At 34.5% G+C, this 58,868-nt stretch overlaps 6 protein-coding genes, 1 long non-coding RNA gene and 1 other non-coding gene across 12 annotated transcripts; 3 read left to right on the top strand and 5 right to left on the bottom strand.

The window, feature by feature from the left end:
- Positions 1-8,890: 8,890 nt before the first annotated feature.
- On the bottom strand, positions 8,891-9,667 carry LOC111204473. Its single transcript, XR_002656920.2, has 2 exons — positions 9,207-9,667; positions 8,891-9,119 (listed from the first exon to the last, which is right to left on the bottom strand). It is a non-coding gene; the product is annotated as an uncharacterized LOC111204473 (long non-coding RNA).
- LOC106392145 (transcription factor bHLH96-like) lies at positions 9,108-19,840 on the top strand. Of its 5 annotated transcripts, XR_007324698.1 has the most exons (5): positions 9,108-9,791; positions 10,262-10,666; positions 11,391-11,482; positions 11,924-12,106; positions 12,188-12,526. XR_007324698.1 is itself a non-coding variant. In XM_048760079.1 (4 exons), the coding sequence occupies exons 1-4, from the start codon at positions 9,318-9,320 to the stop codon at positions 19,823-19,825; spliced, it is 975 nt and encodes a 324-aa protein (XP_048616036.1). In that variant the 5' UTR covers positions 9,108-9,317; the 3' UTR covers positions 19,826-19,840. The 5 variants fall into 5 exon arrangements, 4 of the variants coding, with proteins under 4 accessions (XP_048616036.1, XP_048616033.1, XP_048616035.1 ...); XM_048760079.1 differs by lacking the exons at positions 11,924-12,106; positions 12,188-12,526 and adding an exon at positions 19,822-19,840; XM_048760076.1 differs by lacking the exons at positions 11,924-12,106; positions 12,188-12,526 and adding an exon at positions 13,561-14,027.
- Positions 19,841-26,717: 6,877 nt separating this feature from the next.
- On the top strand, positions 26,718-27,783 carry LOC106394293. The gene is made up of 2 exons (XM_048759875.1): positions 26,718-27,184; positions 27,285-27,783. Exons 1-2 carry the CDS (start codon positions 26,718-26,720, stop codon positions 27,781-27,783), a joined length of 966 nt encoding a protein of 321 aa, XP_048615832.1.
- A 3,020-nt stretch (positions 27,784-30,803) lies between these two features.
- On the bottom strand, positions 30,804-30,910 carry LOC125589325. The gene has a single exon (XR_007325513.1). It is a non-coding gene; the product is annotated as a small nucleolar RNA R71 (small nucleolar RNA).
- A 12,317-nt stretch (positions 30,911-43,227) lies between these two features.
- On the bottom strand, positions 43,228-46,989 carry LOC106394292 (MADS-box transcription factor 57). Its single transcript, XM_048760075.1, has one exon. It carries the CDS (start codon positions 43,930-43,932, stop codon positions 43,294-43,296), a length of 639 nt encoding a protein of 212 aa, XP_048616032.1. The 5' UTR covers positions 43,933-46,989; the 3' UTR covers positions 43,228-43,293.
- Positions 46,990-51,427: 4,438 nt separating this feature from the next.
- On the top strand, positions 51,428-53,212 carry LOC106394770 (ethylene-responsive transcription factor ERF073-like). The gene has a single exon (XM_048760074.1). The coding sequence runs from the start codon at positions 51,526-51,528 to the stop codon at positions 52,294-52,296; it is 771 nt and encodes a 256-aa protein (XP_048616031.1). The 5' UTR covers positions 51,428-51,525; the 3' UTR covers positions 52,297-53,212.
- Positions 53,039-54,936, bottom strand: LOC106392144 (40S ribosomal protein SA-like). The gene is made up of 5 exons (XM_013832923.3): positions 54,707-54,936; positions 53,987-54,249; positions 53,707-53,904; positions 53,405-53,612; positions 53,039-53,323 (listed from the first exon to the last, which is right to left on the bottom strand). The coding sequence occupies exons 1-5, from the start codon at positions 54,831-54,833 to the stop codon at positions 53,253-53,255; spliced, it is 867 nt and encodes a 288-aa protein (XP_013688377.1). The 5' UTR covers positions 54,834-54,936; the 3' UTR covers positions 53,039-53,252.
- Positions 54,937-56,781: 1,845 nt separating this feature from the next.
- On the bottom strand, positions 56,782-57,741 carry LOC106392143. Its single transcript, XM_013832922.3, has 3 exons — positions 57,498-57,741; positions 57,220-57,382; positions 56,782-57,129 (listed from the first exon to the last, which is right to left on the bottom strand). Exons 1-3 carry the CDS (start codon positions 57,600-57,602, stop codon positions 57,062-57,064), a joined length of 336 nt encoding a protein of 111 aa, XP_013688376.1. The 5' UTR covers positions 57,603-57,741; the 3' UTR covers positions 56,782-57,061.
- Positions 57,742-58,868: the final 1,127 nt, after the last annotated feature.

Below are 58,868 nucleotides of genomic sequence, written 5' to 3'. Positions count from 1 at the left end.
ATTTCTTCTCTCATACGCAAAGTCGGGATATGTTGATTGGAAATGCTTCCACGCTTTTGCATCTGAAGGATGTCTAATCTCACCATTTGTTGAATGCTCCGCATGCCATCTCATTGGTTGCGCTGTGCGTTCAGACTGATACAACCTCTGCAACCTTTCCGTCAAAGGCAAATACCACATCCTTTTAAATGGCACTGGAATTCTTCCACTCGTATCTTTATAACGAGTCTTTCCACAAAATTTGCATGTAACCTGCTGTTCATCCGCCCTCCAATAAATCATGCAGTTATCGCTGCATACATCTATTACCTGATACGATAAACCAAGACCAGCTACCAGTTTCTGAACCTCGTAGTATGAACCAGGGGCTACATTATCCTCAGGTAGAATACCTTTTAAAAAATCAGCAATCGCATCCACACAGTCTTCAGCCAAATTATAATCTGTTTTAATGCCCATCAGTCTTGTTGCAAATGATAAAGCTGAATGACCATCTCTGCAACCTTAGTACAAGGGTTGCTTTCCAGCATCCAACATATCATAAAATCTCATAGCTTCTGCATTGGGTAAATCTTCCCCTCTAAAATGATCATTTACCATCTGCTCAGTACCTACACCATAATCTACATCCATTCTAATTGGTTCTTCTAACCTAACCGCATGTTGAGGTTCGCTAGTACTACCATATTCATAATCGGTTTCTCCATGATGATACCAAATTTTGTAACTTCGTGTAAACCCATTCAAATATAGATGAGTCCAAACATCTCACTCTTTAATAATCTTTCTATTTTTACAATTATAGCAAGGACATCTTAACATACCCGTTTCTGCTTCCGATTGTCGTTGAACTAACCCCATGAATTTGGTTATACCTTGTTGGTATTCTTCCGTAAGCAATCTCGTGTTCGGATCCAAATGAGGTCAATCGATCCAAGAACGATAATAATTTGAAGAAGACATGCTTTTTTCAATCAAATTCGTGTGTAAATATAGTATGTGCGAGGATGAAGAAATGGAGTGAATGAAGAGGTTGGGGGTGCGGGTATTTATAGATGAAATGCTGCCGACAGTACCGAGGAAATTCCGACGGAATCCCGACGGCAACGGCTCTTTTCTCGGAATTTCTTCGGAATTTTTAAAATCCCCCAACGGATCTCTAACGGCTATAATATATCCTCGGATATTCGTCGGTGTTTTCCGAGGAATATGATTTCCTCGGTATTTCATCGGTATATTCCGAGGAAACCCAAATTTTGGGTTTTCTCAGAATTTCCTCGGAAATCGTCGGAATATTCCGAGGATCTCATTTTTCATCAGAATGTCCATCAGAATTACGCTGTTTTCTTGTAGTGCAGTGCCGGGTTAAGTAAGAGGATAGCAGTATATTTTTCCAGGATCCATTTAAAATCATGTAAATCTAGTGATATAAAGGACTCATATATTTACACAATATTTTAAGAGTATAATACTCTAAGTTCTTTCATATTTCAAAATACAAACTAATTAATAAATTTAGAAAAGTTGTTTTATATTCTTTTGATAATAAAATTATATTTAGTTAATTGTAGGACCTAAAAATAATTTTGCTCAAGAGTCTTTCCTATTGTTAAGTCGGACATGGATACAACCTAAAACTTATGCAAAATGAAAGTAAAATATATATGCTTTAAATCTGAATGATGCGGTATGAAATCAAAATCAACAAAAACATGAATAGTAAAAGAAGTAAAATCCCAAATATCATTAAAAGACAGCATATGATGTAAAATAAATAGGTAAATTGAAATACCATACATCAAAATGAGAAACGACATTTTTTATTCAACTAATCTCAAATATCGTATTAAGTAGTTCTTTTAAGCACACCAATTTTGAGATTCGAACTCTTTACATTAAAAACAGAACCAAAAGAAATAAAATTCACACATGATATATAATCAAATACCTGAAACTAAATACAAATGTAAACCAAAAACTTATAGAGTAAAATTGTTTGCACGAAACGCAAACAAACCCTAGTAATCGTTATAATTGTGTGTTATCCAAGTGAGTTCTCATTGTTGTTGATGCTCTAATTATTAAATAAATAATTTTGTTTTCCTTTAACTTTTTTGCCTTTTTTTTTTTGTTTTTTTTTTTAAAAGGTCCTATTTTTCTTTGTTTGTACGTTAAAGTTACACATACTCGTTTAAAACATTTATTCTCATTTTGTAGATAAACTTCCAAAACAATAACAAATTGTCTGAAGACTTGTATAAATTTCTTTTTTCATATTATATAGTATATGTATATTCTATTTTCCATAATTTATTTTTCTGCTATAATGCTTTGAAAAACGTTTTAAATCCGCCTATATATAGTTTGTACAGTGAGAAACTGTATCATTATGCTATATAGCGTATTAAAGGTATCTTCATCCATATTTCATATTTTACTGTATAATTGATTGGAAATTAGAGTAATGAACAAAAAATAAAAATACTACTTCGTTTATAGAATAGTGTTTTTTTTCATTATTCTGTTTCCACTATTTTATAGTAAAATATAGAGTTGAGTTGAAAATATTCTAATGGCCACAAAAATAGTTACCTATAATGAATGTTCAAAAAAAAAAGTTGCCTATATGGTAGACAGAGCCACACACATCCATATACGACGATTCCTATATCATTTTTAATTGTCCAAAATATAACAACAATGTTTTTTTCTTGGAAAATAACCCTAATATATTATGTAACTATTATGACTTTTCATTATGAATAATGCCATTCTCATTGTTACTGTAACATTTGTGGCTACATGTTCATGTATTAATAAATTTATGTTTATACTCTTTGTTTAAAATAAAATATCCACCATATGATCAGCATAATGTTCAAATTTAAATTTAGGTGATATAACGTCTAAAGTGTTTTATAACGCTACCAAGACCGGTTGGTAGTCACTTTGCCTCGATTTCTTTTCCTTTTTAGCAGACTTTGAAAGTAAAATGTCACTTTGTAATATTTTAACCACCTCTTGTTGGCCTAGTGGTAGGCAGACACCAGTGAGCTAAGCGACCTGGGTTCGAAGGCATCCCACTACGGTTAAATCACTAGGTGGCCATCCGGGCCCACCCTGCTACTTCTGGGGTGGAAATGATGTGGCTGCTGCGGGCCTCGAGGGATGTCTGGGCCTCGGCCTGGACCCTCGGTTAACAAAAAAAAAAAAAAAAAAAAAAAAGTCACTTTGTAATGTTGAAAAATGTCACTTTGTTTACATATACACTTTTTATCTTCGGAAGTTTTTCTTTTTATAATTTATGAGAATGTATAAACAAAAATCTCAACATGTAATTATATTTGTTTGATAAACAAAATTAACATGGATCATACTCACGGAAAACAAATATATCATTAACAAGCATAATCATGATAAAAAATCTATTATATTATACCGAAAATTTCTATAAACTTATTACGTTTACTTTGTGTAAATTGTATTCTTTGAAATCTTAAAGAATTGTGACAGATAATTTTTCCGAAAATTCTCATAAACAAATATTGTAAATAATTGTCACAAAACTATATATATATTTTTTTTTTACAGCAACATATATTTTATTACTCAAACTTGAGGTGGTCTAGGGAGACAGACCGGAATAGAACAACCAATAAAACATAGAGATCTATGAAAAGAACGTGCATTCCTAGCTAACGAATCTGCAATCTCATTTTCTGTCCTTGGTAAATAGCTGATCTTGAAGTCCGAAAAGCACAACCGAAGAGGTTGAATGATTTCTGATGGGCTTCACAATGATCAAAGGCCCAAAGTAACACGTAAGCCCAATCCACGTATTTAATCAGACTGCGTCATTTGACAATGTCTTCTTTTCTGTTTCTATTTTCTGCAAATAAGCAAGTGGGTTGTTTATCCACGTTTCCATTTTCTTTGTGATTCCAAGTTTGTAGGAGTTGTACTCCACGTTTCTTTTATCTTCCAGTTGTAGGAGTTGAACTCCAGTATTTATATCAATGAAAAACCCAAAAAGGGGCAATGATTAATTGCCCAAAAACAAAGTCTCGAGCTTTAACTATTGATGTTCTGTTCTTAAGGCTTTGACAACAATCAAAGCTATCAATCAGTATCAGAGCTCGGCTCTTGGTTCCAGTTTTTATTTTATCTTTTCCCTTGTGTTCTTTCACCAAATCGATCCACCAGCTATGGGTACCACAAAGCAGCGTCTCGAAGCTTTGGAGTCAGGACTAGGACTTGTCCAAGATGAGCTGCAAAAGCTCTCAGTCGGCATGAATGACAAGTTTCAAGGCATGGATTCAAAGTACCAAACCATCGAGACGTCTATGGCGCGCATACTCGAGCTTCTTGCTCAAAACGGCAGCGGCGAATCCAGTACTCGTGCAGTCCACCAAATTCCCATCCCTTTGCCCCCACTGAACCCACAACCAGAACATAACCCACCACCTCCCCCTAATCCACAAACAGAAAACAACGCACCGTTGCATCCACCTCAATACCCACCACTCAATCTTCCACAACCATTACGACACATCAAACTGAACTTTCCACGCTTCAATGGAGGTGATCCGACTGAATGGCTCAGTAAGGCCAAACAATATTTTGCATATCAAGGTGTGCCACGAGCCCAACAAGTCAGTTTTGCATCCTATCATCTTACTGAGGAGGCCAATGAGTGGTGGTTGGCCACTTCTAAGGCTCTCGGCATTGACCCAAACAATGCACCATGGGAGACGTTTCAGAAGGAGCTCTGGAACCGCTTTGGTCCAACTGAAGGAGAGAACTTTCATGAGGCTCTTTCCAAAATCAAACAAACTGGTACTTTGCGTGAGTACCAACGTGACTTTGAGAGATTGATGAACAAGGTTGACAACTGGTCTGAGAAAGCACTAGTAGGTTCCTACTTAGGTGCCTTACACGCTTCAATCGCAGACCACATTCGCATGTTTTCTCCTGACACCCTGAAATCCGTAATCAACTTAACGCGTTTACGTGATGATCAATTACAGCGCCAAAGTCAAAGAAGATCCTTCTCCAACCACAACGCCACCTCCGCTACAAACCAGAATGGACTCTCTCCAGCTTGTGACCAACCTTCGCCGGCACCGAAGAGGTTGAATTGGGATGAGATGAAACGTAAGCGTAGTTTTGGTCTATGTTTCAGCTGTGATGAAAGGTATACACCAGGGCACATATGTCGCACTTCCCAATTGTTGCTCATGGAAGGCGCAGATGTAGATGACGATGATGATGATGAGGAGACGACGATGGAGCTTGAGGACAAGCTCACTTTAGGAGGGCGGGGTAATGATGGGCTTCATAATGATCAAAGGCCCAAAGTAACACGTAAGCTCAATCCACGTATTTAATCAGACTGCGTCGTTTGACAATGTCTTCTTTTCTATTTTTATTTCCTGCAAATAAGCAAGTGGGTTGTTTATCCACGTTTCCATTTTCTTTGTGATTCCAAGTTTGTAGTAGTTGTACTCCACGTTTCTTTTACCTTCCAGTTGTAGGAGTTGAACTCCAGTATTTATATCAATGAAAAACCCAAAAAGAGGCAATGATTAATTGCCCAAAAACAAAGTCTCGAGCTTTAACTGTTGTTGTTCTGTTCTTAAGGCTTTGACAACAATCAAAGCTTTCCAGCTCAGTTGAGAAGTTGGACCAAGCTTGTGGCTCTTGTATCATTGCAATCAGGTCTTTGCAATCAGTCTCAAATCTCTGACAGTTCGAGTGTTGTATCATGCTCTACATTGCCTATCTTAGCGCTTCTAGTGTAAAGGTGTTTCTCGCCACAAAACTATATTTACTAGGAGCATTGCCCCCGCGCAAGCGCGAGGTTGTGGACAAAGTTTTTGTTTCATCTCAATATTTGCTAGGGTTATTGTAGTTGTGAATTTTGCGTTTTGAGTTGTTTTTCAAGTATTTTTATTGTTATAGGGTTGGAGTTGTGATGATGAATTGTGTATGCATTATTCTCCACTTATGAAGTACTAAACTGTGTTAGTAATGTGATTGATATAGTTCGTGGTGTTGTTTGCAGTGTCACTGAGACTTATTGTTTGTTTGTCTTTTTAATTTGTTTCTTGTACTATTAAGAGTGAGAGTACCTTTTCTTTCTGAATATTTTTTCTATAGTTTAGTTGTGTAAGTTTTGTGTATTAAGTAATAATTTTTACTATCCTTATTATGTTTGTTATATGTTTCTTTTTTATTTCTAAACTTGTTGCTCTTACCGGACCTTTAAAACAAATACATGAAGACTTGTAGAAATAACTATAAAATGAGTGACAGTTCTGAGTATTTGGGCATTAATAGGTTTTAAACGAATTTATGTATTTCTCATAAGAAGACAATAATATTGACCTGTTAACATTGGACATGTAAGCTATTTTTATAGGACAAGAGGAGTGAGCAGGTGGAGATGTTGTTGCCGCCTTTGTGTCTGTCGGGATTTTATCTTGTATTTTCTGGTTTGGTTGTGTTTGTTTCTCTTTTATTTGATGGGTAATATGTAAACAAAAATCATTGTTAGTTGTATTTATCAGAGTTCGTAATCTGCTCTGCTTTTTTGTTTAGGTAATTTCACTGATCTTAGTTGTCGTCTTCGTCTTCTTCTTTGCATAAAAGTAAGTTTGTAAATTGTTAAATAGTTGGCCGTGTAGTTTGTATTTGTTTAGCTAACTCGATGTATGTGTCGTTGAGTTTTAGTTGAGGTGATTGATTTGGTATATTTGCTTTAAAGTTTATTTCTAAGATTAGACAAAAAAGAGAGGTGATCATTAATGATTTGTCTTTTTTGGAATTCTAATTTTTGGTGTTTTGATTGTTTGGGATGTTGTGGTTTCTTTTAAGTTGTAAAATAAAGAATTGTGTAAAATTAGTTTGATAAGTAAGGGAGATAAATAGACGACCACATATTTTGGGTATGAAATATTTTTGATTATTGATGTTAGCACAATATAGATAATAATATAAAGGGAATTGTGTGTTGATTGTTTCTTACGGATCAATGAGGAGACAGATAACGACTCGGGTTGTTTCTTTGGTAAGGCCAGAGCCCTGGACATAACGGATTTGCCCAACCACATCTGCGGGTTTAAATATTAGTTATGATATCGAAACATAATATAAACCCATATGCAATATGATAATATACCTGGGAGTTCTAGGTTTGTGTTCGCAATCACTTGGAAATTGTCAAACAATCTAATTATGACTGGAGATTGATCTTAGGAGCATCCGTGATGACTTCATCAATAATAGTTGGTGAGATGAAACGAATGAGGAATGAATGATCAGTTATCTTGTACATGCTTGAGCACCTATCAACCTCAAAACGATCGACTTACACAATGGAACCGACTTTCAAAGATGGCATGTAATGATTAGCATGTCCGGCGGGAATAAACTCATGAATCACAGAATCTGCAAATAATATTATTCAACAAAGAATCAGGAAATCAATTAAAAATAATCTATATTATTTTCCTTCCCTAGGCCCGGCCCACAGAGAAAGCCGAAGAAGCAAGAGTTTTCGACATTCATAAATATATATTAGTTTCGGCCATCAATGTACAAAGTATCCTTTAATTTAATGGTATAAATGTTGGTGTTTATATCTCAATAACCCGGGTTCGAACCATAGACTTGACACTTTTTCAGACTTTTTAAAAGTGGGACCCACAAAATGCTCACGTAGCGCGCTGAGGAGAGAGCAAAAACTCAATCATTATAATATAGATTTTAAGTTGTTTGGACTAATTAAAATTGGTAAATATATAGTACAATTTAGTATACATATGTCTTGGGTTGAAAACGAATGTTTATAAATATCCAGATCCATTACTTGTAGCTATATTAAGGAAATAAGCTTTCGGACCCATGCATGATATTTTATGTTTCTCACGGTTATTCATTATACGGGTTATGTGATAAACGATACGAACCGCACGGTTCGCGAAAATATACTCGTAAAAATAAGCTTTGACGTCGGCTGATACATAGAAACCCCTGTTCTAAAAATCGGCCGCCTATGCGCTACGCGTCAGTCTTCCGCCCCGATTTATGCCAAATCGGTTTAAAAAATCGGATATCCGATTTTTTCCGCCTAGACCGTCTAAATGACCGCCTAGCCGCCTAAATGACCGCCTAGCCGTCTAGGCGGCCGCCTAATCTATTTTTTTTTTTTAATTTTTTTAATTTTTTAATTTTTTATTTATTTTATTTTTAATAATATTTTTATTTTTTATTTGATCTAAAATTTTATAAATATCATTTATATTCATAATTTTGATGAAAAATACACTATATTAAGTTTATATATTCTATTTGTGTGTTTTATACAATCTTAAACATGAAAATGTATTAATGTTACACACAATTAAAGATTAACATATTTTATAACACAGTAAACCATCTAAAAATTCCGCCCCGCATAATTTCCGATTAATCTCCGATTTTCTCTTTATGCGCTAGGCCCAACCCGACCGCCCGACTAGCGCCTAGCGCGTTCCCAAACAGTGATAGAAACAAAGAAAAACATTTGACATTAAGCTCACCATCTCTGAATATATACGCATTAACCACGCACAATAGAAGCCCCAAGTATTAATTGAACACCTAAAAGGTGACATACCAAATAATAATGGGGATTATCAACCCAAAAATCTCCAAATTGCGCGACTAATATGATTATAATTTATAACGACTCACATGATATACGGTAAAAAACATTAATTCATAGCAACGTATAAAGTTTGAGACTGCAACTTGTTATAGTTCTCTCTCCTGGAACATGAGTGTAACTTGACGAAACCCAAAGCCTGCAGAAACACGCAGAATCTTTTCTTTGGTTTTTAGACCGGTCTATAATCTCACGTGCAAAACAAACCACACAACACCTCTCTCTATATCTTATACTTTTCATAACTCAACTGGTTTGGATTTTCTTTGAGACTTATTCTGTTCTTTTTTAAATATATATATATGTCAGCTTTATAAACCTCACAAGCTTCTTCTCTCTTCCATCGATCCAAACCACAACTTTGTTTGACCTTCTTGTATCTTTTCTCTCTTTCATTTCTTCTTCAATTTTTCTGAGTTTTTAGAGAAAAGTTTCTATTAGTTTATTTTTATTGTAGACGTATAATATTACAAGTTTAATTTCCCTAGTGTGTCTTTACCTTTTGCCTTGTCTCCCTCACGAGACAAAAAGAGAAAGACAAACACTTTCTGTCTTTCTTTTCTTCCTCTCTCTCTCTTGCTCCGACCCCTTTCAAAATTTGTAGCTAATTATGGCCTTAGAGGCTGTTGTTTACCCACAAGATCCATTCTCCTACATCTCTTACAAAGATTATCAGTTTCACGACTTATACTTTCAACAAGAAGAGGATCGAGATCCACTAGAAACCAAGAACAACGTTAAGCTAGGGCAAGAACAAAGACAAGGGTTTGAGAGTATTTATTATAACGGCAACAGCGGAGATAACAATGATGATTATAACTACAACGATCAGAAGGATCTTCAATGGCCACGAGACGACCTTCCTTATGGATCTATCGTCGATACCGAGAACCAGCCTCCAACGTCTGTTTTAGCGACGGGAGAAGGGAGGAGAAAGAGGAGGAGGACGAAGAGTAGCAAGAACAAGGAAGAGATCGAGAACCAGAGGATGACTCACATCGCCGTCGAGAGAAACCGTCGGAAACAAATGAACGAGTACCTCGCCGTTCTCCGTTCTCTCATGCCACCTTCTTATGCTCAAAGGGTTAGTCTCTACATACAACAAACTATATTTGTATACGTGTGTGTGTATGAGCGCGTGAAATCTTTTCTTAACACGTGAAGAAAATAAAAGCAAAAGGCAAAAGCCTATGTTCTAGACTTCTAGTTTCATTAGGATATACATAGGCTATATGCATGTATAGTGTGTGTATGTTTAACAATAATTAACTTTGATAAAATGATGAATGATTGAAAGCCGTTGCGTAAATACAACGAATGTCTTTAATGTTTTCACAATATAAGATCATGTAGTCTATATAGATGAAGTTTTGGGTAGTAAAACTGTGGGAGCATAAATAAAATTGAACATCTTTGCACAAAAAAGGACTATATAGATCATATATGCATGATAAAGTTGTGACATAATATTTAAATATTAAAGGTAGATTGTTTTTGAAAAAACCTTTTTGCAATTTCTATGGGCTTAAACCTATGGTTGGTGGTGGTTGAAAGGGAGATCAAGCGTCAGTAGTTGGCGGAGCAATTAACTACTTAAAGGAGCTTGAGCATCATTTACAATCAATGGATCCTACGGTAAACACCCCTGCCACAAAAGAGGCTGGAGACGGCGCCGGCGACCTGATGAACACGATCGCCGCCAGCTCATCTGGACCGTTCTCAGATTTCTTCGCATTTCCTCAATACTCGAGAAGGCCTTCCTCGTCGTCTGTGGCTGAGGGAACGGCGGAGATAGAGGTGACGATGGTGGAGAGCCATGCGAATGTGAAGATACTTGCGAAGAAGAGACCGAAACAGCTTCTTAAACTGGTGGCATCGATTCAGAGCCTAAGGCTTACTGTTCTTCATCTCAATGTTACCACTCGTGACGACTCCGTCCTCTATTCCATCAGTTTAAAGGTACATTTCTTATCTCACACCTTTTTTTTTTATTTCCACTATTTATAGCTTCATAACCAAACTAGAGTTAGTGACATATCATATTTAAGGTTTTATATTTTGTTGGAAAGCCAAATTAAGGTGGTGTTAGTGGATCACTAATATAATAACCGTTCTGGATTTTTTTTTGGGGGTCAATGATTCATTGGTTCTTCCATCACAAAAGTTTTATTCATAATACTTATCTTTTTCACACATTTGATTTGTCTCTTATTTGTACGGCTTGTGATTTAATTTGTCTGGGCCAAAACGGTTTTGAAGAACAATTTCGTGTATTTCGTTTTTTACTTGGTTAGGGCTGGCCTCAATTTCAATTATTGGGGAGTGAGGTCAAATTCATCAATTCTTATTTATTAAAAATACAAACTTGAGTATCAAAATAATGATTCTTGTAAGAATCAGGGACCAGAAAGATGACATATGCCTATACATGTGTGTATGTGTGTACATGTGTACTTGTGGAAGTTTTGGTGGTCACAGTGACAGAGCTGTGGATGCACTGTGGACGGCAGAACGAAATGACGCCACTAGTTTCAGGACACATTCACAAAAGCCTCTTCCTCGAAATATATACATTTTCTTTTATTATTTGCACTTTACCTTTTTTACTGTATCAACTCTTTTCATGTAATTTATATTTGAAGTTTACTTTAATTCTTTTTAATGAGAAAATGGGTTGATTCAGGTTGAAGAAGGGAGCCAATTGAATACAGTGGAAGATATCGCAGCAGCTGTGAATCAAATCCTAAGGAGGATCGAAGAAGATTCATCCTTTAGGTAATACTAGGTCCTTGTCCGCGCTACGCGCGGATAGTATTTTGATTTTTTTTCATATTTTTGTACTATTATGTTAATTGTTTAGTTTTATAAAATGTTATGTTTTTACTGTAAATTTGGAATTAAAAATCTAATTTTTCCTTACTGTAAAGTAAGTTAATTTTTTTGAATCTTACTACAACACATTATACACGAAGAAAATATAGTTGGTCTTTATATTCTTATTTGGTGTAATATTAAAAAATTTGATGTTTGTTTAAATGATTTTTTAAAATTATATATTTTAGGATTGATTTTCGTGACTATATTTTATAATTGGCTAAAAAAAATTGTTTGTCCCATATAGACATCTACATAAATGTGGATTTCTGATAAATTTGTTCATTGAGATATTTAGTTTCACTTTTAACTTTATTCTCTTTTTTGGCACCCTCATGCTAGCTTGTGGGGCTAGCCAACTTGGTGCAAAAGGGTTTACAAAAGCTGATCGAGATGCGCGTGATCGGACACCTTTTGTTAGGCTATTCGTACGAAATTTTAAAGATCTAGGAATATAAGCAATAGAAAGTTCAGAAAATTCTTTGGATACAGCCTGTATTTCGTCGAGCTCCGAGTCCAATGCAGGTTAATTTTCCTCCTTTTGAATGAGTATAACCAGTTGTTCACAGTCGATTGAAAGACCATCTCTCTGTGTCCAAACTTCAGTATCACTTGCATTACCCATAGCAAACCTTCAGCTTCCGCCTGCAGTGGTGATTTGGTGCGTGTATATCTGCCTTTGCTCCAAACATCATTAGAAAGTCACCATCCATTAACACAAAGCCAAGTCCAGATATGTCTCTTTCATTTATCCAGGATGTCTAGCAGGAGCGTTTTTTTCCAGAGGAACAGTTGTGTCTGTTACCTCAACTCCCATATCAATCTCCATAAACTCGTCTATACGTTGAGCTATCCTCCAACACTCTGCTTCAATTTTATTCGCTAATGGGAAAGACATAATTCCTATGACACTATTAATGATTGTTTTTTTTTGTAACACCGGTACGGCAAACTTATGTTTTATTTAACAAAACTTTTATTTTAATTTCGTATTAAAGAATCAATCATATTTTATATTATCCATAATTTTAGTAAATTTGCTTATTTGTCATGTTTTTTTTAGGTTTTAGCTAAATCATTGATTTATTATTTATTTTTAGCTAACTCACTAATTTATTAATTTAAAAAATATCCTTAATTAATATTATATATATTAAAAATGAATTTTATTTTAGTAATATTAAATTTCTATTTTATATTAAAATTTAGTTAGTTTTTCTTATTTGTCATATTTTATTAGGTTTTAGACTTTTTGATAGGTTATTGATTTATTATTAATTTCTAACTGATTCGTTAATGTGTTAATTAAAACAATACCCTTAATGAATTATATATATAATTAAAAATAAATTTTATTTTAATCATATGAAGTTTATATGTTATATTAATATTAAATATTTGATTCTAAAATAATATAATAAAATTATAGAAAAATTTAAAAAATAAGACAATTTTATATATTTTTTGTTGCTATCTGAAAACAATATTTTTATTATAAAAGTTAAAAAAATACAAAAAATTATAATTAAATATTATTCAAGAAAAAAAATTTATATAAATATATTTTCTAAACTATTTCTAAGATTTGAGTGTTTTAAAAAATTTAACACGGGATGTTTAAAACACGGGATTATGCTTGTGAGAGAGTGGCTGGGAATGGGCTTCGAGATGGGTCGAATGGACTTTAAAAATAACTTTTTTTTTAACTCAAACCCAATCCGGATGACATGGCATCTTGATTGGTTCATAATATTTTACCTATGTGGCATGGCTTAGAAATGAGGGATTTAGTCCCTTTTATATAGTAGGATAGTTGAACTTTAGTATGACACATTTAGAGGAACTCTAAGTTTTCATGTGTTATCTTTTTACTCCTTTCGTATTAAAATAAAATAAAAATAAGTAACTTTTCATTTTTCCGTATTTACTGTTTCACTTTTTCATGTATGATGATGCTTCATTTGTCCTTTCCTTTATAGCCTCTATTCAGTCCATCACTGAAATGTAGCATTTGCTTACCAAAACATGGCGAGTGTGTATAATTGTAATGGCAAGATGGTAAGCGACTGATTGAGAATTCTGTCTCGACTAAGCAGCAGGAGTTTTTGAAAATTAGATCTTATATAGTCTACTTACGCTACAAGAAAGTGAGTAATTTCCAACAGCTAAATTCGTTAATTTTTTATCTGGAAAGTCTTTTCTACGGATTTTCAACTGATTTAGCAGTAAGCTTCATATTGTTAGAATCTTTTTCGATCACAAAGCACCAGAATTTTTTGATCCGAAAATCAAATTCATAAGAAATTCCAAGTTTCCGTTAAAAATTTATGACATCAATTTTTGTTAGAAATTTCTAACACAACAAACCATCAAAAAGTTTTGATGATTGAAATGTTAGAAATTTCTAACGGAATAAACCATCAAAAAAAATTAAAACACATTTGAAAAAAAAAATCTAGATATTTTTATATTATTATAATACATATTATACAAATTTTGTTTAAAAAATATTTTTTTATTTTTTCTACAAAATAGTTTGGTTAAAAACATAATATATATCATTTTAATAAAGCATTTTTCTATTTTCTATTTCATAAAATACATAATATATATCATTTTAATAAAGCAATATTACTAAATACTTTATAAAACGTTTTCATAAAAATCATGTTAAAAACTATTACTCTCTAAATTATTTCTAAACCATAACTCTCTAGTTCTTAAAGTTCAAAAACTAAATTAAACAAAAAAAGAAAAAAAAAATATGCTTAAACTAACAGAGAGGCTTGAGTTTTTAAGAAGAAAAAAAGAAAAAGAGAAAGGTGATTCGGCAGAGGAGGTGAAAGAAAAAAGATATATTAGGACAAATAGTAATTGGTATATATATATATATATAAATGTCTGACCAAAAAATGGTTTTGGGAACGGTCAGATTTTTTTTGTTTGCCGCTTCACAGTGTATATTTTAGGCAAAACAAGAAGCCAGAGTCGTGTCTGAATACAAGCCCATCAAGCATGTGTTTCATGGTTGATGTAGTTAAATTTATTTTAGGGACCAATTTGAGAAAAAAATTGGTTTGTTCGGTTGGATTTGGACTAGTATTTTTGTTCAATTTATTAACATGTTTGATTCTTCCTCCAAACTAATTTTACCAACTATTATAGTAAAAGGCCAAGAGAAAATTATTTTCTTCTAGACCCGAAAAAATCAGGCACATCCCTGAAAATGATAATTGGTATTATTTTTTTTTGCAACAGTTGATGATAATCGGTGTATATATACATATATAAATTTCTGACCAAAAATGGTCTTGGAAACCGCTCAAAATTTTTTTGTTTGCCACTTCTCAATTTATATTTCAGGCAAAACAAGACCTTTAGAAAACTGATGATAATTTTCTGAGGCATAAATTTGTTAGAAATTTGCAATGGGCTGACGATTTAAAGAATGTTTAGGGATTAAAAGTATTAATTCAAAATTTTATGATACATTTACCATATTACTCATATAGTTCTCTAAATCTGTCATAGAATAACTAAAATACAATAGCTTCAATTAGATTATAGAAAATTTTAAAAACTTTATAAATATTCCTAAAACAAATATTATAACTTCTTATACACTTATATTAACACTTGTATACAATTTCATCACAACTAAGAAACCGATAATGTATTATCTTTAATAAGTCAATAAATTATATATATATTAGTTATGTATATTATAATATATGCGAACATAATTTGATATTTGTTGGCCAATTTTGAATCACTAAACTATGTTCCATTAGACTATCTTTGAGACTTTTTTAACCGAGAGACAATATTGCACTACAAGAAAACAGCGGTATTCTGACGGACATTCCGACGGAAAATGAAATCCTCGGAATATCCTACCCTAAATTTGGTTTCCTCGGAATTTCCTCGGAATTCTGTCGGTATATTCCGAGGAAATTCTGAGGAACACTTGATATACTCGATCGATCGTTGCGTTTTTGAACATAAACGGATCGATCGATGCGTTTATAAAAAAACGTTCGAGATTTTGTTCATTCGATCTATTGGATATCCACATCGATCGATGGGATAATCTAATCGATCGATCACATTGTTACGCTTTGGTCCATCTTGGTGATCGATCGATCCATTTTGGGATCGATCGATCACATTGTTACCCCAAACCCTGTTTCCTCGGAAAAGCCTCGGAATATTCCGAGGAAATTCCGAGGAACACTTGATATACTCAATCGATCGATGCGTTTTTGAACATAAACGCATCGATCGATGCGTTTATAAAAAAGCGTTCGAGATTTTGTTCATTCGATCTATTGGATATCCACATCGATCGATGGGATAATCTAATCGATCGATCACATTGTTACCCCAAACCCTGTTTCCTCGGAAAAGCCTCAGAATATTCCGAGGAAATTCCGAGGAACATTTGATATACTCGATCGATCGATGCGTTTTTGAACATCAACGGATCGATCGATGCGTTTATAAAAAAACGTTCGAGTTTATCAAGTGTTCCTCAGAATTTCCTCGGAATATTCCGAGGAAGATAAGGGTTTCCTCGGAATTCCCTCGGAATATTCCGAAGAAATAGGGTTTTTAAACCGAAAACAACGTTTTGCGGTTTGAATAACACTTATATAACCCTTATTAAGTGTCTTAGACTGATTATGAAGTAAAAAATTTGTTCCTTACCCTATAATAAACATTTTTCCGATTGTATGAACGAAATCTCCACAACATAAGAGAAACACTTATACACTTTAATGAACGGTAAAGGGAATACTTTCAATTCGTTTTGAAATTTGTTATTTCATGGTTTATGCTCATCTATATAAAGAATCCTCAATGGTATTCATTACAATTGTATAAGAAATGAAATACAGCAAAAAAAATTGATGTTTTGAAACCCCAAACACTAGTTCCTCGGTATTTCCTCGGAATATTCCGAGAAAATTCTGAGGAACAATATAAATTAATAGAAATACATGCACAGGATATTCTTTTTCCTCGAATTAATGAAAATATTCCGAGGAAATTTCGACGGATATTTAAGTGGCCGTCGGAATTTCCTCGGAATATTTTCATTTAACCGGGCAAACAAGCCGCCAAATATTTCGCGAAAATTGAAATTGAAAATACTGAGGGAATTCCTACGGAAAATATCCGTCAGACCCAAGGTTTTATAAACTCGAACCGCATCTTCTTCCCCATTTCTCTCTTCTTCCTCTCCGGCGATCTCTCTCTCCTTCCGGCGTTCTCCACCTTCTCTCGCGACGATCTCTCCGGCGAATCCTTTCCATTCCCTTACAAATCATGTAGGGACCCTATCCCACTCTCTTAGGTCCTATTTGTTAGGTTTTTAAGTAGATTTGATGATTTTAGAAGTTTTTTGATAGATTTTTGTTAGGGTGATTGGGTAGGATTGTGATTTGTTTTGTAATAGGTTTAGAATTGTGATTTGGTTGTGTTGAATTGATTTAGAACTTTTTTTATAAATTGTTTATTATTTTTGTATTTACAAAACGTTTTTTCTATATAAATTCGATTTTACAAAACGATTTTGTATATAAATTCGATTTTTGGATTTATAAAAGATGATTTCATATTTATAAAAATATTTATATTTATTAAAACTAATTTTGTATTTATAAAACATTTTTTTGATTTATAAACACTATTTTTTTTTTTTTGTATTTATAAAAACTATTTTTAAATATACAAAACGTTCTTTGTATATAAATTCGATTTTTGGATTTATAAAAGATGATTTCATATTTTAAAATTAATTTTGTATTTATAAAAAAAAATTTTATTTATAAACACTATTTTATTATTTTTGTATTTATAAAAACTATTTTGTATTTATAAAAAGATGATTTCATATCTATAAAAATATTTATATTTATTAAAACTAATTTTGTATTTATAAAACATTTTTTTGATTTATAAACACTATTTTATTATTTTTTGTATTTATAAAAACTATTTTGTATTTATAAAAAGATGATTTCATATTTATAAAAATATTTATATTTATTAAAACTAATTTTGTATTTATAAAACATTTTTTTTATTTATAAAAACTATTTTATTATTTTTTGTATTTTAAATATGTTTTTATTTCAATTTAAATTTTATATTTTCGAATTTTAATTTAAAAAAATAAATTTATAATTTTTTTTTTAATTTTGGAAATATTCCGAGGAAGTGTATCCCTCGGAATATTCCGACGACATCTTCCTCGGAATATTCCGAGGAATTTCCGACGAAAAAAGTTCTCGGAATATTCCGAGGAAATTCATTTCCTCGGAATTCCATCGGAAATTTCCGAGGGATTTCCGAGGAAAGATGAATTTCCGAGGAGTTATTTCCGAGGACTTTTTTCGTCGGTATGTCGTCGGAATAGCGTTATTCCGACGACATACCGACGATTTTTTTCCTCAGTATGCCGCTGTTTTCTTGTAGTGTTCTAACAAAAATATATTTAGGCCAACGCATACTGTACTAAAGCTGTCAAAATATAAATTTTCACACTAAACATTCATATACCATTGAAAATGAGTTGAAAATTGTGACCACATTTTGCCGTTACAAATTTCTGATAGCTAGAGATTATTAAAAGTTTCTGACGGAATTCTGAAAGATACAATTTTGGATAATCCATTGAAATTCTTGAAGTTTTTTTTTCACAAACAAATACCCATCAATTTTTTTTGACGGAATTCTGATTGTTTTCTAGCTAATCCATTTGAATTTCATCAAAAATTTATGAAATTTTTTCACAAACAATTAACTGTTGGAAATTTATGATAGAATTTTTTTTTTTAGATTATCCATTAAAAAATATTTCGAAAATATTTAGCAACAAAATCTGGTCAGAAAATCCATAGAAAACACCTTGTTTTCTTATAGTGATTTATACATTATGTATAGGCCAGTGTCTCGATAGTATGATAATATCAATGAATCAAAAACTGATTGATATATAGGTGTGATCACTACAAGAAAATTGTCATATTGCAATAATGATATTTTGTTGCATTAGCTAATATATTGTTGCAAATATAAAATTGCAATAAAAATGTGACAAATTTTAATTTCTTACCATTTAGATGTTGCAAATTCACATTTGTTGCATATACGTAGCAATATTAGCAACAAATTGAGTTGTTGCTATATATGTCATATTATTGCAACAACTTATTTGTAACAGTTTTGTTGTATATTTACAACGTATTTGTGCGACATTAATAGTGGCAAATCATTGTTACAGAAAATATATAGCAAACAAAATAGTAAATCTGCGATAATTTTTATTGCAATTTTAATAGTATTAGTGCAACAAGATGTCTATAAAATATTTTGTAATAATTATGACGTATGGATGCAATTTAAATCGTTACAAAAGTTGCTATATAAAATATGGCCGAATGTTGTTGTAATGGTTTTGTTGCAATATTTTAAACAGTATTTTTGGTGCAAATATTTTGGTTCAAATATTTTGGTGCAGTACTATTTCGTTATAATAATATCAGAGGCGTTATTTATTTTTCATTAAATATATTTTATAATAATACAAAACCCAAATGACCAACTTTCTTAAATAAACTAAAATGTTAAAAGTTCAACAATGCATTATTCGCGAAATACCAATGATAATTTGAATGCTACAAACCTAAAAAAACTTAGAAAAAAAACTAAAACAGCCAACTGAGACTTGATTGTTGACCCTCGTGGGTAGAATAGCTGGACAAAATGATCCATTCACTTTGGAATGATCGAGAACACCTAAGACGTTCAATACTTGGGCTGCATAAGCTATATATATAACGAAAACAATAAAATCTAAACTATCTCGATATTGGATATATCCATATCTTTTTAGTTAATATTTTCGAAACAAACTAAAGTTAAGCGGTAAAAAAATATTAGGTGGGAACAACATTTGACTAGATAAAAAATATATTCTAGTAGTTGCAACATTTGACTAAATAAAAAATATATTAAGAACAATATGATTTACGGGCATGCAAATGAAATTTGATCCAGTTGATAGAGTTAGTATACACGAAAGAAGACCTTAAACTACTAAAGTTTTTTGAACCGTTTCTAGTTTTGTGGGGTGTCATACTTCTGCATGAACCCTTTAGTAAAATTTCAAATGAAAAACAAAAATATAGAAATCATATGTGTGGGTTTAGGTTATTGAGTTATTGATATTGTAGGTGAGCTTTGAAGGTTGCATATGAGAGAGGATGCTTTGGGTTTCAAAAGGGAATGAATCCTGATGATGAAGCGCTTTGGGTTTCAAAAGGGAACGGATCCTGATGAAGAAGTGGCGCTTCATGTATTGAAGAGAATATGTATTAGCTCATTTACATTAAAGAGGACTCTACGTTTCACTCTATCACTAGCCGCCTCACGTACCGGAGACCTTTGGTAAACAGGGACAGCACTCGGACGGCTCGAAAACATCCCCATGACGTCTCAAATAATGAGGGGACAATGATGTGCATATGGTCACATACCGGAGACCTTTTGCCACATATTTTTTATATATTTTTTTTTTACAAATTAGCTTCAAAAATGTTGAATGCTTCTTGCAACACTCGCAAGATATTTGTTTATGTTGTAAAAAGTTGCAATTTAGTAACAATAAAATACAACGTCTGTTATAGTTGTTATTTTGCAATAAATTTGTAATGAAACAGTAACAAATATTCATTATTGCAAGTATATTGCAATAATCATAGCAACTTATTAATGAAAACATACATTGCAATTTTTCTGTTGCAATAGAACTATTTTCTTGCGTGGATGTTTCTTGAAATAACTTAAGTACATATATAAAATTCTTTGTTGAAATTGTTCTAGGTGAGTAGCAAAGAATTTGAAGTATTCGAAGGGTTTCTTTTTACATTATAAAATCAAGGGAATTTGCACTCCCTACCCAAACCTTATATCATATTTAGGTGTATACCCTATTTCTCCCCATTTTTTACCCCATTTTTACCCCAAAAACAATGGTATCTCAATTCTTTGTGTATATCTACCTAATTAGCTCTAAAATCAAAACAATATATCTGGAATATGAGATTGTCGCACTGCGGCCAAGACGTTTCTTCTAGGACCTTGCTTAATGGTATGAGAAGACGGTCGAAAATCTAAAATAATCTATAGGTTAATAGTGATCTTGCGTAAAATGCATTGAAAATGTTCTTGCGTACAATAAGATAGTTCATGTGTTTTTTTTTTTGTTTTACATTTTGTCCTTAATAAATTTATTAAATAGAAAACAGAACATTTACGGTCATATCATGATAATGATCCTGTTATCCTTGACTCTCTTTTTCTTTTTGTCACAGTTATCCTTGACTCTCTTTCACCTTATCATGATAGTGATCCTGTTATCTTTTCTTTTTATTTCCTTATATTTTGGTCGAACAGTTTTTATTTGTAACATGGATGTACAAAATTAGCAGTACGTGGGATTCATGGAACAAGACGATGATGATTATCGTATCATGAAGACCTTACCTATCAAAGATCTCTCGAATCTATGTTTTTCACTTTCGGATTTAAAAAGCAAAAGCCAGAAAAAGTTAAAAAGTAAAAGTCTACTGATGTGATAACACAAAGTTAAAACTTATTCCTTCTATTACATATAGCTGACTGTTCTGTTTTAGCATCTTTTTCATGATTGAGATTTTGAATTACACCAACTTTTCTTTAACTTTGCCTTGGAGTAAATATTTGTTTTGATGTGACTGAGATTGATATATTTTCACACCGTTCATCAATATGATCTAAATGGTAAAAGACTTTCAGATAATCAGATTAATCTGAAAACAAATATCAACACCATAATCTTTTCATATAACGCCGTCATTTATCGGTGGGAGACTAAAGCTGCATAATCTCCAACTTTTTTCTATCATCAAAGCTTCTATTCTTTAAAAAAAAAAACATCAAAGCTTCTAGTTCTATTACCATCAAATTTTTAATTTACAAGGAAAATGATGGTTATTGGTTAACATTTGCAATTCACAAGAAAAAGACGGGTGAACGAGAGGCCCAACTCGTTAATTCAATTCAAATCCATTCGGACTAGAATTTAATCTTGCCCATACGGTAAACAGCTACGGCCCCTTCATTACGATACCAATTGCCACTTCTGAATTGTTCATCTGTGGTCCATTTCAAAATACGTGTAAATGTTCACTACAAAACCAGTACAAAATAAATATATAAACATGTAGACTCGAATGGGTTGTTAAATTTATATTTCCCGTGATATTTAGTTTTTAAAAATGTGTTATATGGTCCATGGAATGCTTGGAGCGGTTGAACGGCCTCAAGCTTGGCCCTCCTTCCTCCATCAAGTTCGTGAGATCGAGTTGGGAAAGGACAGAATAGAGGGCAGTCGGTTACTGGTGGTTGCGAGTCAAGCAAACAGAGGGGCAACTTTCATTGCACAAAGTGTAACCAAACAAGGTTTGATGAGATCGTATGTTCAGAACGGCAACTCTCCTTGGCTGTTTGAATTCTTCTGTCAATGAAAGCCGTAACCTCTGATTGTAGGTTTCCTTATTTTTTGGGTTTGGGTATGGATGTTGGTGTGCCATGCCTTAGCTAATTTTTTGGATGTAAGTTAGGATGTAGTTAAGTTGCAGTTGCTGGTCTTTTTTGCTGCAGTCTCTGAGTATGTATGTTTGGTTTGGATTTTCAATTATCAATGGAAATTGGTCCATGGAATGCATCAACGATAATATTGGTCGGAGAACATGTTTATTTTATTTTGTTGATTACATTCTTTGTTGCCAAAGGATTTAGTGTGTATATATATAGGGGTGGGTATGAATCCGATATCCGGATTTTTGGAAGTATTTACGATCCGATATGTTTTGTCCGAGTAATCAATTATCCGATTGGATTGATTTGTATCTACTCGGATATTCAGTAGCCGGATATCTAGAATTTTTTTAGATATTTGATCCGTAAAAATAAATTAAATTCAAAATAAAAATTCAAAATAATACAAATGATAATATTTTATTACAAAAATCAATTTACTTTTAAAATTTTTAATAACTAATAGAATAAATATAGTAAATAAAAATACTGTAAAACTTATATAAATATGATATTTATATAACTTGTACATATAATCTTTAAATGTATGTATATATATGCATACAACGGATCAGATATCTGTTTCTGAAAATATAAGTATTGTGATTTGCTTCGTTTTTATAGATATTTCATATTAGTATTTGTTTTGCTTTATGGAATTACAGATATCCGGATTTTTCGGTTCGAATAGAAACAAAATTTATGGATATTTTTCCTAGCCCTATATATATGTGAATTTGTGTCTACTATTTATTTGTTTAATGTATATAAAGGAGAATGAGTTGAAGATTCAAGAAAATATGTTATAGATGAAGGAGATCATAATTCTTTTCTCATCATGTTGCCTAGTAACTATATTCTTTTGACTTTGTAAGACAGTTTTCTAATTCATTTCAGGTAATGATTTGATAATCATATTGTTGTTTTTAATACCATAAACCATTCTCACATTTTTATTGTTATTCTTTCAATAGTTTTTTTCTAAAACCAACTTGAAGTTTCCACTTCATGAAAAGACAAGATCCTTAAACATATGACTCGAGCAGGAGGATTGTTTTCCAAATCCTTTAATCTTGATAGCATAAAAAGCTTCTCATCAGGTCAAATATGTAGATATGGTTTAAGTTATCTAATTATATGAAGTTAATGATATCTTGCATATTTGCATTGTTTTAACCTTCCATTTTGTACATAATGATCATATAGATTAAGAGTTTAGCATCTTTAGGATCCATTTTGCATTCATATGTCTTAATCAGGTAATGGAGTATCCTATGGAGTAATCAGAGGTGTTTAGAAGCATTGTGATCCAAAAAGAGATGAAGAATGGAGATTGATCAATCATAAGGTGATCCACGCGGGTAGCAGCACCCCGAGTCCACTGACCTGCGTCACCAAAAGACCGACTCGGAGAAGCCACGCGGGAAAGATCACGCGGGGTCGACTACCCGCTCGCACGAGCTAGAAGAATCATCGAGGTCCGATGCGGAGAGGATGGCGCGGGTTGGTGCCAATCGTCTCAACCCGCGTCACGAAGAGAAGGAGCCGATAGAGCCACGCGGGACGGAGCCACACGGGATCGACTACCCGCGCGCATGACGAGAGAGTAGCCTCGACAGTCTGACGCGGGACGAAGGCCGCGGGTTCCACTACCCGCACGTATGAAGCAGAAGATCGACGACCATCCGACGCGGGTGGTGTGACGCGGGGTATGCCCAGTCGCTCCAACCCGAGTCGATATTTATCCTAAGTCGAATTTTAATGTTTTAAGGGCTTTTAAGACTTTTTAATGGAAACCATTAGGTTTTCCAAGGACATATAAATACTCTTGTAATCCCAAAGTTTGGATCATCTTGTTTTCTATCTAATCAAAAGCCACTTTTGGGAAAAATATCTAATCTTGATCATAATTTCTTATCTTTGCTTGATTATCTTGCTCTCTAATCATGTTTAACCTTGAATCATCCATGGTTTTGGGGTTATTCATGTCTATTAGTGAGTAGACTAATCTTGGATTCATGGGCTAGGGTGATTAAGGGTGATTAGAGAAGATCTAGGGTGTTTAGTGTTAGATTTACTTGTTTCTTTGCTTGTTGAGGGTTCTCAATGCTATTTTAGTCTTGATCATACTAAAATGGATCTCTAGGTATTTCTTGCCCACAAGGTGTATGATGAAATGCCTGAACCAACTCTTCAATGCTTTTAGCTTGCTTTACCTAAGAGATTAGTTGCTAAAAGAGTTAAAATTGCTATTGGACTTGTTCTCCATGTTTGCTTTAGTAACATTCAACCTAAGAGATTAGATGCTTGAGTTGCTTTACCAAAAGAACATTCATCTAGAGATAGAGCTTGTTTAGCTTAGTGTCTAGGCATAAGGAAAGTGTTTGATTGATACCTTGCCACCCTTAGATTGGATCTACATCACCCGAGATCAAATGCCTAGCCCCATGAGTCCTCTTGCTTCAAATTGAGAAAGAAAGATCATTACTTTATTGCATTAGCTTATTAGTTCTTAGTTCATACCATCTTTAAAACCGGATCGCATTTAGATTAAGCATGAACTTGCATTCCCTTTGCTTTAGAATCACTTAGAACTGGTTCGACAATCTTTTATACTACATTGATTTGATCTTGGACCCTTGAAAAATCCTGCATCAGTTAATGCATGTCATATTGTCATTTACTACCTTTGACTTTACTAGTTAATTCAAAATGTTGACGCGGGTAAGAGAACATAAACAAAAAAATGTAGTAGATTAGTGGAGGATTAACGATATCTTGGAAAGACTAAAAGTGTATTAAAAATGTGTAATAGCTTATATTCTTCTTAGATTTTTTCTTCTTAGAAAAACATTCATATTTGTTTAGTAACAATTTTAACATTAATTGAAGCATAAGTGTACTATTCAAATATATGCGGAAAAGACATCTGGAAAAAACCTTACTAATTTTAACATTCACCTTTGTAATGTTTCAAAATAACATTTTTTTGTTATAAATCAAGTGATGAATGTCCATAATCGGCCGGTCCATAACCGGCCCATAACCGGCCCAAACCCTAGAAGAAATAGACATAGCCGAAACCCTAGAGAGAGGAGAGAGAGGCGGCCGCATGCCTTAGAAGAGAGAGAGAGGCGACCACAAGCTTTAGAGAAAAGAAAACCCTATTTCCTTTTCCTTATATATGTAATCTTTCCATTTATGTATTTAGTAGTTATCCTAAATCTAGTTGGATTAGGATTTGTACTTTTTTCTTTTATCTCTATCTTGTAAACCTTATATAAGGGATGTTTTATTCATTAATGAAATATATAGAATTCTCATTCTTTTACAACACGTTATCAACACGATTGTTCTCTGCAATCTAAGCTAAAATCGGCAATCCCTTAAACCTAACCTAGCCGGCGACTTTAACCTAATCCCGACGAACCCTAATTCGTCCTAGCTCGCGTTCCAGCTCGTCAGCAACCGATCAGCAGGTGTTCCTGATCCTAGACGACCTCAGCTTCTGTTTGCATCACAGCCAGCTCGTGTTCCCGATCAACCAGCTCGCAATCCCGATCAGCCACTTGCAAACCCGATAGGAAGCATACGCGTCCCGTCCCGTTCAGCTTGCATCCGACGACATCCAGCTCGCGTCCGTCCGTGTGCAGCTCGAGGTTCATCCGTTCTCTTTGGTGGTCCGGTTTCAACCCTACAAACAAAGGTATACCGATTAATCTAAGAACATAATGATCAAACCCTAAAACCCTAATCCATTATTATGGAAATCCAATGTTCTTGATAAACCCTAAAAATTGTTATAACCTAAAACTGATCATCTTATAATCACTAGAATGAAATCGATTCCATTAGAACATGTTGATTGATTGTTCTGATCTGAATTATTAAAACCCTAAATCTTGGAATCGAAAACCCTAAAACCCTAAAGCTTGAAATCGATTTTAAATTGTTCTTGCTTGATTAAATGATTGATGATCTTTGTTTTAAGATTAATAGATTGATTGAATCTCGAAACTAAAATCTTAAGGCCTTGAAACCCTTAACCTCATGTTGATAAAATCGCCCACTCAAATGTTTAAAACCCTAAATCTTGTTTTAAATTCCTAAAAGCCTTAAAACATTGATCTCATATTGCTAAAATCGAATTCTAGTATTGCTTAAATCAAAACTCTAATTTTCATAATAAGAAACCGATTGATTAGGGTTGTTTGCATAAACATATAAAACTGAATATGAATTGCATTCGTCTTGTTTTAAAATATCGACCAGCATGACATATAGATCGTATAAACTTGAATAGTTTGCATCATAGAATTGTATGGCCGTGCGGCTTAATATAGAATCTATGATTGATCGCACCATGGTCGTTTTAGATTGTTTGAAAACATGATTGTATAAGACTTGCTTGTGGCCGAGATTATTGATTGTCTTGCGGACACATGATCACATTGTGAAACCCTAAATTTCGAATGATAATGTGATTCAGATGTCGAAAATCTCAAACCTAGACTATGCTGCCCTTAATCTCTCCGGAGACAACTATTTGCAGTGGGCACTTGACACAAAGATTAACTTGAGGTCAAAGGAACTCGGTGATGCTATCATCGAGGGCAACAATGAGACTGATAAGAATCGGTACAGGGCTATAAGTATTATACGCCATCATCTCATTGAGGGTCTGAAAGATCAGTACCTCACCATGGAGAATCCACTAGACCTTTGGACCGCTTTACAGCGACGATATGATCACCAGAAAACAATGCTATTACCAAAGGCTAAACATGAGTGGAAGAATCTCAGATTCATGGATTATAAGTCTGTGGATGAATACAATTCAATATTGTTTAAGATAGTCTCAATGATGAGACTTTGTGGTGAGGAAGTAACCGAGAAAGAGTTGCTTGATAAAAAATTCTCCACGTTCCATTCGACGAACGTGTTGCTGCAACAGCAGTATAGAGAGAGAGAGAGAGAGAGGCTTCACCTCATACACTGATCTGATCTCGTGCCTACTCCTGGCCGAGACTAATAATGAACTCCTGATGAAAAACAGTGAGATGAGACCCATCGGAACAGCAGCATTACCAGAAGCCAATGAGGCTAAAAAGAAAGACCCCAAAGAGTACAACCACGTCCATGATGATAAGAGATCACACGGAAAAGGCCGTAGTAGATACAAAGGACGTGGCCGTGACAACTACTCATATGGCCGGCAAGGAAACCACAATAACTGTGGTCGTGGTTCCAGCTATGGCCGTGGCCGAGGCAGTTATGGCCGTGGCCGAGGCAGTTATGGCCGTGGTCGAGGCGGCATATCTAAACCGTCTAACTCGACCAAATCAGCTTGTCACAGATACGGGATGAGTAACCATTGGGCCAAGAATTGTAGAACCCCTAAACATCTATGTGAGCTCTATCAAGAGAGCCTTAAGAACAAGAACCCGGAAGCCCATATGGTTCATGATACCGGGTATGATGCTGATGATGATTCTGACCTTAAAAAGGACGACCTCTTGGATTTTGAGACTTCTGATTGTCTTATTGTTTTATGAAATGCTTTGAGTTCATTGCTATTATATCTTGCCTAATTTTGCTTGATAATGTGAACGATTTTATTGATAAAGAAATTACCTAAAGGGCATTATAGTACGGGTATAGTAGCCTAGTAAGAAATCTATGGCCAAGGCATTGCCTAAAGGGCATTATATACACCCAAGAATGTATGACCCATTGAGTTATAATAAAATGGTTTTCAAATAGAAACAATGGGCAAAAGGAAACAAATTATGTAATCTAACTTGTAAGAAAAGAAAGAAAACGCCTAAGACCCTTTTAAGAAAGTGGTCAAGATTATACATATGTAATATACTGATCAAAACTATGCTATAGATCAGTATGATAAGAGGCAAGAGCCGTGGTGATCATACCAATATATCCCACGAAAATTATACACTTTATGGCAAGACCGGATTAGCCATCCTAGTCTAAACTTGATGCAAAGATTGATATTGAGAAGGCACAAAGAGTTATCCCATAAGATCTCACGTTGTGAAACATGTACACAAAGGGAAACTCATTGGGCTTTATTGTCCTACATCACGAAATTATAGTATGTTCATGAAGGAGAGAGAGGATAAACTTGTGATACATGATCAATACTACAAATTCGTGAACAAATTCGTGAACCATGGTCTATGACCATGATATAAACGGCTTGGCCGTGCAATCCATTACCTATAAGGATCGGACATCCATCCTAAAGCTTAGGGACATCATGGATTTACATGTATATAAAGTGAAAATATATCAGGCCATATAAGTGAGCATAGATATTCTCATCTCAGATTGAATACGGGTCATAAACCAGACATACACCATCTTAAGAGACTTTGAATAAACCACTGCAGACATATGTGCCGTCTAAGATGGAACCTCAGAAGAGGATTGGGAATGATATCTTGCATATTACCATTATCTTATCCATTCATCCATGTGCATTTTGATCATATAGACTAGGATTTAGCCATGTTTAGGTTACATTTTGCATACATGAGTCTCTATCAGGTGTTGGAGTGCCACATGGAGTTCTTGGGGCTATTTGGATGCATTTGGAGCTCAAAGGAGGTGAAATATGTGATCATTGGACGAGCAGAGCAGGGGAGCGAGGTTCCGCAGCGACGTCATGAGGTCGCTCCAAAGCACCTCTCAGAGCGACCTAGCTGGAGCGACCCCGTGAAGTCGCTCGCCATATTCACCCCGTGAAGCGACTTGCCCAGAGTGACGCGCCGAGGTCGCTCGCATCTCACACCCCTCTCGGAGCGACCTCCCAAAGCGACACCCTGAGGTCGCTCGCGTCTCTATGGCGAGACGACACGAAGCGAAGCCCGGAGCGACCTCTCAGAGCGACCCACTGAGGTCGCTCCCGAAGGCCAGAGCGACCTCTCGGAGCGACATGCCGAGGTCGCTCCGCGTCTATTGTTGGGTCGATTTTCTATTTTACTTAAGGGCCTTTTGGTCATTTCATTATGCACGTTTTACATTTTCTAAACCTATGTTTTAATACTCTGTAAGCCACCAGGAGGAGACTATCTTTGGATCTATTGAGAAATACACAAAAACTCTCTTGAGAAGTTCATCTTTTGGATTTTGATTGTTATGTTCTTGTGTTATTGTTGATTTTTTATCTCTTTCTCTACATGGTTAATCTGAAATCCAATATGAGTTTAAGAGGAATCATGAAGATTAGTGAGTAATCACCTTTTGAATTCATGGGTTAGGGAGATCAAGGGTGATTAAGTTAGTTCTAGGATGTTTTAGTGTAGATCATTCTTGTTCCTTGCTAGTAGAGTATTCATAATGCATCTTCTGAGTTGGCCACTCAAAAGTTGATCAATAGACATTTCCCACCCAAAAAGTGTTTGATGAAATGCCTGAGACAACTCTCCTCGGCTTTTAGTATGCTTTGCCAAAGACATTTGTTGTTAAAGGTGCTAAGATAGCTAATAGACTTGTTAGTAATGATTGATTTCATATTATTCAACCAAAGACATTTGATGTTTGAGATATGTTAGCAAATGAGCATTCATCTAGACATAGAGCTTGCTTAGAATTGTGTCTAGGCTTAAGGTCGATAGTTTGATTGATCATTTGTCATCCTTAGTTCGAAACTTAATCACCCAAGGTCTAATCCGTATGCCCATGAGTTCTCTTTTCCCTTAGTCAAGAAAGTATCATTCTGTTATTGCATTTTAGTTTTAGTCATAGCTTAAAACTCATCTAAATCATTGGTTGCACTTAGATTAAGTGAGTACTTGCATTCTCATTGCTTTGATATCCCTCAGAACTGGTTCGACAATCACTATACTACAACATTTGTCTTAGGAACCTTGAAAACTCCTAACATCAAATTGGCGCCGTTGCCAAATTCTGAGTAGATTTGAACATTGAGATTTAGTCACTTGCTTGAGACTAAGTCATTTTAATTTTGTTTTGTTACTGATTCTTTTTCTTCACTACCTTTAACTTTCAGGTGTATGAACTTGAGGAGCAGGGGTCCATCAAACCTAGTTCCAATAGTAGCAGACATCAGAGCTTTAGAGAGGGAGTGTGCTACAGCTAGAAGAGAAGAAGAACAACAAGCCCACTTGCAGAGATTGGATATTGATATGGCAGATCCACCGCAAGGGGCAGAACACCAACCGCGGGCAGCTCGACCCATTGGCACTTACGACCGCCCCAACATACATGGTCATAGATTGGGAATCCGAGCACCAGCTGTAGCAGCCAACAACTTCGAGATCAAATCAGGACTCCTCAACGTGATTGAGAACAACAAGTATCATGGCTTGGCTCTAGAGGATCCATTTGATCACTTGGACAGGTTTGACAGCTACTGTGGGTTGTCAAAAACCAATGGTGTGTCCGAAGATGCTTTAAAGCTCAAGCTATTCCCTTTCTCTTTGGGGGATAAGGCACGTCAGAGGGAGAAGTCTCTACCAGCAACTCTATCACCACTTGGGATGACTGCAAGAGAGCATTCTTGGAGAAATTCTTCTCATCCTCAAGAACTGCTAAGCTGAGAAATGAGATCTCCAGTTTCCAACAGAAGAACTTGGAAGGATTCAGTGAAGCCTGGGAGAGATTCAAGGGCTACCAAGCTCAATGCCCACACCATGGTTTCTCTAAGGAGAGCTTGTTGAGCACATTCTACCATGGTGCTCTTCCTAAGTACATGGCCAGACTGGATACAGCTAGCAATGGGTTCTTCTTGGGGAGAACTGAGGAAGATGCAGAGGAGCTGGTTGACAACATGGTAAAGAGTGATGCAGTCTACAGTGGAGACCACGACAGAAGCAGTCGAACAGATGATAAGCAAACGAGTAAGGAGTTGAAAGCTCTACAGGATAAGATAGACATCCTACTTGCTGATAAAGCCACACAAGAGCAGCTGCACTTTGTTGCTAACCCAAGCCAAGATACAACACCTGTTGTCCATGAGGTTGAGGGTTTGGAAGGTCAGGAAGAGCTGTGTTTCATCAACAACAATGGTAGCTGGTACAAAAAAGAGCCCAACTTTCAGTACAAAAACTACCAACAGAAATCCTATCCCAACAACCAACAGAGTGGTTATCCGCCTCGAAACAACCAGCAAGGCAGCTATCAACCTCAGCAAAACCCCTCATCTGGTTCCTCTGCTCCTCAAGAGAGCAGCACTGACACCCTCCTGAAACAGATCTTGGAGTCTCAGACTAGAAGTGAGAAGCATGTTGGTTATGAGTTGAAAAACCTTCATTCCAAGATTGATGGGAGCTACAATGAGCTCAACAACAAGTTCTCACATCTTGCTTCTACAGTCAAGAATTTAGAGAATCACTTTGCTTCCATGAACACTCACCAGACTCGCCAGCAAGGATCTCTACCTGGAAAATCTGACCAAAACCCCAAGGAGGCCAAAGCTATCACCCTTAGGAGTGGTAAGCAGTTACCTCCTGCAACCCTCACCAGGGATGCTGAGAAACTAGGTGAGGAGGTGGCCATCAACTTAGATGATGAAGCGGTGATTGTTGATGAGAAAATCAATGATGAAATCTTGGAGAAGATTGTGGAAGCCAAGGGTAAAGGAAAGGTTGGGGAAGAGAAGAAAACAGTGAAGGATGGTGAAGTTCTTGCTCCAGCAAGTGAGAATTCTTTTGTTCCTCCTCCCTATGAACCCAAACTACCATTCCCTGGTAGATTCAAGAGGCAGCTGCTAGAGAAGTACAAGGCTTTGTTTGACAAGCAGATGAGTGAAGCTCAGGTTGCAATGCCCATCATCGATGCTTTCATGGTTATTCCTCAATACAACAAGTTCCTGAAAGATGTTGTAGCTGCAAAGAAGAAGGAAATGGAAAGCATGATGATTCTTACCCATGAGTGCAGTGCCATCATCCAAAGGCTTGATGTTCCAGAGAAGTTAGAGGATCCAGGATGCTTCACACTACCTTGTGCTCTTGGACCTATGGTATTTGAGAAATGTCTCTGCGATTTGGGAGCTAGTGTCAGCGTGATGCCTTTGTCTGTTGCAAAGAGGCTTGGATTCACTCAGTACAAGAAGTGTAAACTCTCTCTGGTGTTAGCTGATCGTTCAGTGAAGTACCATGTGGGCATCTTAGAGAACCTACCTGTGAAGATTGGAAAATATGAGATACCTACAGATTTTGTGGTGCTTGAGATGGGTGAGGAGGCCCAAGACCCATTGATTCTTGGAAGGCCATTCTTAGCTACAGCAGGAGCAATTGTTAAGGTGAAAGAGGGCACGATTGATCTCCATTTGGGTAAAGGGCATGTTCTCCACTTTGACATCAAGGAGAACATGAAGAAACCAACTGTGTTCGGGCAAGCCTTCTACATTGAAGAGATGGACACTCTTGCTGATGAGCACCTTGAAGAGTTACCACCTGAGGACGACGAGGAGGGAGCATCTCCCTCTACTCATTCTCCATAGAAGGTAACCCACTACTTTCCCTTGTATATACCATTTCGTTTTTGCATATTAGTTTTCTCTTTTTGGGTATCTCTCTCTGCTTGACAACACAGAGACTGTGTCATTTGAGTTTGGGGGAGGTACCAAGTATTTGATCACGTTTGCTTTGATGATTTGAGTCTCATGCATTGCATTATACATATATATTTGCATAAAAAAAAAAAAAAATTCATTTAGTTTGCATCATTGGCATTTCTAGGAGAGTCTAGAGCATATAGGTTGAATTTACTTGAATTGGGAGCAATGATTTTAAATGCCTTGTAAAGAACACTACGTTGCACCTGAGTAGCTTTTGCACATCTCAAAAAGACTTGTATGTTTCGAGCCTTGAAAACTCTTCCTGAAACTTGTTGATTGCTGAAACTCAGTCTTTGAAGCCAACTACAACCTTATTTGAACTAAACGAACTTAATGCTTCTTGCTCATGGTCCCTTGTGTACTGAGTCATGGCTATACACACCTGAGTTGTCACATCCTTTATGCCAATCTTATTCTGACAAACTCTAGTGGTAGACCACTCCCAAAACCTTTCCCTCCTTTTAAGCTTTCATTGTTTGATGAGTGACGCCTTCTTCGGAAAGTCTTACATGTGCATAATGTTGAGAGTATCGGGAACGACAATGCTTGATCTTCATTCTTGCTAGATTGGGCACTCTATTGTCTAGCTATAGGTGGGGGTGAGAGTTGTGATTATGATTTGGGAGCAATGAAAAAGGAAAAGAAATAACTCTTTGTGTTTAAGTGAATTGTCTTACTGGGATAAGTAGAAAAACCTATAGCTCAAGTTATGAAAAGTCTTGGCCCCCATTTAAAAAAAAAAAATATGAAAAGAAAAGAAAAAGAAAGAAAAAGGGGGCTAGCAAAGTTGTTAGGAGATAAATAATGTTTTGAGGTTGTGAAAAATCTCTTGTAGATTTCAAAGAGAAGGAGTTAATGTTCTTAGGATCTTTTGGTGAGAGATGTGAGTTGGGTTTGCATTTGGGAATGATTGTGTAATTGTATGTTTGGGAAAATGGTAGAACAATGGATATTGAGCATTGTATGCATGAGTTGATCCATTTCTTAGATATATTATGTGCAATGTCAAGGCTACTTGTTTCGAGAGTAAACCACCTTAAAGATTTTATGTTTCGAACCTCTTGAATCACTTGAATAAAAGCCTTCCCTCACTCAACCAAATGACTTGGACCAACTGACCATTTACAAGAATTCACCTGATGTTTTGTGCTTAATGAATGTGAGAGTTGGTTGATTTGAATGTGTGGATGCTTGATGATGAGTGTAAGGGCAAAAAGAGTTGAGATAGGTCTAGAGAAGCTAGAGTGTAATAAGAGAGTGTGCTCATGCTGGATTAGATGTTGAATCGAGTACTAGTTGTGTTTCTTTTGGCTATGAGCTCCCACCTTCAAACCTCTCTCCCTATGAGTTCTAGAAAGTTCACTTGTGGACAAGTAAAAGAACAAGTTTGGGGGAGTTGATATCTTGCATATTTCCATTATCTTATTCATTCACCCATGTGCATTTTGATCATATAGACTAGGATTTAGCTATGTTTAGGTTACATTTTGCATACATGAGTCTCTATCAGGTGTTGGAGTGCCACATGGAGTTCTTGGAGCTATTTGGATGCATTTGGAGCTCAAAGGAGGTGAAATATGTGATCATTGGACGAGCAGAGCAGGGGAACGAGGTTCCGCAGCGACGTCATGAGGTCGCTCCAAAGCACCTCTCAGAGCGACCTAGCTGGAGCGACCCCGTGAAGTCGCTCGCCATATTCACCCCGTGAAGCGACTTGCCCAGAGCGACGCGCCGAGGTTGCTCGCATCTCACACCCCTCTCGGAGCGACCTCCCAAAGCGACACCCCGAGGTCGCTCGCGTCTCTATGGCGAGACGACACGAAGCGAAGCCCGGAGCGACCTCTCAGAGCGACCCACTGAGGTCGCTCCCGAAGGCCAGAGCGACCTCTCGGAGCGACATGCCGAGGTCGCTCCGCGTCTATTGTCGCTCCGCGTCTATTGTTGGGTCGATTTACTATTTTACTTAAGGGCCTTTTGGTCATTTCATTATGCACGTTTTACATTTTCTAAACCTATGTTTTAATACTCTGTAAGCCACTAGGAGGAGACTATCTTTGGATCTATTGAGAAATACACAAAAACTCTCTTGAGAAGTTCATCTCTTGGATTTTGATTGTTATGTTCTTGTGTTATTGTTGATTTCTTATCTCTTTCTCTACATGATTAATCTGAAATCCAATATGGGTTTAAGAGGAATCATGGAGATTAGTGAGTAATCACCTTTTGAATTCATGGGTTAGGGAGATCAAGGGTGATTAGGTTAGTTCTAGGATGTTTTAGTGTAGATCATTCTTGTTCCTTGCTAGTAGAGTATTCATAATGCATCTTCAGAGTTGGTCACTCAAAAGTTGATCAATAGACATTTCCCACCCAAAAGGTGTTTGATGAAATGCCTGAGACAACTCTCCTAGACTTTTAGTATACTTTGCCAAAGACATTTGTTGTTAAAGGTGCTAAGATAGCTAATAGACTTGTTAGTAATGATTGATTTCATATTATTCAACCAAAGACATTTGATGTTTGAGATATGTTAGCAAATGAGCATTCATCTAGACATAGAGCTTGCTTAGAATTGTGTCTAGGCTTAAGGTCGATAGTTTGATTGATCATTTGTCATCCTTAGTTCGAAACTTGATCACCCAAGGTCTAATCCCTATGCCCATGAGTTCTCTTTTCCCTTAGTCAAGAAAGTATCATTCTGTTATTGCTTTTTAGTTTTAGTCATAGCTTAAAACTCATCTAAATCATTGGTTGCATTTAGATTAAGTGAGTACTTGCATTCTCATTGCTTTGATATCCCTCAGAACTGGTTCGACAATCACTATACTACAACATTTGTCTTAGGAGCCTTGAAAACTCCTAACATCAGGGAATATATGTTGGATAAGAGTATGACTTTCTCCCACGACTTCTAAGAGACCTTGAACCAAATATGGGTGATCAGACTGTGACCAGGTACACGGATTGCATGATCAATGAATCCGACTATCCAAAATTAAAAGGAGAAAGCTATAAGCTGGTAAAGAGTAAAGAATGATAAGAAACAGAATGGTATCAACCATCATTGTCTTGGCAAAGATCCTCATATTAGACTTATAGACGTCCAAAGAAAGAAAAGATTATACATAACTAGCTAATCAAGATGCCAGACACTGACCCGAAAAGAAAAGAAAAGAATGACTAAGTCATAACCAGCTTAGTACCAAACGAAATATGATGTCCTAGAAAGAGACACAGTCAAGTTGCTACAGAGTCTATACAAGATAGACCAAAGTGTTCCATAAGATAAGGAACCTCGGAAAGAAAAAGAGAAAGGTGCATAGAATACAAATCCGAGGTCATAAGGAAACCAGACCAGACATTGAGAAAAGGCTGCGCAGCTAAACATCTAAGGTACCAAACCATGTAGTTTGGGACGCCAAACTACTAGGTAACAAAGGTCCTGGATAATGAAATCTCAAATCGATTAGATCATGTCTGGAACACAATGGAACCATATATAAGTGTCGACACATAAAGATATATTTGTACATAAGAGAGTAGCACTTGAACATAAAGATATAAACGAGGATCAGAACCCACGAAAGAGTACTCATAAAGATTAAAGATTAGATTGAAAAGATAAACGTGGGGGTTAAAGTATCTATAAAGAAGAGATAGGCGTACTGGCCATACATACATATACAGAAATGTCATCTGATATAAACCAGTGAAATAGATGGGTCTTGTGAGGGAAAAGAAACCGTGAGATATGGTACATTATCACGAGGTCTAAATGTGTTCATGTTTCCTACTAACAGCATACGATCATAGCTTGTTACACAAGGATACTCACAGAGACCATGGAACAGATTATAAGGAGATAAACTCCTATGTGGTGGATGCTGCTACACAATTTCGAAATTGACAAAGGTTTGGTCATAAGAAAGAAATTAGATTGACATATAAAGATGTAGTAAGCAGCATATGGATCACTGGATAAAAGACAACATTGTTCCTAAGCTGTTCATGGACTGAAACAAAGCAGCTGCATATAGTATGTAATACTAGTAAAGGAGTTCTATAAGAACGATCAAATTCAGTCCATATGTAAACTAATAAAGAAATTTGAATTCCTTGTGTTTATACTAAACCAACCTAAAGAGAGGTTAAAAGGTTTATACAGATTTGTGACACTAGCATGGACCGACTAGATTGTAGTACGGGCTAGTGGAAAAGAAAGATCAGCCCAAAGAAAGGTAATTCGGATTGCCTCAGCTTGCTACCTCGGATAGCATGTTCTCCGGATAGACCAATCCAACATCAGATTCCTTAGATAAGGATCTGGCATAGCAGAACAATCTGCTGCTTCTGTGAGGCTGAGAGGAGACATTTAATCTATCCTTCTCGATCGGATACCAATAGGTTGCAGTCCATAAGAATGTGTGATCGAAGTCCATGATCTAATGTATATTCAGTGTGTGATATGATCCACGGCAGAGAGGTCATGGGACGCCATGAAGATATGGATAAAGGACTGCAATGTCTGATATATATGGCATTACCGAATGCAAGAGAGATTGATAACCGAGGTCCACGAATGTATTTGGCCGCAGAGCCATAGTTTGATAAGACTGTAAAATCCTAGCAGCAATGATCTTGGACGCTCATGGAACGAGTTGCGGACATATATAGACAATGTCTATGATTCAAAACATGAATCAATCAGAATATAGTATGGTCGGTGGTAGTTCGCACTTTATCATCATAACTAATCATAATAGCCAAGGTATTCGAGAGCTTATGTGGTTGAGATCTATGACTCAACATGATAATAGAGAAAGATCAATGAACAAGATATTGGTACACATCCGTGTAGAAGATACACCGGATCATAGGTTTACAACCTGAGATTATTAATTCATGGAACCATGCTCGGTATATTGTCCATATACACACGATTTGCAAAGACTCATTCACACATGAGTTTGCAAAGAACCGACAGTGATCTTCGAGTACAATGCAATCCGCATTGCTCAGCACATCTACTTTACTAAGACACACGATGTCAAAGTACATGAGAAAAGGCCGAAGAGGTCGAAGTGGTCCAATTACGGTTCAGTAATAACTTGACCGATTTGTTTACTTCCCACCTGCACGTTCAGGAATATCACGCATCAGATGCGTAGACTAAAGAACTTCCACTGAGGTTCACATCAGGGGGAGTAGTACGTGTTGTACTCTTTTTCCTTCATCATGGTTTTGTCCCACTGGGTTTTTCCTGATAAGGTTTTAATGAGGCAACGTGAAGCGTATTACAATCATGTATGGTTATGGCATCCAAGAGGGAGTGTTATAAATCAAGTGATGAATGTCCATAACCGGCCCGGTCCATAACCGGCCCAATCCCTAGAAAAAAAAGACATAGCCGAAACCCTAGAGAGAGGAGAGAGAGGCGGCCGCATGCCTTAGAGGAGAGAGAGACGGCCACAAGCTTTAGAGAAAAGGAAACCTTATTTCCTTTTTCTTATATATGTAATCTTTTCATTTACGTATTTAGTAGTTATCGTAAATCTAGTTGGATTAGGATTTATACTCTTTCTTTTTATCTCTATCTTGTAAACCTTATATAATAGATTTCTTATTCATTAATGAAATATATAGAATTCCCATTTTTTACAACATTTTTAACATTTTTAATTTTAAATTTTTATAATTTTTAATTTTTAATTTTCAAACTAGTTATTAGAAGTATTTCGTGGAGAATCTTTATAATTTTTGTTTGTAGCATAGAGTAAATCACAAGGCAGGTAAAAAACGATGTTATTTCCTTTCGCTCTTACAGTTTTACTCCAGTTTCGAATATACGTTTGAATTAAAATCTTCCTTGTTTGAAATGTGTCTAATCTATCGCCCTTGTCACTTCCCCCGTTATCCCGGTTTTGAGATGTCGATTGATCGGACAGAGACACCAAAAGAGATGCGGATGCAGTCTCGTGAACTCGACACGCACTGCCACGAAAACCTCCAAGCCCGGGCGACAACACTGAGAGAGGAAGCTCCCCACACGCACCCACGACTGAGAACCAGCCACATGATCTCAACAGAGCCAAGCGGATCCGGACGAACCAAGAAGCCGAGACTCAATCCCAGCCAAGCAGAGACCTCACAGAATAGAGGCTAAAGATGAAGGACCGCTGGGATTGAAGCCTCATCAGGACTCCACGCGCCATAAATTTCCTGAGTTCGGGAAAAAGTTGGTGATACACCAACGATCTGAACAGACGGGAGAAAGGGTCGACGCTGGTTTAAGCACTTTCCTCTCCACCACCTTGGTACCTACAGATCCACAGGAAAGATCTCCAACGAGGAGACGAAGGCACTGACCACCCATGAACCTGACTCCATCGGCTTGCCCTAGCTCAAAAACGTCGCCACCCAACTGGAGTTCATAAAACATTTGTTTTCTCAGATCAACACAAGAGTTCTATATTGATAAATGAATTTATGAGATTGATAAAGTTCAAATGATTGCAGAAAGCTCCTCAACTCTAACACAATACATTGTCATTCTAAAGTTAAAAATCATATGATTTTATGCATGAACTATGAAATTCATCAAGAAGCAAAACTCTAGAGCTACAATGAGCTCAACATAGACAAGACAGAAGAAATAGCAAGCGGCTGGTACTGACGACGAAGAAAACTAACTGAGCAATTTTACTTGGTCTTGTGCACTGCATAACTAGACCGGCAAGATATTCTTTTTCACCTTTTTAATTATCTATTCAAAGCTTGTAACTAAAATACAAAGAAAAACAAAGCAGTTGATGACTATTATAAAGACATGAGCTGTTAATCAGTGAAGGCTAATCATCAGTGAATGAATGTGTTTGCATGTGTGTATGCGAGGACTAATCTGAAATCATTAGATTAAAGAAGATATCCTCACTATCTGAAATACAAGTGTAGAAGAATAAACATTATTGGCACAACAGTCAAACTAGATCACGTGATTAGATCCCAAAAAGTCTCTTAGAACAATAATACAATCTACAAAGCAACAAGAGTTTCAATCTCTCTCTCTCTCTTTTTTCTTTTTAACTCAAACATAGTTAGCTAACCAAAAGTTTCCTCAGCTGCAGCCTCAGAAACAGAACAACCTAAAATCTCCAAGATAAAAACATATCAAAAAGGAGTATTCACAATGAAGATGTTCCATATATCGGTGTCAACTTCAACAGCTCTGATTCTGCTATTTCTAGCTTTGTGTAGCAGCAAGAATAGTGTAGAGGGTCAGCAGATGGCCCCAGATTCCATGGATATTGCTTCTGGTAAAGCTGTGAGAGATTTGCAGATAAACAAGGAGACAAAAGAAGAGTCTCCAAGAGGTGAAAAATATAGCTTCCGGAGAATACCAAGGAGGGGCTCTAACCCTATAAACAACAAGTAAAGTCAAAACCACACCAATCAGTTTTCAATGTTTAAACATATCTCTTTTTGAATGTGTACAATTGACACCAAGATTGTGTATTTTTTGGAACCAGGAACTATCCCCTCAAAGATGTAGGAGGAAGTAGGAAACAGAGCACCACCGAAAGAGAACCATAGATCCTTTTTTTTTGTTCTCTTCGGTCCTCTTTTGTATGTGTGTAGAACAGTGTATCTAAACTTGTTTCTAGAAGCTGTAATGTAATTGAAGCATAAGAAACCATCCTATAAGTTTGATACTGTTACAGTTACTAGATTGGGCTTAGCCCTCTATAAGTTCGTTGGGAATGTAATACCAAAAATATTGTTTGTACTAGGATTTATTTGAGGGTAGATCTATCTAGCCAGAAAGGCTTTAACTATGATGTTTTTTTCTTGAAAATTCCTTAACTATGGTTATCTTCATTAAAACTTAGAGAGAAAAAATATGATAGAATAAGAACGCTATCTAACCTTCAAATTCTCAATCTATTTGAATGTCTATTTTTCAAGTCATCTTTGCCAAAGAGTGTCATATAACTAAAAGCTTGTTATGCATGGGTGTATAAGATTTTGTGAGAATTGAGAAAATTTTGGGAAAAATACTGTGAACGTGCATGAAAAGCTAAACTTGGAGTTAAATCCAATGAAACTGTTTTGTAAACACAAGAAGAAAAGGAAACGTACCTTTCATAACTTGAAAATACGTGTATTGAAGGATCAAACAACCCATGACACGCATATCTTTGCACCAGGTGCCAACTCCCATGGAGACTTATCTTGGCAACCAAGGTAGTACTTATCAAGAAACAGTAACCGTTGAACAATGAAATTGAAGGATTTATTATTTGTAGAACATACTGCACCAGCATAGGGTTTCATAACACTGTAAAATCAGCTACAATTATCTTTTAGAACATTTTTAAAAACTAAAGAAGATGTAAATTTTCAGTTAAAACCTTTTGTTCACGACTCTGAAGCCTTCGGCTAACCGCTATCAGAGAAACCATAGCACCTGACTTTACCTTGTTCAAGACGATCCTTGAATCTTGGAGCTAATTCTTCCCATATCGAACCCATCTTGCATACAAAAGCAATTAAACATAAGTTTACCTCAGTATCCATTGTACTCTGCTTCAGTTTCCCTCCACGGTGGATCTCTGGTATGTTCATTTAAGCATTATGGAACAATCATATTGGGACCATTTTTCTTTTGACTATCATTGTTCGCTTAGGTTCCATACTATCTTGATGAAGCAATAGGATGGGGACTGGAGATATCTGAACTTAAGAAGTAACTAGAGGAAGCTAGATCTAAGGGCATTACTGTAAAAGCCTTGGTTTTCATAAACCCTGGTAACCCCACTGGTCAGGTAAGAAACAGCTTTTCAAGACTTAAGACTGAGAAGTGTTATCTCCTGTGATGTTTTTCAGCTTTTGTGTTCAAGGTTCTTCCAGTAGAAAACCAGCGTGACATTGTTGAGTTTTGCAAGAAAGAAGGTTTGGTTCTTTTAGCTGACGAGGTTTACCAAGAATATGTTTACGTCCGTGACAAGAAATTTTCATTCTTTCAAGAAAATGGCTCGGTCTATGGGATATGGAGAAAAAGATATCGCCTTGGTCTCGTTCCAATCAGTCTCCAAAGGTTACTATGGAGAATGTGGGAAGAGAGGAGGTATCATGGAGAGGTTACTAGTTTCACTTCTGATTTAAGAGAACAATTACAAAGTAGCTTCTGTGAATCTTTGTTCTAACATCTCTGGTCAAGTTCTTACTAGCCTTTTCATGAGCCCACCCAAGGTACTCTCTTAACCGTTTTTCGCTAACTTCTTGCACCTGAATAAAGGACTAATAATCAGTCTTTTATATATCTGATCAGCCTGGAGACGACTCTTATGACTCATACATGGTAGAAAGAGATGGTATTCTCTCTTAAGTGGCTAAACGTGCAAAGGTTAGTCAAGAGATTACATTAACCTTTGGAAGACAATGTTTTTAGTCTCTTTGTGTATATGTTCATAAGCTTGAACAATGAATGTGAAGACTAGTGTCTTAACAACTTGGAAGGTGTAACATGTAACAAATCTGAAGGAACTATGTATCTCTTTTCCTCGGATTAATCGTCCTAGAAAGGCTATTGAAGCTGCAGAGGCTGCAAAGACAGCACCAGATTGTGCATCTGAAGTGCCATGTTCCAGGCGTTTAAGAAGGCGATAGTGAACCGTTTTACAGAGTTCCATAAAAGCTTCATGGACGAGTTTTGTGATGAAGAAAGCACTGTGACCCCTTGAAGCTGCAGAGAGGCTTTTAAAGTGTGATCAATCTCTGTCTATGTTTGTTTAATCAGGCACTTGTGATTTGGCAAAACAGTTCAGAAGTTGAATTGAACTGAACTTTGATTCATAAATTAATTTAATTTTGATTACTCTTTCGTAGATGATGTAAACATTTTCTAAAATGATAATATGTTTCCATCTTTTATCTCTTATAATCTACTAATTAATATTTGGTTTTCTTTAATATATGTGTCATAATTTCTAAATAATTCTCATATTATCTACTTGAAAAAAAAACCTCTACTTTGAACCTGCTTAGACTCCATACTGATGACATAATAATTTTAAGATCACAACTAGATTTTGACCCGCCCTTAAAAGGGCGGGTATATATTTTGTTTTACGTTTTTGTTGAAATTTAATTTTTATATTTGTGTTTTGAGTTATATATATGTTTTTGTTTGTATAATATTTATCTTAAATGATTAATAATTTTTTTTAATAATTGTATTAAAATAGTTAGACCAAACCTATATCAATAGGACATGTTCCTGTTTTAATAGAATAGATAAAAAGAAACTCAACCAAATTGTTAATATAAACCACACGTAGAATAACAAAATGGTGGAACTTGAAATTTCTCTAAAATTTTACTATTTTAGAAGATAATGGAAAATGATCATTTGCAATCTTCATTGTTTATGGCTTTGAGACATAAACTGAACCGCCTCTAAGCCTTAATATCCATCATAACCTGCTTGACCTTGATCGTTCTTAACCGTTAGATTTTCATCCATCAGTTTCCAGTTCACCGGAGCCATCAGATCTGGACATATCTGAGCATTCATCTGGGCCGTTGGATCACCACTCATCTCGCAGATCCTTGTCCACAAATTCTCCCTTAAACCATTCAACCCCTTCATGTACTCATCCATCTCTTCCTCCGGCACGCTTTCCACCGCCCTCTCCCACCACATCGGACCATCTCCGTCCACTCCGGTTGCCACATCACCGCCGTAATAAGACCTTAGCATCACCGGAGTCTTACGCAAGTAACTTTCGATGAGTGTGTTCACGTTACCAAACGCGTAGATCCTTTCGCAACGTGAAAATGTTATGATACCAATCTGTGCTCCGCAGAGTACGCTTAGTTCGGCTGCTTTTTTGAAAAGTCCGGTTCGGCGTTTCGAAAACGTCACTTGCCTTCGGTTCTCTTCTTGGATCTCTTTGATCTCTATCCTCTGTCGCCCTTTGGTGGTTTTAGGGTTTTGTTGTTTTCTCCCATTTCGTTGCTTCACCGCCAAGTTAGGTGTTTGCATGGGCTTTTGTTCCTTGAAAGGCAAGCAAGTGGTCAATGAAGCTTCTCCGTTCTCCATACTGAGATCACCCGTGTTCTTTGAGAAATAGTGTCACGATTTATGTCTATTGAGAAACAGTATTACAAATGAAGCTTCTCCGTTCTCCATATATATATTGTTTTTATGTAAATAATGAATTAATGCTTCCTCATCATCAATGTTAATTGTCGTATTAAATGAACGTCTCAATAATTAAATCTTTTATGGGATGATTCCATAAAATCCGAAGATAATATTTTCTTAATATAAGTTTCGCGATATTGTTTCCTGATTTGCTAGATATACTTGCCACATTCTATTTTACTTGGTTGTTAAAAAACTAGTTAATGATGATGCTATATAACCAATCAAATATCTCCATTAGTCTTTGATTAACCACTCAACAATACAGTAATACTAGATGATAACCTGCGCCCTGCGCGGGACGAAAAGATTTAAAGAGATTTTTGAATCAATAGGTATTAGAAAGTTAATAGTGTTAGAAAGAAATATTACATGTTATATAATAAGGGGGATTCAACGAAATTGTGTATGTCTATATAAAGTAAGCTTGGATTTAAAAAAAAACTTGTGTATTTGTTTTTTTAATTGAAGTATATTTCGTGGAAATGAATCTATAAGAGTAAGCAAAAAACTTATATAAAAATAAATTATGAAGCAAAGATAAAAACGAAACAAAAGCAATAAAATTATTGTTTTCATAAACTAAATTATAAATATAAAATAAAACGAAACATAAGCAAAATAATACTAAAATATGAAAGAAACAAAATATAAGGATACTACTTTACGGATGAGGAGATGTAATCATACGGCCTTGTATTTATATATGCAAGACGCGGGCCGAGGGCAATTATAGCCATTTGCCATAATTTTTTCCGTAAAATCAATTAAAATTATGTCCAAGGCAAAATATTCACATCCCCTTTATATTCAAAATACTGAATTTTGAAAACTTGCCTTGATCGTTGCTATGCAAATTTATTGGAATAGTATAGGAAACAAACTGAGATTCTAGTCAACTAAATTAAATTCAAAATTAGTCAGTGAAGATCAAAAATATGATTATATGATTCGGTTTCGACGATGAATTTCCATTACCAAATTCGGCCAATATTAATGAGTACATATATAACCGGAATTAGTGTTATATTTAGCTTCATATTTCCTAATTTGAAATATTCATACGGCAATCATGCATTATCACTCAAGTATTGTGTGGTTGACAATGCCTTTATGATCTTTCAAAATTATATTATGGCAATCAATACCATAATTGCCATATTTTCTAATTTATTGCATTGATAGATGGTTATCAACATTGCCAAGGATCTCGAGTATATCATTGATTATTTTCATATGTGATATAATATATAGTGTGATATATTCGATATGAAAATGAGATTCCTTAGTATTTTTTATGTAATATAATATATGGTAACCGGTTTTAAAATGATATAAAACACATTAACATAAAATCGAAAAGTAACACAACAAAAGCAACACTCGGTTTTGATATCATCTTCATTAAGATCACATGTAAAGATACATTAAACCGATTTCAAATTATAAATTATAATCTTCATTAAGAAAAATACATTAAACCGATTTCAAGTTATAATCTCATTTGATATAGTGTGATCTCGAGTATACATTTAAACAACATTCGAGTATAGTAGTCATATGTAATATAATATATGTCAACCGGTTTTAAAATGATATAAAACACATTACCAAATAACCGGTTACTTCTTTCGTCTACATTGAGATTGTACGTTACCAAAATATACTATTAAAACATTATGCTAAGCTATAATTAATAAATAATGGCAAAGAATGTAATAAATCTAGTAAAGAGAGGGTTTTTAATTAGAGAGTGTGAGAGTGAATATGGTGTTGCCACATAGGAAATGACATGTTGGTTAATAATACATGAACATAAGGTTAGTCTTAAAAAATGTTCATCTTTTAATATTAAAGGGATACACCCATATATACATCTGTTATAAAAATTATTTTGATGAAAAGATTCAAAGCAATGTTGATAGATTAATTAAGAGTTGAAAATTGATTAGTGGAGAAAACCGTGGGTCAATTAGTCAGTATTAGAGACTACTTCTGGTTTCAAAATTAAATTACATAGCTATCAACGGCATATACCCCTATAGCTAGGCTAACAAGTTGTATTACACTATAATTGATTGCTTTTTATGTGTTACATATATATATCAAGTTGTAATTAACAACTGTTATATGTTTCATAAAAGTTATTCCACAAAGGTTTAAATAATCTCAAAGAACTCCTATTGACAAAAAGTCCAAAACCCATGTGGACGGTCGACCTATCTTTTTACCAACCATGTCGACCTCTTGAGAGGTGAATAAGCAAAGCACGCCAAACCAATATATATACTGTCTTAGACTGACCACAGAAAAAATGTCTTAGATTTATAAAATGTAAATATTACGTTAAAGGAGCATTTTTGGTTCGTTACAGTTGCAAATATTGTGCTATCTTTCGAAACTTTACAATACGATTCTTAAAAAAAAATCGACAATATAAAAAATATTTTAGAACTCAAATAGAAAACTCGTAGAGTATCATAATATGCTTGGCCACATGATATTAGGCAAAATTCATTCCAAATATAAAAAAAAAATCAAGAAGGAATATATTTTACATCTCTATAATATTATTTGAGAAGTCAGTTTCTTATGTGTCGCTCTTACGTTAACTCTCATGATAGTTGATTACACTGATACCCATAATGAATTAAAAATATTACATTTAAAATATAATTATTTATTTTTCTATTTAGTTTCCTTTTTAAAATTTTCCAAAAACATATACATATAATAAAAAAGGAAAAGTTTTATAAAGTTAAAAAAACGAATTGAAAAACGAAAATATATGTACGTTTGAATCCAAATGATAACTAGATCGACTGAAAAACAACTAAGCCGATTAGATATAACATATATAAAATCATATGTATAATTAAAGTAATATAATATTATTAATATAAATGATGCATATAAATTATAAATTAATTTAAAATTAAAAGTAAGTAGCAATCAATTATTATAATAAAAAGGGAAAAGTTTTATAAAGTTAAAACACGAATTGAAAAACGAAAATATATGTATATATAATATGATTTCGTAAAAAAGGAAAAGTTAAAAAATAGTAATATTACATTTAAAAAATATTTTTAAATGACATAAAATATACTTTTGAAGTAATAAAATACTTTCTTTATATCTATATTTTCTTAGATGATAAATATAAATTTGAATATAATGTGATTTCATTAAAAATAATTTACACAGATAATCTTGATATTAGAAAACGAAATATTTCTTTTAAAACAAAATTTTAAACAATAAAAAAAATTCAAAGTAATAGAAATATTTGTATATATCTATCAATTTTCTTAGATGAGTACATAAAATAATTAAGTAACATAAACTGATATATGTTTAATTGGCTAAAAATAGTTTATAATTAGTACTATTGAAATGTTTTATTTATTTTCCATATATTTAGTTGACTATATCTTTCAATTACAACAAAAAATATCAATAAATTTTATTTTACTTATATAATAATATTTTGAAATAAAATCACAATTTTGTTTGACTACTTATTTTTAAGAGATATTTAGAAAACTAAAAATAAATTTTAAAAATAAACATCGTTTGATCAAATAGTTACAAGATAGTTTAATGAGGAAGATATATTATATTTTATCATTAATAAATTTATTTGTTTTCTTAATATTAAATTTTCTTTTGAATTTTATGTTTTTATATTTGTGGAACTTAATAGAACCATATTCAAAATACCTAAACAAATCTAAATTCTTATTTTTAAGATTATTTAAAATAAATTTCAGTTTTCATTCAATAAATTAAAGGCATAAAGTTATTTAGAACTTATAAAATATTTTAATTATTCGAAACATTGATATGTGTTCATGAGCTTCTAAAAATGTATCAACTACTTTTTTTATCAACTTGTATTAGCTACATATGCATGTAACTTTCTATTGATCATCACTTTATTTTCTAATATTTTTTAAAAAACATCAACATATAATTTGATAAATATTGTGAAAATACATGCACAATTAAACATAAATAAAATTGATTTGATTTGACTTAATTATAATAAAAAAATAATTATACTTCATTTTGAATTTGAAAGAATATATGTAACTCAATATACACAAAACATGAGTGACTCAACTAATTCAACTTATATCTAAAATCATAGATTTAACTACCATAAGAATTTATAATTTTATAAGAATAGTAATTTATTTTATAAATATAAATCATAGGACAACTCAAAACATATTAAAATAAAAATAAAATATTAACCAACTGTTACAATTTAGTTCTTCTGTAAAATTTATATAGATACATGAGAGTTCAAAATATTATCGTTATATTAATTTATGTAATTTGGAATTAGACAATTTAGTTTATTTTTTTTATTTCATTCTAAGCACAATATATCTTAAGTTATACATAATCTTCATAAAATATATTACATATCTAGGACAACAACCACCTAAATGCAAATAAGAAATTAATCAAAATTTTAATATATAGAATAAAAAATATTACAATTGAATCCAGAGATGAAATCCAATTTACCCAATTGATAAATAAATCAGATGTAAAAAACAATAAAACAATATAATATATATATATAATCATATGTATAGTTAAAGTAATATAATATTTTTAATATAAATGATGTATACAAACTATAAATTAATTTAAAATTAAAAGTAAATAGCAATCAATTATTATAGTATATTTACTTTAGAAATATTTATATAAATGTATGAGCACGGAAAAATCACCTAGAATTACGTTGATTCATAAAACTTGTAGATAGAAATCACCGCCGCAATCAAAATATACCAGTTTTGAATGAATTTAAGGAATCGTATAGTTGAGCTACTTAACGTAAGATATGATTAAAAGATAAGATCGAATATTAAATTTTATTAATAATCCCCTATATATTAATTAAGGAACATTTGAAAAGATATTAACCTCAATTTTGTATTAATTAAAATAGGCCCCAATGCATAGGTGGCACTCAATTAGATAGTCAATTACATTCAATTGAAAAATAAGTAGGTCCACATTCTATTTTTATATGTTGTTAGATACATAAGTTGGTCAAACTATATGATATAATGATATGATATGTTATTTTCTTTCCTTAAATCAAACATACGGAATTACCATAAATGACTAATATATATATGACAATTAATGATTTTAATAATAAAGATTTGATAACAATTTATATCTCCTCCATCATTTTTTGTTTAATTTTATATTATTAAAATAAATTAAACAATCAAATTAGCTATAAAAGTAAAATTTAGATTTTTTCGTATATGTTATATTTTGAATTTTTAAAAACGACAATAAATGACTAAAACTATTAAAATTATTATGTTAAAAATTAATGATCAATGGTTTAATATTTTTATTATAAGAAGATACACATGATTTTAAAACCATATGAGTAAAAAATATCATTTAATAATAAAATAAATATATATATATATAGATTAAACACTATATACCATAGGATTACATAAATATTTTAATATTAAAAGTTTCAATGAATTTTCAAGAACATTTATAAATTATAAACTTATTAAAGATTTCAGATTGAAAATTTTGTTATCGATGATTTAAATATTTTGTTATAAAATGATATGAATGATCATAGAACCGTATGATTATAAATTCTTATTTAATAAATAACTATATAAAATATACTATTCTTAGAAAAATAGGTTGGTCCATCTTAACTTATATTACACTTTTTATTAAACTAACTATCGAATTGATAAATAACGTACCAAAAAATGTTTTGCATTTTCCTTAAATAAAATCTACGAAATTACCTAATATGATTAACATATATGTGAAAATTAATTATTATGAATAATAAATATTTGATAACAATTTTTGTATCTTAGTTCTTTTTAAAAAAAAATTTATATTATTAAAAGATATTAAAAATCACATTAAATATATAATAAAAAACATTTATATTTTTTTATATGTTATATTTTGAATTTTTCAAAACGTCTATAAATTATTAGAAATTGAAGATCACCACTCTTAAAATTTTGTGATCAATAGATTAATTTTTTTGTCATAATAAGTTACAAATGATCATAAAATTGTATTAATATTTAACTTTTATTTAATATTATAAGAAGATACACATGATTTTAAAACTATATGAGTAAAAAATATCATTTAATAATAAAACATATATATATACATATATATAGATTAAACTATATACCATAAGATTACATAAATATTTTAATATTAAAACTTTCAATGAATTTTCAAAAACATTTATAAATTATAAACTTATTAAAGATTTCACATTGAAAATTTTGTTATCGATGATTTAAATATTCAGTTATAAAACGATATGAATGATCATAGAAGTGTATGATTATAAATTCTCATTTAATAAATGACTATATAAAATATACTATTCTTAAAAAAATAGGTTGGTCCATCTTAACTTACATTATATTTTTTATTAAACTAACTATCGAATATTCGAATTGATAAATAATCTACCAAATATTGTTTTTGCACTTTCCTTAATTAGAAGCTACGAAATTACCTAATATGATTAACGTATATATGAAAATTAATTATTATGAATAATAAATATTTGATAACAATTTTGGTATCTTAGTTCTTTTTTTAATTTTATATTATTAAAAGATATTAAAAAAATCACATTAAATATATAATAAAAACATTTATATTTTTTCTTATATGTTATATTTTGAATTTTTCAAAACGTCTATATATTATTAGAAATTTGAAGATTCTCACTCTGAAAATTTTGTGATCAATAGATTATTTTTTTTGTTATAATAAGTTACAAATGATCATAAAATATAACGCATATGAATTTTTATTTAATAAATATTCAAACCAAATAATTTATATATATATATATATATATATACTAATGATTTAAAGCAACAAGATTGGCTGATCAATTTAGTTGTCCAGTTGAAATCTTTCAAAAGTATGTGAAAAACTAAAGTCAAAGTAAATATGGATTTAGAATAGTAGTTATATTTTACTAACCAAAATATCGAAAAAAACCGAACCGAATCGAAACCAACCCGATATCTGGATTGAACACCCCTAATCCAAATGAAGCCAAACTATTGTTTCATTCTCCAAAATGTAATAAAAATAATAACTTAATTCCGCGCAGGGCGCGGGTCTTATCCTAGTCCGATTATAAAGCTCATATAAATGCAGACCATTATTAGATTTACAGTGGCCAACTTGTAAAAATATTTAAAAGTTTTAAAAGGACCTACGCAAGGACGGAAGGACAACATAAATTTGGTAAAAAATGTCCGCTTGGCCAATTTTGTCGTGTCCTAGACGCAAGGTCATTTCGCATATAAAAAGAGTTATACGAAGCAAAATTGTAATCAACACATAAACCACCTTCAGAGAAATTCACACCTTAAACCAAAAACTTTTGAAAGTTACTGTACACAACACCCATTGTTCAAAATGTGCGGAGGAGCAGTTATTGCCGATTACATAACGCCGTCCCGATCCAGGAGATCCTCTAAGTCTACCTGGAGACGCGACGACGTCGTTGACTTGACGCTCGACGACTTCGAGGGAGATTTCGACGAGTTCGAGGCGGAGAACGACGATATCTACGGATTCTCAACGGCCAAGCCTGCCGCTCCTCTCCGCCGCTCCTCTCCTCCACAAGAAGATCGGAGGAAGAAGAAGAAGAAGAGTAGCGAGTACAGAGGAATCAGGAGAAGGCCATGGGGAAGATGGGCGGCTGAGATTCGAGACCCAATAAAAGGCGTTCGAGTTTGGCTCGGGACGTTCAACACTGCTGAAGATGCTGCAAGAGCTTATGATCTCGAAGCTAAGAGGATCCGTGGAGCCAAAGCTAAGCTCAACTTCCCTAACGAATCGCCTTCAAGAAAGCGTAAAGCTTCTTCTTCTTCTTCTTCTTCTTCACCACAGCCTCAGGTTAAGATAGAGGAGAAGCAAGAGGTTGCAGTGGCCAGTAGCATGTGGGAGGGGGACACGATTCAGGTAGATACACAGTGGCTTGAAGATGCCATCAAGGGCGGTGAGGAGGAGGGGAAGAAGCAGAAGGGTTGTGATGGTGAAGCTGACGTGAATGCTTTGCTTTCGGAAGAGCTTCTTGCTTTTGAGAAAGAGACGGAGTGTTTCTTCCAGATGCCGTTTATGGAGGGGGGAAACTGTGTGAGCAGTGTGTTTGAGGGAGATGATGTCTTGGATCTTTGGTCTTGAATGGTTCTTTTGTACTCTAATGACATGAAGTCTTTTGGTGTTGTATTTGTATAAATGAGATTCTTGTTCTGCTTTGTGTGTGTTATGAGTCTTTGTAACTGTGATTCTTCTCCCTTGTCAATGTAAAATAGCTTTAATTTTTTCTAGCTAGTCAATATCACCTAGCGACTGTAACCACTTGCGGAACATATGATCTAAACTTGTAACCTCAGTTAGGGCAGAGGAAGGAACATTAACCTAACTTCTGGTGCTATAGCTTGCTGTGCACGCCTTTATAGATGAGATCGTTTCTAATCTTTCCATAGTCCCCAAAGCATATCCACGGAAAGAGCATGGAAGTTTCTATCTTCCACGGCTGATCCAGAGGAAAGGAAAAGCACACCATTGGAGGACATGAAACTAGTGATTAACACCTGGAATAGTTTTGAGAATGGACAAAGAAACAGACGGTGGTTTTCACTGTTTATATTCCTGAGCATAAGGACTCTTTGGGAGGTGTCTATGAGCCAGGTTTGCCTAGAATGATAAGCTATTCCACATCAAGTTCTTCACTTTGGGACTAGTTTCTGCCTTGTTGCAGGAACAATGGTTGCAGACTCAAATCAGAATCTTCCTAACTATATACTTACCAATCTTCAGCTTGTGGGAAAGAGGAGCTAGATTTGGTGAAACCGACCAGAATAAGATATGTTTTGCAATTTTTGGGATTCACAAGTTTCATTTGATCAGAATTGTTGTAAAGAACCAGAAGCTCAAAACTATATTTATAACAAAACGTACGAGATAAATATAGTAGAAATTCCATTCAAAACAAAAAGTGCAAAACAGAAATACCCTAAATGTCTTGTCCTAAAGAGAGGATTGAAAGAGACAGAGAGAGCTGTGATTCGATAACTCTTCAATTTCCAACAGCAACCAAAAAAAAAACATTGTAAAGGGTAGTATCATCATCAACTTTACTCCCAACCAGCAGCTGCAGTAGTGGGTGGCACAGCCGTGTCCCATCCACCTTCTGCTGCTGGAGCCACTGCAAAGAAGAAACAAACCGTTAAAATCAAGATTGTAGCCTAAGACATATCCAGAGAGGCAAGATCTGTTGAAAACTCACCGGTGGAATCGTTCCAAGAGGCAGCAGCAGGAGCAGCAGAGATTGGCGCCTGGGCTTCTCCTGGCCATGCAGCATCGGGGATCGCAGCAGTGGTCCATTGGTCTCCTCCATACTCGGGAGCAGGTAGTCCAAACTCTGCCTGGGGTGCAACTTCATCCTCATCCTCTGGCTTAGCCTCCTCGGGCTCCCTGTAGAAGAACAGGTCAACCTGTACATAAAAACATAAAGATGTCACACACCAAACAGGAACTGGAGACATTAAATTACAGACTTCTATGTAAAAATGATGTTCCTCGTCTTACCATGACATCCCACTTCTGAGCAGGGCGAATGGTTCCACGCATCTGAAGGACCATGCGAGCAAGAAGCCAGAAAAGACATCCAATGCTGTGCTTTCCCTTGTTGTTGGCAGGGATACCAATGTCAACAAACCTCATGGGAGAGTCAGTGTCACAGAAAGCAATGATTGGGATGTTTCCCAAAGCACCTTCCTTGATGGGCTGCAACATAACAGAAAGATCCAAGTTTAAAGACAAAATCATCAGTTGAATTAGGACAAAAAAAGACTCATTTTGAGTTTACCTGGTGGTCGGTACGTGGATCAGTAAGAATCAAAAGCCTTGGCTCGCTGAACGAAGTCTGCATCTGATTGGTGAAGGTACCAGGAGTGTGCCTTCCAGCAATGGCATTGGCTCCAGTGTACTGAGCGAACTTCAGGACAGCTCTCTGACCATAGGGCCTAGCTGACTGCACAATGATGTCCTGTGGGTTCTCAATAGCAACGATAACTCGAGCAGCCATCTGCAGCTTCTCCCATGTTTTGCCAAGGTTGAAGATGTAAATACCTGAAAAGGAAAAACAAAAACTTCAAAATTAAAGAGAGCAGAAACAAAGAATACATACTACTACTAGCTTTATTCAATAAGATTAGCAAAAAGAAAACATTTGCAAACTAAATAGACTCAAATATAAGCCAAAGCGTTCAGACAACAAACTGATAAAGAACAGAACACAAAAAGAAGGTTAGATTCCACTGCCTCAATTTTCTTATAAAACAAAAAGTAACCTATATTCTACTCACCACTTCATATACAAAGAAACAAAATCTAAGTAGATATTCGTTGTTATCTAGACTTATTAATACACGAAATGATGACAGACATAGCTAGCTGTAGCGTTGATGTAATAATTTCGTAAGCCGCTGTTTAGATCCGTGGTGGCGGCGCACATAAACATATCAACATCTAATCTCAATGCTCTAAATCATCAATACATAACACTTGAAAAGACGAGAAAATATACCGTCGTTGCGTCTCTTGAAGACGTAACGCTCCATTTGGTAGTTGCAGTTCTTGGTTCCGAGGTGAACCTCAGCAGCACACATCATCTTGATGTCAGCCTCCTTCTGTGCGGATCCTTGAGTCGCCATTCTGTTTCTCTCTTCTTCTTCTTCTTCGCCGAGATAAGCTTGAGAGCGAGAGAGGCGAGGAAACTACTGAGCCGCGACGGAGACAGTTAATATATCAACCAAAACCCTAGTTTCTGTAAAGTCTATTTTGCCCTCGGTCTTACCCTTCGTAAATATCAAAATGATCCAGGTAGTAGCTTCTAATTAGGCTTGCAGATTTGGTTCGTTATGTTAATTTGGTTCGTTCAAAATTCTAGTACCACACAAAACTGGTTCAGTTAGTTCGGTAAGAGTTTTATCAAATTTAATTGAAGTTATTGTTTTCTATTAAATTTTGGTTTAGTTTAGTTAGAATTTAGATTAATAATTTAATTAATTCGGTAAAATAAATTTAATTATTTCAATTTATTCAGTTTTTTTTTTGTTTAAAATTTCAACCGATTTGATTCGAAATTTCGTTAATATTTTATAATTTAAACTAACAAATTATTGAATAAATTAATCATTTTCAAAAAAAAAAAATCAGAATCGACCTAAACAAAACCTAAATTAAAACTGAAAATTTGGTTCAGTTCGGGTCAAAATCTCATCCTTACTTGTAAATTAAAATGGTCAGTCGGATCAGTGATCAAATCAAACTTAACCAAAAATTAGTTATTTAGTTTTCGGTTTGTGTATATTAAACCGACCTTAAAGTGTACACAGTGATCTCTCTCGCTTTCTCTTTCCATCTCCTCTACTTCAAATTATTGAACCTCTGTTTGTGAATTTTTCGATTACCTCTTTAACAAATGCATATGATCTTCTCCAGAACGAGCTCATAAGGTCTCAGTTTCATACTCCTTGTAAAAATTCTTCAGTTCTCATGTCTCCCATCATCATGTCGATTTCTTTATGCAGTACCCAGACGGGTTGAGCTTGAACCCGGGAGAGAGAACTCATGGGTGTCATGTTTCTCCAGCTCTATCATTGATTAAGGTCACTTGAAATTTTTAACAATCATCAAATCCCCCATGCATTCTATTTTGATTAGCAATATATCTTTAACATTAAATGTATGCTTACTTTACCTTCATCATTTTTTATTGGTTGTTATGTCACTGTTTTGAATGTTTTTCTTGTTATTTGAACATAGTTTATGGATAGGTCTTAGTTTTCTGCTTGTTTTTTTTTCCTCCGATACAATCAAAAGGGGATGGACAAAGAATGATATATATATATATATATAAAAGTTTTTTCCTTCCTGGTGATGTTACATCAGATTCCAGTTCACAAAGTTGGTTTTTGTGGATGCGACACGTGTCTCTTTTAAACGGGTTGAGCTTGAACCCGGGAGAGAGAACTCATGGGTGTCATGTTTCTCCAGCTCTATCATTGATTAATGTCACTTGAAATTTTTAACAATTATTAAATCCCCCCTGCATTCTTTTTTGATTAGCAATATATCTTTAACATTCAATGTATGCTTACTTTACATTCATCATTTTTTATTGGTTGTTATGTCACTGTTTTGAATGTTTTTCTTGTTATTTGAACATAATTTATAGATAGGTCTTAGTTTTCTGCTTGTTTCTTTTTTCCTCCAATGCAATCAAAAGGGGATGGACAAAGGATGATATCTATATATATATATAAAAGTTTTCTCCTTCCTGGTGATGTCACATCAGATTCCAATTCACAAACACTACAAGAAAACAAATTTGTTGCAAGGGAATAAATTCTCGCAATTCCCTTGCAAATTTGCAAGGGAAAACGTTTCCACGCAAATTTGCAACGGAAGACGATTTGTTGCAAATTTGCGACGGAAAAGGGTTCGTTGCAAATTGCAATGGAAAATGGTTCCTCGCAAATTTGCAATAGATTTATGAAACACAGTTTCCTCGCAGATGTTTTGAAAAATATTTTTAAAAATATATAATTTTCACTATTTTTGACATTATTAAAAATTAAAAAATTATAAATCACAAAATACAATGGAAATATATAATACATTGATTTTTTTTTACAAAATAATTGAATTTGGTTTACAAATAAAAGTTTGGTTTACAATTAAATCCGGTTGACAAACTAAACCAGAATTAAAAAAAGAAGAAGAAGTAAAACCAGAAAAAAATACTAAACCTAATCTTCAAGCTTCAAGCCGCCTCCTCGGCCTAACCGGATCTCACAGCGCCGCTCTGTCACACCATCGCCGCACCACCAACTGCTTTTGCACCACCAACGGCTTTTGCATCACCAACGCACCACCCTTAACCGGAGACACTCTCTGTCACACCACTGCTTCTCTTTCCTGTTTCATCACTGCTGCTTCTCAGATCTGAAAAAAAAAAACAAAACCAATTACAAATATATAAGAAGATGAAGAGAACGAGAGAACAGAGATAAGAGGAAGGCGAAGTGGGTTGACCTGTGAAGGTGGTGAGTAGGTGAAGCCAACAGAGAGCTTGACCGAGACGAGTCTGCCGCGCCTCCACCTCCGCTTCAGCGCCTCCTTCGCCACAGCTCCTGCGCTTCACTGTCGTCGTTTTCCTCCAAGCCATGAGCTTCGTTTTTGTCTTCTTCCACCCAAACTTCATGTTCATGTAGGGACAAAGAAGAAGAAGACACAAGTGATGAGAGATTGAGAGATAAACAATGTAGATAAAGAAGAAGACACAAGTGATGATAGATTGAGCTTGATTTTACCAATTTCGTCCAGAGATTGAGAGAAGCTATGGAGAGATTGAGAGTATTAAGATGAGAGATCGAGAGGAGAGAAGAAAAACAGATGAAAATGAAGATATGGTCCATTCGATTAAAGTGTAATCCAATGGACAGGAATGAATATTTGTCAATCCTTGTGTGAAAGTAGTAGCCAATGAGATTTTTTACAAATTTGTTTTTATTTTTTTGTTGTCATAACGTATGACAAGAGAGCGCATAGATAGGTCACAAAATGTTGTCAAGTCCCTTTCATAGTTTAGGATTATATAAATGGTTTTGTTGTTTATGATTTGCTTTCAATATAATTGCAACTTAGATATATTAGAATTTGGGTTTGATAATTAAAAGTTTAAAGTTGAAAGATTATATTTAGGGAGAATTGCCAAGTGTGACTCAAAACTTGGAGTCAAACCCAAAACAATACCCCAACTTGGGTCAAAGGCAAAAGTAACCTAAAAGGCTATTGAAATTACAACTATCCCCTTGTGACCAAACAAGAAAACGGAATTTTTTTTTACGTTTCTACCCCTCGCAAGTCGTCTGTTTAGACGACTTGAAAATAAGTCGTCCAGACGACTTAACTGAAAGTCGTCTGGACAGTTAGTCTTAAACATAATTTAAATATTTTGTAAAAAATATTTTGATAAGTGAAAAATGGGAATTATGTAATTAACATATGTCTTAGGAGGTATAAATTAAGATATAACAAATTTCAATTGTTTTCAGCATAGATGAGTGAAACTAGTGAGTCATGATATTCTTAAGTTTATGTTTCATCAACATATGTTGTAGTATTGTATGTGTTCTTAGGGTTAGATTTTGAAAAGCATTAAAACCGTTTTTGAAAAATTTTAAAATTACTTATGCGTGTTCATTTCTGTGTATAGTAAACACTATTTAAGTATAATTTGATTTTATAACGTGGTTAGTTAGTTAATCTAGTCATTTTAGTTTAGGGGTTCATTTTAGGGTTTAGGACGACTTAATATTTTGTCGTCTGAAAACAGACGACTAAATATTAAGTCGTCTGTTGTACATTATCAGCCAGAATAAGTCGTCTAAACCGGACCAAACCTTAAAGTTTACCAATGTACTTTTAAAGCTAACCGGATTATTTACCCAATATATAAGGTGATTTTTATTTTTTTTGTTTCATTTTTCGCGAAATTCAGAAACCCTAACAGTTCTCTCTCAAAGGCGATTTCGAATTCCCACGATTTCCGAACAAACCATCGTTCTCAACGTCGGCTATCTATCTCACCGTTGTCGCCGCAGCTTCTTCTAACCCTAGCGCCGCCGATTCCTCTAAACCCTAGCGCCGCCGATTCCTCTAAACCCTAGCGCCGCCGCTTC

This window comes from Brassica napus, chromosome C6, assembly GCF_020379485.1.
Source record: "Brassica napus cultivar Da-Ae chromosome C6, Da-Ae, whole genome shotgun sequence".
Classification (NCBI taxonomy): Eukaryota; Viridiplantae; Streptophyta; class Magnoliopsida; order Brassicales; family Brassicaceae; genus Brassica; species Brassica napus.
The sequence above is the reverse complement of the archived record's forward strand: the minus strand, read 5'-3'. Positions and strand labels throughout refer to the sequence as shown.

Excerpts from the sequence above, each read along its gene's own strand:
- LOC106392145 (XM_048760076.1), top strand. The coding sequence starts at position 9,318 with ATGGCCTTAGAGGCTGTTGTTTACCCACAAGATCCATTCTCCTACATC. Across the intron at positions 9,792-10,261 it reads CACCTTCTTATGCTCAAAGG|GGAGATCAAGCGTCAGTAGT; the intron begins GTTAGTCTCTAC and ends GGTGGTTGAAAG. Across the intron at positions 11,483-13,560 it reads GAAGAAGATTCATCCTTTAG|CCTCTATTCAGTCCATCACT; the intron begins GTAATACTAGGT and ends TTTCCTTTATAG.
- LOC106394293 (XM_048759875.1), top strand. The coding sequence starts at position 26,718 with ATGTCGAAAATCTCAAACCTAGACTATGCTGCCCTTAATCTCTCCGGA. Across the intron at positions 27,185-27,284 it reads AACGTGTTGCTGCAACAGCA|TGAGATGAGACCCATCGGAA; the intron begins GTATAGAGAGAG and ends GATGAAAAACAG.
- LOC106394292 (XM_048760075.1), bottom strand. The coding sequence starts at position 43,932 with ATGGAGAACGGAGAAGCTTCATTGACCACTTGCTTGCCTTTCAAGGAA.
- LOC106394770 (XM_048760074.1), top strand. The coding sequence starts at position 51,526 with ATGTGCGGAGGAGCAGTTATTGCCGATTACATAACGCCGTCCCGATCC.
- LOC106392144 (XM_013832923.3), bottom strand. The coding sequence starts at position 54,833 with ATGGCGACTCAAGGATCCGCACAGAAGGAGGCTGACATCAAGATGATG. Across the intron at positions 54,250-54,706 it reads CTTCAAGAGACGCAACGACG|GTATTTACATCTTCAACCTT; the intron begins GTATATTTTCTC and ends TTTCCTTTTCAG. Across the intron at positions 53,905-53,986 it reads ATCCACGTACCGACCACCAG|CCCATCAAGGAAGGTGCTTT; the intron begins GTAAACTCAAAA and ends GTTATGTTGCAG.
- LOC106392143 (XM_013832922.3), bottom strand. The coding sequence starts at position 57,602 with ATGGACCATATCTTCATTTTCATCTGTTTTTCTTCTCTCCTCTCGATC. Across the intron at positions 57,383-57,497 it reads TCAATCTCTGGACGAAATTG|TTTGGGTGGAAGAAGACAAA; the intron begins GTAAAATCAAGC and ends ATGAACATGAAG. Across the intron at positions 57,130-57,219 it reads CCTACTCACCACCTTCACAG|ATCTGAGAAGCAGCAGTGAT; the intron begins GTCAACCCACTT and ends TTTTTTTTTCAG.